At 45.0% G+C, this 72,089-nt stretch overlaps 5 protein-coding genes across 5 annotated transcripts in view; 3 read left to right on the top strand and 2 right to left on the bottom strand.

Moving 5' to 3' along the window:
• Nucleotides 1–6,400: 6,400 nt before the first annotated feature.
• On the bottom strand, nt 6,401–9,749 carry LOC311326637 (polycomb group RING finger protein 5-A-like; the record flags this gene model as incomplete). Its single annotated transcript, XM_084459573.1, has 8 exons — nt 9,614–9,749; nt 9,386–9,482; nt 9,209–9,264; nt 9,027–9,086; nt 8,643–8,779; nt 8,370–8,468; nt 8,148–8,237; nt 6,401–6,448 (listed from the first exon to the last, which is right to left on the bottom strand). The coding sequence occupies exons 1-8, from the start codon at nt 9,723–9,725 to the stop codon at nt 6,401–6,403; spliced, it is 699 nt and encodes a 232-aa protein (XP_084315699.1). The 5' UTR covers nt 9,726–9,749.
• Nucleotides 9,750–20,253: 10,504 nt separating this feature from the next.
• On the top strand, nt 20,254–23,970 carry ankrd1a (ankyrin repeat domain 1a (cardiac muscle); the record flags this gene model as incomplete). The annotated part of the gene is made up of 9 exons (XM_084456910.1): nt 20,254–20,280; nt 21,482–21,649; nt 21,845–21,967; nt 22,077–22,184; nt 22,398–22,496; nt 22,952–23,050; nt 23,209–23,307; nt 23,511–23,609; nt 23,878–23,970. The coding sequence occupies 9 exons, from the start codon at nt 20,254–20,256 to the stop codon at nt 23,968–23,970; spliced, it is 915 nt and encodes a 304-aa protein (XP_084313036.1).
• Nucleotides 23,971–25,582: 1,612 nt separating this feature from the next.
• Nucleotides 25,583–52,842, top strand: kif20ba (kinesin family member 20Ba; the record flags this gene model as incomplete). The annotated part of the gene is given in 32 exon segments (XM_084461403.1): nt 25,583–25,708; nt 26,039–26,128; nt 26,224–26,343; nt 26,595–26,733; nt 27,339–27,563; nt 27,989–28,000; nt 28,003–28,245; nt 28,447–28,558; nt 29,080–29,148; nt 29,321–29,467; nt 29,987–30,149; nt 30,252–30,497; nt 30,723–30,862; nt 31,163–31,286; nt 31,519–31,744; nt 31,887–31,948; nt 32,175–32,285; nt 32,493–32,675; nt 33,323–34,632; nt 35,398–35,536; nt 35,666–35,837; nt 36,969–37,094; nt 37,821–37,951; nt 38,160–38,315; nt 38,720–38,896; nt 39,205–39,333; nt 40,718–40,822; nt 41,169–41,381; nt 47,211–47,285; nt 47,504–47,648; nt 49,064–49,203; nt 52,762–52,842. Coding segments are annotated over 32 exon segments (5,637 nt in total).
• A 14,305-nt stretch (nt 52,843–67,147) lies between these two features.
• On the bottom strand, nt 67,148–68,699 carry LOC311323600 (5-hydroxytryptamine receptor 7-like; the record flags this gene model as incomplete). Its single annotated transcript, XM_084455867.1, has 2 exons — nt 67,148–67,970; nt 68,347–68,699. The coding sequence occupies 2 exons, from the start codon at nt 68,697–68,699 to the stop codon at nt 67,148–67,150; spliced, it is 1,176 nt and encodes a 391-aa protein (XP_084311993.1).
• Nucleotides 68,700–71,142: 2,443 nt separating this feature from the next.
• The window catches only part of LOC311329528 (coiled-coil domain-containing protein 42-like), a gene marked incomplete at both ends in the record, with an annotated part of 2,733 nt that continues 1,786 nt past the window's right edge, over nt 71,143–72,089 (top strand). Inside the window, 3 exons of the mRNA XM_084461404.1 lie at nt 71,143–71,222; nt 71,387–71,489; nt 72,016–72,089. The exon at nt 72,016–72,089 is cut by the window's right edge and continues 127 nt beyond it. Of these exons, the coding sequence (XP_084317530.1) occupies nt 71,143–71,222; nt 71,387–71,489; nt 72,016–72,089 (257 nt within the window). The remainder of the gene's footprint in view (nt 71,223–71,386; nt 71,490–72,015) is intronic.

Genomic DNA, 72,089 nt, shown 5'->3' on the forward strand with positions numbered 1-72,089 from the left:
AGTCCAAGTTCTCAGTCCAGGTTTTGGTCAGGGACTGGATTGATGAGCCATCTGTTCTTCTGCATGTTTTTGTGCGTGGCAACGCACCAGAGAAAGCAAATGTCGGGTTGTCCCTTTGTCCGTGCCTTCGTCGGGTTGTTGACCTGCAGTTCTATGTTGCTACCACAAGAGGCAGTGTTTTTTTTGTGCGTGGCTGTAAGCCAGCGCACCTATCACAAGAGGCAGTGTTTTTTTGTGCATGGCTGTAAGCCAGCGCACCTAGACAAGTGGCAATGTTTTTTTGTGCATGGTTGTAAGCCAGCGCATGTAGAATAGCGTTTGTCCGGTTATCACTCCCTTCCTCCCTCCCTCCCTCCCTCCCTCCCTCCGGTCAATGTTGATATGCATTTCTCTGTTGGCACCCCAAGAGGCAGTAGTCCCAGCACATCAAAATAAAGAAGGGACACCAAAATCAACTTGCCAATCTCCACTGCACAAGTAGAGTAGCGGTGAAAGCATAGGACTCCCACCGCGGAGACCGAGGTTCAAGGCCCCGGAGGAGATGACTTTATGGGACTATACCCCAAATGTCCACATGTTCATCCTTTCACTCCAACCTTTTTATCCCTTACCTTTGTCCAGAAACAGAAGTTGAACCAGTTGCAGCAAAATAGCTAACGTTACAGGAATCATCAGTGTAACTGCTTTAGCCACTGACCGCTACCATTTATGTTATGGAAGCTGCTGCTAGTTGTTGTAAGCCCATGAGCCCATCTTAATTTATCAGACATTATTTCATGTCATTTCAATTCACAGCTATTTCAGTGGCATGACCATCTTCCGTCCTACCAGTCCTGAACAGAAACAAGCCAGCCACGCACATAAGCCAGGCTGGACCTGGTTTGTATTGGGGTTCTTTGGGAGGAAACCGTTGCGATCACGGTGAGAACATGCAAACTCTGCACAGAAAGGCCCAAAGACCCTTTTGCTGTGAGGCGACAGTACTAGGTACTACGTCACTGTGCCACACGTGAGCGATTTTGGGGTTCAGCGTCTTGCTCAAGGACAGTTCGGCACAATGCTGAGCGCTGGGATCAAACTGGGGACCTTGCGATCTCCAGCTGCTCTACCTCTCGAAAAGAGGACCTGCCACCTGCGGGGTTTGTTTTAAAATGAGGATAATTAGGAACCTAGCGTCACTGGAGCGTAAAGTAAAGACTGGTACATAAGGGTGTAAGCAGGTCAGTTAAGTGGGAGGGGGGTAGTCCCCGGAGTGCCTTGTAGACCAGTGGGGGGACTTTGAAATGGCAGTTTTTTTGTAAATGGGTGCCCAGGAAGAGATGGCTAACATGGCTTTTGTAAGGGGCAGGATTGTGGCCTGTCGCTGTGGTAGCCCTGTTCTCTCGTCAGCCCTTATCACCACCCCGGGATCACTAGGATGTTTTCTCGGTCTAATGATAGATTCTTGGGATTCACAAGCACAAGGCTGGGCCTCGGACCCCACTGCCTGCCTGTTTTGTTGGCACATGAATTCTGAGGTTGTCCGTTTTAGGCAGGAGAGGAATTGACATGTGCAGACGGAGTGACATATGTGTTTCCTCTGAGAGTGTAACAAACGTCTGTCCAGACGGCGGTACAGAGAAGATGGCAAGGTGAATAGTCAATGTCTTGACCTGCTGTCTCCAAACGGATTAGAGACTTCCTATCCCATGCACTCACATATTCTCTCTCTCTCTCTCTCTCTCACACACACACACACATACACACTATGCATGCACACGCACGTTATGCACATGCTCATAAGTCACATGAACTTCTTACAAATGCATACACTGCACATGCTCTCATAAACCACACATACAGTACTATTCACGGACAAACATTAACACCCCGATCTAGTTTTCTCACATACCAACCACACACATGTACACACACACACACACACACACACACACACACACACACACACACACACACACACACACACACACGCACTCCTGTTACAGAGTGATTCTTTTGTAGGGCTGTCACCAGTGTGACTGTCAGCATTATGTCACCCTTCTATTCTCGAGTTACACCTGCCTCTGTCAGGAACGTGACATACATACACGCACACACACACACACACACGCACGCACACACACACACACACACACACACACACACACACACACACACACACACACACACACACACACACACAGACATGCAAGCATACCTTACCTTAACCATACATATGCACAAGCACACTTTCACTTTCACACATAGCCTACACACACACACACACACACACACACAGACATGCAAGCACACCTTACCTTACCCATACATATGCACAAACACACTTTCACACACACACACACACACACACACACACACACACACACACGCTCACACACACACGCTCACACACACACACACACACACACACACACACACACACACACACACACACACACACCCTACAACAGCATCACCATTACTGTGACAGTCCCTCAAGAGCGATGACCCATTACTGCACCAAAAAGTGATTTCCATTACAGCTGCTACCCGTTACCCAAGTACACACACATATTTGTACACACAGGTATTCACAACCATGCCATCGACTCAAAACACCTGCTCTTATAAACCATGACCTAGAGTCGTAGAGAGGGCCGCAGTAGTGCTAGTCTCTCCGTGTGAACTGAGACCGCTACAGCTGTTAGCCTATATCAGATGGAATATGTCATCAATGTCACACAATAGACCTTGAGTCATGTGCCGTCACACTCTGCCCATCAGCGGGGGAGCCGATAGGCCGAGGCTATCATCTTTCGGGGCGACATCATCGCGGGGGCGTCCATGCTGCGCTGTCAGGTCCATGCTGAGCCGCCACGAATGCCCCTCCTTGTCAATTATCCTGACCCTGGCTGTGAGGAAGAACTTTGGCCTGTGTCAGGCTCAGGAACGCGCCGGCGTCCCTGTCTGTGTACGGGGGCAGACGCTGCCGGGCAGAGAGGGTGTCATCGTCCAGAAGTGGTCCGCAGAGAGCTGACGGGCGAGGTCAACGGCAATCAGAAAGAGAGAGAGAGAGAGTGACAATCAGCACTATCATTATATCTATATTTGGACTCTACTTCCTGCAAGGTCTGAGCACGGCTGATGATGAGCCACTGCTGACCAAATCACCCCACGCCGATGAAGTGTCAAAATGGCTACCCAGACAGGGACATTATGATAGCTTATAGGTATATTGAGCTTATAGGTCATTCAGATGGCTCGTGGTTCAGGGCTATTGCGTATGTTATAGAACAAACAGGAAAAAAGCCACATTGTATAAACAAAACAGTCAGATGGCCATGTGTAATGACTGTGTAGTCCCCTGATAGTGGTGATCTAAAAACCTCTGGGCCATAGAAGGGCAGGGTGATGCAACACAGAGCAATCGTTCCTGAGAGCCAACCGTTCTGTGAGCAGCTAGGACAAGTAGAGGACTCCCATTTTTGGCCCTCATGCCCAACTCTCCTTACCAGTCACAATGGAACTACAGTGGTAGTATATCCTAATCACGGCCACATACACTGTAGACACATTACCTGCTTTACTGGCTGATCAACTCTACCTTCAGTTTATCTCTCGCACTCATTCACTCACACACACACACACACACACACACACACACACACACACACACACACACACACACACACACACACACACACAGAGGGAGGGAGAGCCAACACATACCAGGTGTGAGTCAGGATACGCACCGTCAGGCAAATAGAAGCAGTTGTGTCTTTATTTGGTGAAAAGATTGACAGACGAGAAAAATGATTAATGACGACGATGAATGATGCATGATATAAATCACAGTAAATCACAGAACCATGCCACAGTAGCAGCCTAGTGCTGGTCCACATCTCTAATGATACTCAAGTGATATTTTTATATCCAGCAGAGCAGACTGGCAGGCTCCCATGCTGTGAAGAGCCGGATACATTTTTAGGTGGCCGGCTTCCCGGGGATGATTTACTAAACAAGCATTCGGTGCAACAAGGATTTGTCATCTTGTCACACATAGTCTGCCCACTTCTAATAACAAATTCTTCATGGTGCTATGAAAGGACCTGCCATGAAAAGGCATGAATCAAAAGATTGACACATACTGTACGATGCCACTGTGGGCTTTGAGTATGTGACAGATGATGCATCCTCTAGGCGTTTAAGTCAAGTAGGTTACAAGCCGTGTGTGAACATGAAGGAAATGTTTGCAGGAAACGGTTTAGTTTGTATCTGAAACAGGAAACTACATGGTGGGGGACTGGACTGGGAGTCTAGCTGAATGTAGCCTGTATCTATCACTCCAGAGGTCCCCTGGTATAGGGAGGGTTGGAGAGGATGTACAGTAGATGTCCATAGGGGAACTCTGGCCCACATATTATACTTTATGCCTGACTTCAGAACATGCCGGCAAGGGCGACAGGGACAGCTGAGAGGACAAACGTGGGTTTCTGTGTTTGCACATGCATGCGAGAATGTGACTGTGTGTGTGTGTATGTGCATGCAGTGATGTAGTGTGTGTGAGTGTGTGCGTGTGAAAGAGACAGTGTGTGTGTGTGTGTGTGTGAAAGTGTGTATGAGTGTGTTTGTGTGCGTGTGAAAGAGACAGTGTGTGTGTGTGTGTGTGTGTGTGTGTGTGTGAAAGTGTGTGTGTATGAGTGTGTGTGTGACTCACAGTCACATTCTCGCATGCATGTAATGTGTGTGTGTGAGAGAGTGTGTGTGTGTGTGGGAGAGAGAGAGAGAGTGTGAGACCTCCGAGGGCAGTGTAGACGCTGCATGCTGTCATCATCAGTAGTGTCCCGTGCTTCTCTGGCTAGTAGCTACAGTACTGGACATGCTAGTAGCTACAGTACTTGACATGCTAGTAGCTACAGTACTGGACATGCTAGAGCTACACTACTGGACATGCTAGTAGCTACAGTACTGGACATTCCTCCTCCTTTTCCTCTCCAACCCAGGTCAGTTGAGCAGATGTACATATTTCACATGCTGACTGTTTTTAACACTTTCCCTGACTGCACCCGGCCATACAGTATAAACAACACGTAAACGCAGGAAGCAAAATAAAAACAACATTTAATTAATTCACGAACAGAATTTTTTTCCCCAGGTACAGATATCGACTATTTCTCTATACAATCCTTAACTCCAACAAATAATTCTCAGGCACAGGTAAGCACAATAAAAATATATTATTCTATTCACATCATAAAACACCATCATTAGATTATGTACAGGCTTATTTCATTTCTCCAAATAAAAAAATACATCATGTTCTTGTACTGTACATTGCCAGCTCAGAGAAAATTCAGTGTGGTTGGCTTCTCACCCAAGTGTTGTAGGCTATTAATCTTTACCACCAGTCTGTATGAGACAATGACAGGCTGAACATCACATTAACTGGTTAGAAAACAGCTAGAACATTCTATACAGTATCAGCTACTGAACACTGTATTCTCTATATTGAATCACATGGCACAATGAGGAGGGGATTTAGGTTTGTACTGTATTTACAGGTCTAGCTTTACATGGTTACATTAATCATCTTATTATGATTGCAAAAATCTCTTTAAGATCTAGTTGAAATATAAAATGTACACACACAAACCACATCCCCTTGAACATTATGTAAAACTGTACCTTGCAATAAACCTTTGAGACCAACTGCAAAATGTAAATCTGACCAAAGAAATCCTCTTACCCTAGACCTGTGCCAAAAAAGATATTAGCTCACTTCTATGAGATTGGCAGCAGTCAATGTAATCACATTGCAGTATGGAGTGTGTGTGCGTGTGGTGTGTGTGTGTGCGTGCACGCTTGTATCTTTCTTTCTCCTGCAGGCTTCCTAGCCTGTCATGGGCTGATAGCAGCTTTCAGCTGCATGGCAGACCTAATAACGAAGACGGATGGTGCTGGGATCCAGACTCTTTGAAACCTGTTGGTGGAGTGTCTGTGACAGGGGCATTATCTTAATTGATAGATTGTGGGGTGAGTCTGAAAATATTTTCTGTGCATAAATAACGGACAAGATAAAAAATATTTTGCAAGAGTTAGATACCTAATTTTTTGCTGCCAGGCCACGGTGGCCCCATGGCAGCGCTCATCATTCTTATCAGCCTCATGAATCATTCAGACAGATACAGAACCCTACGCCTCGCCACGCTTGACTCGGTCAATGTTCAAGAAGAATACTGCGAGTAAGAACGAGACGCACGATGAGATACGGGAGAGTAAGAAATAAAGTTATCAGGCCAACCAAAAGTTACAGAGAAGAAGGCTGTCTGAAAGGCTGCCCAGTCCTGGCCACAAGGCCACGTAGCCATCCTCCTGACAGGTCACGTTCAGCCATCTTGTCATCTTCGAAGTCTGTCTCGGTTCAGCCGAAGTCTATTCTTGGCCTGTACTCCAGAACCATAGGATAAGCCTGAATGAAGAGAGGAATAAGGCATAGTAACAATATTTATTTACTATTATTAATATATATATGACTGACACAGAAAGAGAGAGAGAGAGAGAGAGAGAGAGAGAGAGAGAGAGAGAGAGAGAGAGAGGGAGAGAGAGAGGGAGGGACTGGTGAGATGTTATGATGAGGTGTACTGATACTGTGCCGCATGTTAAAGACAGATGTCAGTGACATTGTACCTACCTACTGTACAGTGCATTCATGTATAAACTGGATGATTCTAAGCTGGCTTCAGTAGGCCGTGTATGTATCTATCTGTCCCTCGGGCAGGTCAGGACAGGATCCTCTGCTCGGTCCAGCCAGGTGTCCTGCTAGTGGCTCAGTCTGGGCAACCGGCATGCCAGACCTAGTTCTGCCTGTGCATGTGCGTCCCCCGCTATCCAGAGACAACCCGAAACCGTCAGGGGATCTGGTAGCCAACTCCCGCTCCCTTTCTACCTCCCCGTCTCTCACTTCGCGTCCCTCTCCTACCCTCCATCTCTCTCTCCCTCTCTCTCTCTCTCAGAGCCCTCTGCAGGGACAGCTGTTATCACTCCTCAGGGGCTGTCCACACCAAGGAGACCCTTTCATTACCTGCTCTTTCTCCATCTCTCTCACACACACACACACATGCACTAAACCACCCACGCTAATAAATACATGTGACGTGCATGCAAACATACACAGATACACATTCTAGACCCATCCTCCTCTCACCACTTCAGATGTCTCTGGTGTGTGAATTCTCCTGAGTTTAGTTTAGCCCTGGCTTGGCTGCATATAGTCTCTCTCCAGACTCAAATATTATGTTGAGTTCTGCTCCGCATACTTTATAATAGAGTCTGTGCCACGTCAACGCCCAAGCTGGTGCTCTGAGGGCGTATTGACGGTTCAAAATTGGAAATTGACTGGTCGTAGCAGCAAATGAGAAACGCTAGCCCAGGTTAGATGGGCGGGGCATATCTATGGGTGGGAACGCCTGATTGGTGCCGCCGGGATTCCGGCACTTCCAATGAATTGCCAGGATTTGAACACCATATTTTTGCATGAAGTGTCTCAGACCCGTAGAGAGATGGGCAACATGCAGTAACATAGTTAGCGTAGCTCTCATGGGTCTGGCGTTGAGACTAGGCTGCATACTGCTTGTAGTATATCTACAGTAAGACTTACTCTTCCTCTGGTGACAGTCTAGGTAGGTAGGTACAGTAGGTAGGTACAGTAGGTAGGTAGGTAGGTAGGTACTTTATTAGATCTGCTGCAGATCTGTGACTGCTATTTCTGACCCAGAATAAGCTTATACTACTGTATTAGACGACAAAGCATTTTCTATTGAGAATCTCTGACTCATTCCATTGATCACAACTACCTTTGTGTCATTAATTAGATAAAACCAGATAAAACTGTGATTCAAACCAACAACCTTCAAGTTAAAAGTCCTACGCCACAGGTCATCTTAGCTCCAATTAAAATTAGCCAGTTGACCAGAATGTGATCTGTGACCCTTTAATAAGGGTTTGATATGGAGGTAGTGAGGGCAGCTGTGTAACAGGAAGGAAATCATACAGTACGCTGCCCTGCCAAAGCAAAGACAGCTGGTTGGAGGACAGGGCTGGACAGGAAATGACATAAGAGAAGGATTATGTCATGAACATAACCAAGATTATAGTTCTTTTTGTCTTACATTGTCACCATGTAGTCTCCAGCGGGTCATGTAGATAAACTCCAGAGTGTGGTCCTTTCCCATGATCTCACCATTACACAGTACATCCAGCTACAAACACACACACACACACACACACACACACACACACACACACACACACAGATCACAAGAAAGAGGTAGACATTAGATTAAAATCCATCTGTTGTCTATTCATTGCAAAGTCATTGTCATGTTTCTCACCTCGTAGGAGCTTGGGAGTTGTAGTTTCAGACTGAGGAACTTCTTGATGGTCCCCACAGTGACTCGACTAGAGCAGCGTATGAATCTCTTCATCAGATCCTGTGAGGTTGATGCCAGGAATACTTCATTCAGATTCAGATTCATTCATTTGTTTGTTCGTTCATTTTCAAATAGAGCTAAGAAAATGTGCAAACACTACTATAGGCTTCAGACAACGATGAGGAAAACTGGCCCAAAACACACACACACACACATACACACAAATACACACACCTTGACTGTGTTCTCCCCGTTGTTGCGGAGACAGTCGAGGCAGATGGCAATCTGGGGGTCGCTCCGATGGTAGTCTTTATCTTCACCCTCATCATCATCATCACTCTGCCTTAGCTTCTTACACCTGAGGCCATCTCCTGTGGCATAGCAACAAGAGACCTCAGCTATTGATGTAAAACGCTGAAGTCACTGCATGATTTATAACCGCAATTATATACAGATATTCTATTTTTTTGGAAAGGATCTGTATATATATATATATATATATATTTTTTTTTTATTCAAATAGAGCTAAGCTAAGCTATATATATATATATATATATATATATGTATTATATACTGTATACAGCTGTATTATGTTACATGTCTTAAGACTGTCCATACCTGCTCCGGTGTCTTTTGACTGATTCCTCCTCCAGAACTCTGCTTCCTGTTGTTCCTCCTCTAGTCAATATCAACAACCAGGAAGAAAACAGTACCGGTGCATTCAGAGCCTATGTTGTAATACAGCCTTCTAGATGACCGACTCTGACCAGACACTTTCATGATCTAAGTGTGAGACTCACTCTCTCTGAGTCCAGGTACAAGCTTAAAGATGATCTCCTCCAGGTTGTTGTCAAACCTGGGCAAAGTACAGTATAAGCGTGAATGGTGTGTGTGTGTGTGTGTGTGTGTGTGTGCATGGATGCTGATGAATGAGGATGTTTTGTGTGTGTGTGTGTGTGTGTGTGTGTGTCTCGTACCTCAGCATCTCCAGAGGGTTGGTTTCGTGGACCTGGATGCCACATTTGGGACAGTTGTTGCTGTCCTCAAAGTGCTGGACAATACAGCTCTTACAGACTGTGGGGGAAAAAAGGTAATTATCATTCGTTATGAATGATGACAAATGATGATAGCCTACACTACATTGTGTGTGTGTGTGTGTGTGTGTGTGTGTGTGGGGTGGGGGGGGGGGCATGCGTGTGACTCACAGGTGTGCAGGCACTCAGTGACGGTCGTGGGTTTGATCAGGTAACCTCTGCACAGGTAGCATGTGATGAAGTGGTTCAAGTCTCGGACCAGGTGTTTGGTCTCTGTCGCCATGATTAGCCCTGGTCAGGGGTCAGCTATCACAGATGTGCCCGTGGCCCCCGACGATGCTGGGGCGACCTCTGTATCTTCATCATCCTCATCTTCGTTCTCAGCCAGTCCTCCTTAGCCAGGACACGCATTTTATAGAAGACTCTCTACCTGTGCCCTTGACCTGCAAGCACACAGAGCATCAGTTGAGAAGGTCCACAAGCAAGGTCCAGTACTACTTTTATACCAGCACTCCAGCCAGCTGCGATGACAGTTATAGCCCAGACCAATTTTATTTGATCAGGTAGCCCACAATTAACAGCAATTGCAAGATGCCTACACATGTTTTCCATGTAGCCCTATGTAGCCTATAGCCTGAAAGAGCTAGATAGCCTACGCACACGCACGCAAACGCTCGCGCGGCAAACACATTCTTAGGACTGCACTATTAATAGCTAAGCTGAGCCAGGAAGAGGAGGGAGGTAAACTCAAAAAGGTAGAACTGCGTGTGTCGTAATGCTATAAAAATCCCTGGTGCGTAGTTAAGAAATCCGGGGGCGAGCACATGGCGAGATACCACCGGAGCTCTCTACCGTTATCGCTGGGAACGGGTCAGGTTTGCGTCACCTCTGTCAAAAACAATGTAGACTGACTAACCCATATAGGATAGCCTATTTATGTCTACTAGCCTACTCATCGTGTTTGTAACAAAGTTGCGAGAGGCTGTAGACCGATCATAGACTAAATCGGTTGTAGGCTATCCTGCAACCGGAATTAGCCTACATAAACTGTAGATTTTCAACACACTGGCAAGCGTCCAGTCATTCACGTTCACAGTCAACATCCCGACATGAACCATATAGTCCTCGCTCTTTAAAGTTTGACTAGGCTATGATGTCGGATGCATCAATAAAAAGTCCTTACCGCTACTTGTCGCCATGAACGTAATGTCCGTGACACTGCGAGTTTTCGATAATTCCTGCGAGTAAACAGTGAACAGAAACTAGCAGCAAGATAACGGGAACAAGCATCAGTTCTCAACAACGCAGCTAGAAGTGGGCGGGGAGGCTGTGCGTGCACAACGTGTGTTGTGTGAGTCAGATTGTATCATATTGTAGCTTATGAAATAGGCTACAAACACCAAACAGTGTGGTAGCATTTGTAGTCCCAGTAATTTCAACTGATGTATCTGATTTTATTTATTATCTTTAAACAAAATGCTCAAGACTCACAAGCTGGTAGTAGCATTTAAACATCTCAAGTAGATGATAGAGGGTCTAGGCTTACTGTATAAGTGGATCGAATTACCAGTCATCACTAAAAAGGATAAACAGAGAGCACTGGATATCTCCCTGTGGCAAGAAATCACATTCCCAACAGACAGGTCTATTTTTGAACTCATAGGCCATCCCTATTGTTTTCATTCAGAAAGCAGCTGGAGAGACCGGAGGGACAGAAGGAGACAGGAGAGAAAGAATGAGGCGGTTGGGGGGCAGGGGGGATAGGGCTTTTCTCCTGCCATTCTGTCCATTCTCTCTTTCTTTCTTTCTCTCTCTCGTCTGCTGTGGCTAAGATACGACAGGGATCATTGGAGGAATAAAAGGAGGAGGTTGTGATCATTCAGACTCGTCTGTCTACTTATAGTTAGAGGCATGCAAATGCAACTTTGTGTTTTAGAGTAACACTTGTTTCCAGGGCCAAACATATAAGAAAAGATAGATAGATAGATAGAAAGACAGATAGATAGATAGATTAAAAAAAGCCCTATGTAGAAAGCAGGGCTGTTGCCTACAGTATATAAGGCAGATGTACTGCAATTCCTACAGTAGCAGAGGTTGAATATCAATAGTTTGTTTGCATCAGGGATCTTTCCATTCTTGTGCATGAAACATGTGACTGTAATATGGAATTCCTTCAGAGGTGGAGGTGATCAAGTCTACCGTTTCCATATTAGGGTCCCCTCACCCAGAGACGATCACAGACCGCAGCACAGACCCATTCCTGCCATGGACAGCAGGGTGAGGTCACAGCAGAAATACTTTCATTAACAGCTGATGGAAAGATATATTTACTCCCTGGCCCTCAAACACTCTCTCTCTCTCTCTCTCTCTCTCTCTCTCTCTCTCTCTTTCTCTCTCTCTCTCTCTCTCTCTCTCTCTCTCTCTCTCTCTCTCTCTCTCTCTCTCACACACACACACACATACACCACATGTACACACACTGAACACACACACAACTATTACCGTACAGTAGGTAGGGAACAAGCTGTAGGTATATTTAACAAGATGTTTGTGTCTTTTGACGGCTTGTCGCAGCTTCAGAGCATATTTTCTTTGTCTACCAGAGCCCGTGTTCTCACATCAGTCATGCCTGTAGTCCAGACTCATGGATGAACTAATGTAGATTAGGCTAACTAGCCTACTTTATATTAACCAATATTCTATGGTTGAAGGTTTGAAATGGTGGTAGATAAAGGACACAAAAAATATGTTTTAAATTGGTGGTGCTTTGCTCCTTGTAAATCATTCTTGTATTTTACCAATCAATTCTTGACAGAGTAGAACTTCTGCACATCTGAAGTGTGACAGGTGCGTCGGAGAGAACCAACGGTCAACTTCAGTAGAAAGAACTTCCGCACACTGTCTTTTTCACTTGCAGTCAAACAGTTAATCAAACACAATGTTTCAGTCGTCTAACCTTCATCAGGTTGTCTTTATCAACCTAATGAAGGTCAGACAAGTTTAATAAATTGATTGACTGCAAGTGAAGCAGACCATGAGCGGGACTTCTTTCTCTCTCTCCAAATCAATTCTCACAAGGAGACTGGGAACAGCCAAGAGCATATTCCCTCTCACTAATCCTTCACACGGGACCCTGAATGCGGGGTTTGGTTTCTGTGTCCCCCTGACGCCCTACTAACCCACTATCCCTATAGGGATATGATTACACCCCTCCCTCTCCCCTAGTTGCTTGCCTGTGCTGTGTTCTACTCCACTCTCTCTAGACCACCCTCCCCCTTCCTCTCCCGCCCTCTGCCCAGTGGATCAGGCTTGATCTCTTTTTGGCTTCCCTCTGGAATATGTAGAGAGTGGGTCGTATGCCCACCTCCCTTGTTCTCTGTAAAGCGCATTGTGTTGCCTCTGGGTATGAAATGCGCTATACAAGTAAAGCTTTGATTGATTGATTGATTGATCTCAGGCAGGGTATCAAGGCAGTAGTCCCTCATAATGCCTACTGTATACTGTATACTATCTAGAAAGAAGATTGGGAGTGGAGCCCTTTTCAATTATGGCTCAAAGCTATGGAACACAATACCTTTAGATAACAGGGAAGCCAGCTCGCTGAATAGTTGTTTTTTTTTAAAGCTAAAAACATACCTCTTCATTCTTCTTCTCTTTTACATGTAGCTTTTAACTACTGTAGCTCCTTTTGCACTTGCAAGCTACTTCACTTTTCTTTAAAAAAAAATCTCCAGTAACATTTTATTAAATTGTCATTTTTATACTGTATTTTACTTGATTTATCTTTATCTTTTGTGTTTTATTTTCCATCTCTTTGTTGTTGTTTATTTTATGTCTATTTTTATGTGAAGGACTCGTGCATGCACACTCTCTGTTGTAAAGCACTTTGAGCTGCATTTATCTGTATGAAAGGTGCTATACAAATAAAGTTTTATTATTGTTCTTATTATTATTATTATTATTATTAATAATAATAATAATACTACTACTACTACTAATAATAATAATAATTAAAGCTGCTTCGCAGCGATGAGGCGGGGCCAGGCAATTTCCGACAAGTTTAGGAGCAATAAGCGAGAGAATAGAACAAGAAAGTTGACATTCCAATGTTCATTTTGTACATTCGTATCGTAAAACATTTGTAAAACATTTTGATGCGTTTCAAATTTTGATAATTCAACAATCTGGTCAATGAGTTTGTGAATTACAGTCTGAAGATCCAGTGTAGCAAGTTTGGTGTTAATTGATTGAAAAATGTGGGATGAGATATGTTTATTAATTTTTACAGGTTTTGTTGGCTTTTCTTCATAATTGAACATTAACTTCAGCAGCTGTGTACTCAGTCAGTTGCCAATCAATCGATTTAGTCATTGTAATCCTCGGCGGGGGTTGGGTAGGGTTGCCAACAGCGATGTCTCCAATTCGTGGAGCTTGCGTTGGATTGTGGGTAACGTAGTTTTCTCTGTATGAAGTGTTGGTTTCAGAGGACAGAATTAAACATATTTAAAAAAAATCAATTTCTGAGAAAAAATTCTGAAAAAAATCATACTACATCTTGGATATGTGGCTAATGTTGTCACTTTTTATGAGGATGATCAGACATTGATTTGGCGAGAATTAATAGGAACTATATACAGAACTGTTAACAGTTAAACTTTTTGATGTGCTGTGGGCTCCATTTTTCATATTTCAAAAATCTGTGAGGATCGTTTGGTAAGGACAGTCTGAAGATACAGTAGATCAATTTTGGTGTCAATTGAACTAAAAATGTGGGAGGAGATAGGTTTGATAGGTTTAACAGTTTATGAAGAAATCCGAGTGATGGACTTCAAAATTCCTGCAAGGTCAAAGCGTATGAAAGTTTTGTCTCACTTGGGCCTACATTCTCGTGGTGGTTTTACAGTGATAGCACCTATGGCTGATTTGTTATGATTTTTTTAAGTTTTAAACTTTAGACTGTTGCTGTAGCGCCACCTTCAGGTTTATTGACCTACAATGCAGGTTGAGGACTTTGGGTATAGTACTGGAGCTATGTGCAAATTTTGGTGATTTTTTGTCCACGGGAAGTTAGACTTCAGTGGAAGATGGAGAATAATAATAATAATCAAAATTCCTGCAAGGTCAGTGTATGAAAGTTTTGTCTCACTTGGGACTACATTCACGTGGTGGTTTTACAGTGATAGCACCTATGGCTGATTTGTTATGATTTTTTAAAGTTTTAAACTTTAGACTGTTGCTGTAGCGCCACCTTCAGCTTTATTGACCTACAATGCAGGTTGAGGACTTTGGGTATAGTACTGGAGCTATGTGCAAATTTTGGTGATTTTTTGTCCACAGGAAGTTAGACTCGAGTGGAAGATGGAGAATAATAATAATAAGTAAAACATTTTGATGCATTGTAAGATCAATTTTGATAATTCAATAATCTGGTCAATGAGTTTGTGAATGACAGTTTGAAGATCCAGTGTAGCAACTTTAGTGTTAATTGATTGAAAAATGTGGGTTACAGGTTTTGTTAGATTTTTTTTCATAATTGAACATTAACTTCAGCTGTGTACTCAGTCAGTTGCCAATCAATCGATTTAGTCATTGTAATCCTCGGCGGGGGTTGGGTAGGGTTGCCAACAGCGATGTCTCAGATTCGTGGAGCTTGCGTTGGATTGTGGGTAACGTAGTTTTCTCTGTATGAAGTGTTGGTTTCAGAGGACAGAATTAAACATATTTTTAAAAATTCAATTTTTGAGATAAAATTCTGAAAAAAATCATACTACATCTTGGATATGTGGCCAATGTTGTCACTTTTTATGAGGATGATCAGACATTGATTTGGCGAGAATTATTGGAACTGTATACAAAACTGTTAACAGTGAAACTTTTTGATGTGCTATGGGCTCAATTTTTCATATTTCAAAAATCTGTGAGGATCCTTTGGTAAGGACAGTCTGTAGATACAGTATATTCATTTTGGTGTCAATTGAACAAAAAATGTGGGAGGAGATATGTTTGATAGGTTTTACAGTTTATGAAGAAATCAGAGTGATGGACTTCAAAATTCCTGCAAGCTCAAAGCGTATGAAAGTTTTGTCTCACTTGGGACTACATTCACGTGGTGGTTTTACAGTGATGCACCTATGGCTGATTTGTTATGATTTTTTAAAGTTTTAAACTTTAGACTGTTGCTGTAGCGCCACCTTCAGGTTTTTTGACCTACAATGCAGGTTGAGGACTTTGGGTATAGTACTGGAGCTATGTGCAAATTTTGGTGATTTTTTGTCCACGGGAAGTTAGACTTCAGTGGAAGGAGAATAATAATAATAATATAGGCAAATACAATAGGGTTCCGGCAGCTACGCTGCCTGGCCCCTAATAATAAATGATATATACTGTACAGTCACCCCCTAAATACTACCCACCTTCATCGACCCCTCCTACCTACTGTTCTTTGCTCTGCTCTTCTCCTCTCCTCCTAACCCCCCCATCCCCAACACACACGCACACACACACACATACACACACTCAACATTTCACCCTCTCCCTAACCTTGAGCTTATGGATCATGTTTTATCCTATCATGGACGGGTGTTGGGGAGGAATGTCATACCATAGGCCCTCTGTCTCTCTGCCCTTCTCATTCCACCTGTCCATTGGTGTGTTTTGTTTACTTGAGATTCAGTCTGTGTGAGGTTTAAACCTTGGGCTGTTTGTGATGTGTGACACGTGCAGAGTGATTCCTCCAATTACGGACGGTGTTAAGATCAGAGAGCATGAAAGGAGGCCAGGCTCATTTGAGAGGGATCCATAGGGAGCATTTGGGGGTCCATGGGGGAGAAAGTGTTTGTATTAGCGGTGGAGAGTGGGATAAGATTGGAATGTGTGTGAGATTTAAAGGGGCTTATAACTTGTTTTTCATATGGATGGGATACAGATGTACTACATTCTGAGGGTAGCACCTCCCTACCCTCTCAAACATGCATATTTATGTCTATATACTGTCTATACTGTAAACTGTATATTGATCAATAAAGTACCTATCTACACTCTACTCTATGTCTATCTTTTTTGGATTGGATAGTCTATTGTCTCTGGGAGGCAATTTGGTTTGTAACAGTAGTCACCACAACCAATACACACATCATACAATAGATCAATTAAATACATAAATACATATAACATGGATATCATCTCAATAAAGTTGCAATGAGCTACAAAAGCACTGGGTCTATCAGTACTTTGTTAAAGTGTGTGAGCAACAGCATCTAGGCCTAACAGCTTGTTTAAAAGACCACAGCCAAGGAAATAAAGGATCTCAGGTACCCTATCTGTTTGATTTGTCCCTCCTAGTTTACCGTACCTCCTCCCTGATGAAACTCTGTATGAAGAGAGCGGGGAGGTCCTGCTAGAGTGGCCTTTGCCTTCTGAGTGGCTCTGACTTCGTAAACATGGCCAAGATCAATGGTCAATGGTCTTTTGGCAAAGTTCAACAATCTTTCCCAGGCTTTTTTTGTTAACCATGCTGAGGTCGCAATACCAACAAATCATTGCAAAATTTCAAATTGACTAAAAGAGCAATCTATCAACGTTTAAACCCCTCAGTTTTCTCAAGAAAAACAGTGTCTGTTTGGCCTTTTTGCAGATGTGTCAGTATTGTCAGTGTTGGCATCAAACGTCATTTTGTCATTCAGGATGGTGCCCAAGTATATTGTCTGTCTCCGCAGCTACACCATTGCTAAAAGCTGGTGCCAGAAGGGTTTCGATGAAAGTTGATAAGCATCTTTACTGTCTTAGAGGCCTGCGAGCTAGAATATGGGGCTGCATGTGATGAAAGCTGACGAGAAATCAACAAAGCAAGCCCTCCCCTCGAGGTGCCCAACAACAAAATCCAGCAGTGTTGCTGTGGCGTCTGCTACCACATTCCTTGCTTGAAACATGGATTGGAGTGGGTCAATTACGCCCCACATGGCCAGTAAGCTCCTCTTCATGATTCCTTCAAAACCTTTCAGAAATAATGAGGTTGGCACCGTGGGTCAATAATCATTCCACACCTTTGGTGATGGAACCTTGGCCATGGGAACAACCATGGATTGTTTCCATAACATGGGACCCTTATCCTATCTGTGATAAAGAGAGCTGGAAAATAAATGTGAAAATGGCACACAGGAACAAAGTGCAGTTTTTAAGCAGTCGGCTCCTGATGTCAGGCCCATGACTTACAGTTTCCTCACGTTTGTCTGTTCAAGAGTTCTCCAGACGTCCATTTCATCAATCTGAATCTGGCTGTCCTCTGAAACATCTCTGAATTCATACAGTTCATCACTAGAATCACGGGAATCCAATCTCACTCCTCCTAAGTCAGATTTATCAGGGTTAAACATCCCAATCTCACTCCTCTGCCAGGACAGAGTCAGACTTATCAGGGTTAAACATCCCAATCTCACTCCTCTGCCAGGACAGAGTCAGACTTATCAGGGTTAAATATCCCAATCTCACTCCTCTGCCAGGACAGAGTCAGACTTATCAGGGTTAAACATCCAAATCTCACTCCTCTGCCAGGACAGAGTCAGACTTATCAGGGTTAAACATCCCTTTTTATTGTCCTGAATTCCCACCATAGATTTGGTTCTCCTCCAGGCAGAGTGAGAATTGCTATTCTTAAATTCATTCTCTACATGTCTTTAAATCGCATTTTGGCCAGCTTTACTTCCTTTTACACCAACCTTTGAGCATTTCTTTGTTGGCGAACATCACCCTGGGGGAAAGCTAACTTTTTCTGATTCAGAGTAGCCTAAGGGAATTACTGACACAGGGCTATCTGTACCCATGTTAATACAGTTCAATACGGGTTTATGAGACATGTTAATGCTATAGAGACTAATAGGGGTGTCACACAGAACCGCTACACACAGAGACACACACGCACGCGTGCACACACACACAAACACACACGCACACATACACACACACACAAATACATATATAATTACATACACGTGTGCTCACACATACAGATCAGATCATCAGATTCTCAAATATCTTAACAGTCATGCCGAGAGAATCTTTGCCCAAGGTCATTTGTGTGTGTGTATGTGTGTGTGTGTGTGTATGTGTGTGTGTGTTGTTCTGACACCCCTAATCTCCAGAAGGGTCATTGACACATCTCCACCCCCTAAACTATCCGTATAACCATCACCTCCGTCTCCATGGCCTATTAATAAACCCCTGAGAATGGATTTCCTCTTAAGTCCACTGAGGCGTCTAGATTGAACAGGGGTGGGGACATGACATGTACAATATTGACCTGTCTACATCTGAAATCATCGTAGTTTTTGTTTGACCTATTACGGGATGAACTTCTGTGAAACAAACACCTCCCTATTCTGGCTGTGGCCTGGTAGCAGAGATAGATGTGTAAGTGGATCTGTCTTCCCTATGTCTAATCTGAATAAATAATAATCTGAAATGCTGTGGTCGGATTGAGCAGACCGTCTCTGTCCTGTCAGTGCAGGGGATAACCAGAGTGGAGAGTTATGGCTGCTCTCTCTCTCTCTCTCTCCCTCTCTCTATCTCTCTCCCTCTCTCTCTCTCTCCCCTCCCTTCCTCTCTCTCTTGCTAATCTGATGGATTAGCCTCATATAATGACTAACACATAAACAGGCCAGAGGAATCACATGCATCACACAACTACAGCCACGACTGCGCTTCATATCATAAACAAGAATATATAGCTGTGGGATTTACACTGCTAATAATAGACAATATATTTCCAGAATAGACATTTCACACTGGCCTATTTTTTATTTTGAGATCCTTCTATTGATCCCCTGGGATTTAACACTGGACATTTCAGGCTACTGAGCAGAACTTGTCAAGCACCAAGGAGGTCCATTAGTGTTCTACTGAATAAACAATTGCCAAGCTTTCTAGGTTGTTTTTTTCTGTTGACTTCTAAGCACTTTATAAACTTTAACCAATATCATTAGCCTACCATACTGTTCAAATGCCTATGTCTTCACCTGACGTTATGAGCAGCTGACAAATTTGAAATCGACCTTAGGGAATCCTTTCATCTCTACATTCAATAGGCTACATTTACAGTTCAGGCAGCTGGTATCCCAATTACAAAATCCATGTGTTGCCTGTACAGTCAGGTCACCATTCAAAAAGTTGCTCGCAATAATACTTAGTTAGTTAGTTATTAGTTTACATAGCATGTAATTCTGTCAGATTAATGTGGCCTCCTGAGTCTTCACCCCTTTTTTAACCGTAGCAACCTAATGCATTTTTGACACGTGTCGCACTGTAGGCTATGTGTTTGTGAGAAGGCGAGTCATCAGCTGTTTTTGGTAATGTGTGCAATGTATGATTAGTCAGACGCCGCGCATTGCTGATCCGTTTGGTCATCAGTCGTCAGGTCGGTCTGACTAGAGAATGCGTGGTTTGGCATCCAAAGGTGTCACCTTGACCAAGACCGGTAGAAGGGGAGGATGTTTGGAAGTGAGTCTATTTTCTTTCTACCGGCCATCACCATCGGTGACATCACCGCATTCCAGGGACGCATGCCAACCATGACAAGACACACCGCTCTGGCGGCATGATGTTGGGAGGCGGGGAGGGGGGTCACCCATTAACTGGCAGGGGGGGGTCAACCACTCCAATAGCTGGCAACATGACCTCACTTCGGTTTTTTTAGAGGTCCCAAACGTGTATATATGAGAGAGATGATGGATCCGAGCTTTACACAGATCAGACGCTGACTGGCCACTGAGAAAAACCCACTCCCTGCCTGGACTAATCAATACCATAGAGAGAGAAACATGGGACTGCTTAGCGTTGAAGAGCTGGTAGGTTGTCTTTGTCCCATTCATGCAACCATACATGTAGCCTACACTATTGGTGTAACTACAGTAGGCTGTAGGCTATGATGATGTCGATAATGATGTGCTTTATGTCTGTTATAATGGGGGTACGTTGGAGTATGCTACTGCAGGGGGTACGTTCATTTTAAATAAATAAATGTATTAAATACATTTTGTAAAATAAATTTATACTTAAAAATATAATATATATTTATAGTGTAATATAAAATATTACACTATAATAGGTTCAATAAAAATATTTAAACATACATTTTAAAAGTAAGTTCGATACACTATATCCAACATCAGCTAAGCACTCGAGGTTTCATGCGTTGTCTTTGCTCGTAGCTAAAGCCAAAAAGCCATTCACCATTCTAGTCGCTATTGTAGACTATTGGCCGAGACTATGCTGGACAAAAACGCAGCATATAACTTAAATTTCAAACGTTTGAAATGTAGCAATAAAGTGTCTTTCAGTTACAATGTTGTTGTTTAAATCACAGACACTGATGCCTCTGTACGTCATAGACATTTATTTCTACCAAAAATGTTGTGTGCTAGTCAGGGGGTAGGCTATGACTGGAAAATTATTTCAAAAGGGGTCTTGAAAAAGTTAGAGAACCACTGGCCTAACATTTTCTAAGTATCAGAATATATCAGAATATCACACGCACACACACACACACACACACACACACACACACACACACACACACACACACACACACACACATGAAAAGTGATGAAAACACTGATTACTTTGGTCAGAAATAATCCAACGTGTTTTGCCCATTGATCGTAAATTAGCTTAGATATTAGATGGTGGACAGGACACTCCTCTACAGCAACAGCCTCAAGACGTCTTTCTCTGGCTAAGACAGAAAGTCCTCCCTGACTCAGGATAGCAGGGACTGGTTGGGATGGACTCTTAGAATAGACTAGTGCTGCATTTATCCATCTGTTGATAATATGAATAGTGCGCAACAGATGGAGGGGTACTTTTGAAGCTTGGTGTCTTCCTTAAGGGCACAACTGCAAGTGGCTCATATCAGCAGCTTTCAGGTGTAGTTTCTGTAAAGAGCTAAAGGACAGGTGGTCATCATCTGTAACCTTTCTCTCTCTCTCTCTCTCTCTCTCTCTCTCCATCTCTCCATCACTCTCTCTCTCTCTCTCTCTCTCTCTTCAGATCACAGGTAAGAGGTGTGAGGGCAGGGAGGCTGATGGCTTCATAGGGGGCGTGTATGAAGCGGCTGTCAATCAGGAGAAGGATGATGACAGAAGGTCACACAAGGAGCTGGCTCTCCCCAAGAAGAGTGACCGCGAGCAGGAAGAGGTGTCCGTCATCACCCTCAATGTAAGATATCCATTTGTTGAGGTCATGCTTGTTTGACTCTGCATATGGGTTAGGGTTAAACCTGCCAAAATTTAACGAAGTTATTCTGTAAAAATAAGAATAAACACAATGAGCACAAGCACTCAAACCACCTGCATCACTTCATTAACTAGTGATTCCATTTACCTATGACCCCCCACCCCAACCCCACTCCAGACGGACAGGTCAGGCAGGCTGAAACTGGAGACAGTGGATGACCTCTTCAACATCCTGAAACTGAGGAAGAGGAGGAGGGAGAGGAAGGCACGTGGAAACAAGGAGCCTGAACCTGAGATCATTGTAAGTGTCCATTCTCTCCCATTTCTCTCTCTCTCTCTCTCTCTCTCTCTCTCAGAGAAGCGTAGACTTACGTTAAAGTAACAATGAGTGCGTTCTTGATCCGTGACAGCCAGACACAGTGGATGAGGACACATTCCTGAGAGCAGTGATGGAGAACAAGCTCCCTATAGTGGAGAAGTACCTGTCCGACGGAGGGGACCCCAACGTTGGCGATCATGTGAGCACTGACCCATTCTCTCATGACAGCTGACTCAGATGAGTTGGGTGGATATTGTGGAAAGCCAGAGACCCAATTCCCTGAAAGATAACTACCATTATCAGAAACCTCATGGGTTTCAGAATACAGTACACTCAAAAGTAATGTATATTACACAGAATATTGAGTAACATTTCTCAGAGAACACCTCTGACAAACCTCTGTCATTTCCAGTTCGAGAGAACAGCGCTTCACAAAGCCTCCTCCAAGGGGCATGTAGAGATTGTCAAGAGACTGCTGGAGGCTGGGGTGTCCATTGAGAACAAAGATAAAGTAAGTTCCCGCTATCAGTCCATTTCTCTCTCTCTCTCTCTCTCTCTCTCGCTCTCTCTCTCTCTCTTTCTTCTTCTTCGTTAGATGTTCTACTGTATCATCTCCCCCCCAGGCTCGGGGCTGAGGGGCTATCCTTTTACCACCCCGAGCCTGGTGAGAGGTCTCTCTCTCTCTCTCTCTCTCTCTCTCTCTCTCTCTCTTTCACGGGTTCTCTTTACCTTTCTGTATGGTCCTCTTTATTTCTCTTCACACAGGTGTGCACACATGCATGCATGCACACAAGCACACTCACTCACTCTCACACACACACACACACACACACACACACACACACACACACACACACACACACACACACACACACACACACACACACACACACACACAGTCACAGGCGTCAATATTCAGGACCAGTCATGCTAACAGGGTGTTTATCCTACCCTGTCCCCTGCCAGCTGGACGCCACAGCGGTGCACTGGGCCTGCCGTGGAGGCAGCCTGCCCGCCCTGGAGCTGCTCCTCAACCAGGGAGCCAAGTTCAACTCCAGAGACAAGGTACAGCACCAGGAAACACACATCAACAATAACATCAAATGCATCGGTAGTATGCAGCGAGATTAGGTCAATTAACGTGGTAGAAAATCATGTTTCGATATATTTGAGATCCAACCTCTAAATTTTGACCCCCGTCCCCCGTCCCCCGTCCCTCACAGCTGAGGAGCAGCCCCCTCCATGTTGCGGTGAGGACTGGTCACTATGAGTGTGCAGAGCACCTCATTCACTGTGGGGCGGACGTCAATGCAAAAGACAGGGTAAGCGGCCCCTTACAACAGGAACTCGTATTGAAGCGACTGGGGCAAATGGGTAGAAGGGTCATTGATATGGCTGCCAGTGGCAATCATTGCTGCCAACTTTGCCTCAAAATGTTGCCATTGCTCTATGACCTTTAAGATATAAGCTTGTTACATGCACAGCATTTTGTATTGTATCATATCACTGCTTTGTGTTGGTCCAGGATGGAGATACACCCATGCACGATGCTGTGAGAATAAACAGGTTCAAGATGATCAAGCTGTTGATGATGTATGGGGCCAGTCTCAATACCAAGAACATCGTAAGTACTCTTCTTCCAGCATAACTGACATATACAGCCTGCTCTTGTGTGAGCATAGCGCCATCTACAGAGTGCCTTTGAATTACAAAGATCCAAGCGATTACAGACAAAAGCCGAGAGACATTTGTGTGACACTCACTTTGAGTAAACTTGAATTTGAAAACATATTTTCATATATATAATATATTATATTATCTTGTTAAGATGGGTCAAGGGGAATTTGCTTAATTTAATGATTCAAATGTTTGTATATTTTCTCCCTCTCCAGGATGGAAAGACCCCCATGGATAGTCTCCTGGCATGGCAGAGTGGAGCCAAAAACATCCTGTGCAACTTCAGTGAAGAGAAATCTGCTCAGTAGATCCAGGATTCAGCAAGGTGTTATGAGAGATCACGTGGCTTATCATCCATCCATAATGTGAAATCTGACAGTCATGATGACAATTACTTACCTGATAGATTTTATTGAGCTGCCAATATTGCTGGCCAATGTCAGGGCTGACACTTCTGCACATTTTCAGTGTTCTATTGAAGTGGGCTAACAAGACAGACTTGAGTAAAGGTTGAGAAAGACGTATCATGATGCTGTGGGATACATTTTAACAAGTGAAATGAAGAAATGATGCTTTCTGCTGTGGTTGATGGTGTGTTTGCTTTATTTATTTGTTTTTTTTAAAGAATTGAATTGAAACTGATTTTAGTTTTAATCTACATTCTCTGTAAACACACTGAGGTCATAGCAGTAGCCTATAGGGCAACTGGATGTTGGTTGGTTGGTTAAGAGGAAGGTACTGTATGAATAGTAAATCATTTGACTGTCAGGGTTAGGGTAGGGATTGGGTTAGTCGTGCAATCCAATGGTGGAAGAGTAATGGATTGTGTTTTTTATTTTTATGTAAAGTTTATTTGTACATTTTGTTTGTTAGCCTATCTATGGTTTGTTCAAGTCAATAAAACAACTATGTTTTAAATATACTTTGTTTATATAATCCTTGTGTGAAGGAAGCATAAAACAATTATTTACACCTTAAGGAGTTGGGGCTCAATTCAACCACAGAGGAAAAGTTCTAAAACCTCATGATGACTCGGCTTGAGTAGTGGATAGCTTTGGGCAATAATAGTGTTTGGGTTTCCATCTCAACCAAATAAAAAAAAAATCTGTCTCACACAGGTTGTTTTACACCGTATAAATTAGATTTAAGAATCCATCATTTATAAATACTGTAAAGTTGACGCTACATCAACGCTACTGGTTTCTCATCCTAAATGAAAGAATGTGGGGTATGATTTACGTGAAAATCATTGTTCACAACTACCCTATTTGCATCTAGTCTGGGGCCTATTTGCTTTGCGGTGGTGGTTTCCTGTCTATGCGGATACTGACCAAAAACAGGCTTAACCATAAACCTACAATGCGATGCGCCAAGAACGTAGGCTGCTTCGTTTGGTATGTCCATGTTTTATTCTAATTCGTAGCGATTGGTAAGACTAGGCCAAAGAGTATGGAATGCCATACTCTTTGACTAGCCTGCTCGATTCCACATTTGTGTGACAGGATACCAGCGAACTCCAGACCGGAAACGAAGCAAATAGAAACCAGGCGAGGCTAGTTGTTGTACAAACTGCACCAGACACGTGACGCGCTTCATGAGCTCTTGCGATTGGTTGAGTTCAAAACCGCCACAGTTTTGATTTGACCATTTCGATGTTGAACGCTTTCAACACCTGCCACGTAAGTTTTTCGCAAAAACAATAGAAACAGTAATTTTTTTATAATGACACAAGACAAGATATTAATGTTCTCCAAAAGAGCTTTTCCTGAGAATGTATTGCGTTAGCTGGCGAATGACAGCTGGCTAGCGAGCCAGTAACAAGTTAGCTAGCTAATCATTAGCAAGCTAGCTAGCTAGATATTCTCTGAGATAAACTAGCACAATCTAGAAGAAGTTAACGTTTTGATTTCACATAGGATGATGGAATCATGCTTCAACATCAAAGTGAATAGCCTGGACAGAGAGGAGGCGGCGGACGTTGAGGACGTGAAGAAAGACCTCTTCTCAGAGTTCAACTCCGTACGACTCAACCGGGCAAACTCTGGGGTATGCGACCTGACGTTAGCTAAGGTTCATTCAAACCTTTATTTAAACTAATTAAACCTGTTAACTGAGCTACCTAACATTTGCTGCTGCCATATCTTCGTAGCCAATTTAGGCTACCTCGATTTAAATGTTTTGTGTTTGCAAGGCATGGGAGCTATTTGGAGGTCTAGCCAAATTGCATTTCTCTGAAACCTGAATGTCTAACTTAGCTAACGTTACTGTAGCAAGCAATTGCTTTGTGGTATGTGCTGGTTGTTTTGTCAATACTTGAATAAGATAGACTGTGTTCCTCTGATTGTTTTAAATGATGGCCATGAACTTTCCCTGCAGGATTCTACCCTGGAGGAGAGGGAGCACCTACAGGTGTACCTCCGCATCCGACCCTTCACCTCCTCTGAGACAGGAAGTGATGACTCCCAGGTAATATTTAGTGATCACACAGCTACACCAAGAATAGGAACACCATTGCACACGCCTTAAAACTCGGGTCCGTTCTGTCTGTCTGTGTTTTCTAGGACTGTGTTGCCATTGAGCCGCCAGACACGGTGCTACTCAAGGCTCCCAGGACTTCCTTATCAGCCAGACAAAGTGACAAGTCAGTCCCTCAGACTGCACAACGCTTCCAGTTCTCACAGGTCAGTGGCAACTGCTAAACCAACAGTTGTAGATGTGAATGTGTAGAGTTTGACCCAGTATGCTCGCTAAAAAGATAAAAGAAAATAATTGTTTAAAATGGAATGAAGAGATTTACTTTCCACGTGTTGCAGTCTGATTGGGTCCATCTATGCCTTTGGGGTGTGTTGATCTGCCTCCTTCCCTGTGAGTGAAAATGAATCCGTCACCTCCATGAAGGCTAAGACATTTGTCCTGCTTTGTTGTCCCTCAGGTGTACGGTCCAGAGACAAGCCAGAGGGAGATGTTTGACGGCACGGTCAAACACCTGGTCAGAGGGGTCCTGGAGGGGGGAAACTCTCTGGTCTTTACCTACGGAGTCACCAATGCCGGCAAGACCTTCACGTTCTTAGGTTGGAACTCTTGACAGTCTCCCTATCATTTGCATTGTCACTGGCCTGAGTGTTATTTGATATTTTATTACATGGCATAACACACCCTTGTTTGTATGAATGAATCTTAACTAGCTACATGGATCATTGAGCCCACAGTTTCAATCCCAGTATGTGAAACTCAAGCTTCTCAAACAGACAGAAAGCCTTTTGAGAACCTGAAAATGGTCACGATACCTGTTAGTTAGTTTCTGTGGTGCTCAGCAGGTGTAGTCGTAGGTGTAAACTGCCCAATTACAAGTCCTTGCTCTGAATTATCACCCACAACAAAGTCGCAGGGATTTGTGTGCAGTCACACACACCAGAGTTTAGAACCAACCCCATCAGTCTATTCTGCTCTGTTTGTTTTCTGTTTTAGTTCTGTCAATTCAGAAAGTAATTCCCCTTGTGTCTCACGAAATCACCTGTACTGATCACTTAAATTAGGTGAGGTTAAGCTGAAGCACTAATCAAAATCAGTGCAAGTCAAGTAGGTAAACGTCCATGTATCACAATCATGGTAAAAGATACTAATTTTGATAAATGGCCTACCTCCCCAAATCCCCCTCCCTCCCGGACGTCGCCAGGTTCAGAAACCGATGCGGGGCTGCTGCCCAGGTCTCTCAGTGTCATCTTCAACAGCATCGAGGGACGCATCTACACAGAGATGAGTATCAAGCCCCATCGCTGCCGAGAGGTCATCAGACTCACCAGGGAACAGCAGGGCGAAGAGGCCATCAGCAAGAAGAACCTCTTCAGGCTCCTCAAGGAGGTCGGTGGATGGAGGGAGGGGCTTGGTGGCTCAGTCAGCAGTGGATGAAAGAGTCTTGGGTTCCATTCCTAATGACTTTCCTCTCCTTGATCTAATTTCTCTAGAATGACAACCAGAAGAGCATGGCCAACTCAACCAGCAAGACAACCCTGGAAGGCAAGTTCTTTTTACTAAAGCTGTAACTCACATGACATCGCACTGCACTGTTTGACACTTCTAAATGTCCTACATATCACTTTCTACACACTGGTTTAGTTTTCAAAATGGCAGTTACTATATTTACGGCGTCCGGAAGTAACGATTTCAAGCATTTTAGCCATAAATACCTTATAATTTGGGTTATGGATAGGGATGGGGTTAGGGTTGGTTAGCTGAAAGCAGAATTTCCCAAAACATGAATCGGCGCCGTAAGTATAGCAGGTGCGTCTATTCTTACAGCTGCCATGATTGTGAGGCGGTAGGTAGGGCGCCGTAAGAATAGACTGTGCCTTTAAAACGCTCTGTTCTGACAGGCTCCACCCTGCTGGACACTACGGGGTTGGTGAGCGAGGACAGCTTCACTCTGGATGTGGATACGCACACCAAGTTCTCAGTCTGGGTGTCGTTCTGCGAGATCTACAACGAAAACATCCATGACCTGCTGGAGCCTATTCCCCCTGGGGCCCCTAGGAGGACCATGCTCAGGCTGTCCCAGGACGTCAAGGGAAACTCCTTTGTCAAAGGTAACCCCCTTCCAGGCTGAGGTTGAGCTGCTCCCAGGGCATGTGTGTATAAGTACCGTATGTTGCTCAGCTTGATTGCAAACCGATACATTTCTGATGTAAATATTGCCCTATTCGATTTTGTTACTCTGGAAATGAATATTTTGTCTTTTCATATCAGTTTGTCAGCATTTTTGAAGGTGTGTCTGTGTGTGTGTGTAGATCTGCGGTGGGTGCAGGTGGACAGTGCAGAGGAGGCCTACAAAGTGATGAAACTGGGCAAGAAGAACCAGAGCTTCTCCAGCACCAAGCTCAACCACCTCTCCAGCAGGAGGTGAGACCTAGATTTAGTCTCACTTCTCATATTGCTTCTCTAAATTCATCATTCTGTAATTTGGGCATTATGCTGACTGTAGTGTCCAGTCTTCTGTGCTGGTATTTCATCAAGTGTTTCTCTTACTCTTGGTTATGAATCCTAGCCAGACCCAATTCGCAAAAAGCGAAGGGTGTGGACTGAAGCTGTGGAGTTTATTTACATTTTTTCAAGGGGCGTTATCAACGGTCGCATACCAAAATGCCTCTGGACCCAAATGGATAGACCTATAACCAATCAGAGCAACAAAACGTGGCTTGTCCTCGTATCATCGTATCAAATGGGTAGTCGTTAAATCAAACCCGCCCCATAATAGATAAACGGTTGTTATTGCCCCAGAAAATATCCACCGGGTGGAACTCAACCGAATGGGAGCTCACATGATCAGGATGGTGAAGCCAGGCTACGTGAATCCACCAGATTCCAGAGAGTTGGTTTACCGCAATGGTCGTGTAATGTGTCACTTTTCCTCTGTCGTTAAGTCACAGCATATTCTCCATCCGGATCCTGCGGATTGAAGAGGCCAGGGTCCCGCGTGTCTCCGTCAGCGAGTAAGCGCCTGGCTTGTTTCCTCGTTCACGTACAGTACGGTGTGAAAAAGTGTCGTAATTTGAGCTTATTAAGAATAAAAGTGATGTGATTTAAAGAGGAGTCTCTCTCTTTCTCCCCCCTCTCTCCCTCCCTCCCTCCCCTCCCCTCCCCTCTCTCTCTCCCTCTCTCCAGGCTGTCTCTGTGTGACCTGGCTGGCTCAGAGAGATGTGCCAAAACTCAGAACAGAGGAGTGCGTTTGAAGGAGGCCGGCAACATCAACACGTCTCTGCTCATCCTAGGGAAATGCATTAACGCCCTACGACACAACCAGATGTCCAAGTGAGACATTTATAGAAAATGAAATGTATAATGTATGGGGAAGTTAATGGGAAAAGATTTGGTCTCATTCCATTTTGAATCGAAATGGCGGAGTGCAGGAGGGCTCACCTCAGATGTGGAACTTGGGCAGGGAGGGAGTGCCTATGTGCCTCTCACAGAGAGTGTTATGTGAGGGATATGACTAGGGCTGGATTAAAAAAAATTGATTAATCATCAATTCATGAATCCCAAAATCGATAATATATTTAATGAATGAAGGAATGAATAGTTCATTAATTCATTCAATGATTCATTCTTTCATTCATTTTTGGAAATCAGTATCGATACCCAGCCGTAGTGGGCCTGTTGATGTGTTGCCTAACTTGGCAGTCATGTAATTAAGGTTACAGCAAAAAAATAAAAAGGTTTTAGTAACACAAACCGAACCTTGTGAATCGGAATCGAATTGATTCTTGAAATTCGAATCGATACCCAGCCCTACATATGACCTCTCTGACCCCCCCCCCCTCCTCCTCCCAGGCTGCTGCAGCACGTGCCCTTCAGAGAGAGCAAGCTGACCCACTACCTGCAGGGCTTCTTCTGTGGCCGGGGCAAGGCCTGCATGATCGTCAACATCAACCAGTGCGCCTCCGTGTACGACGAGACGCTCAACGTGCTCAAGTTCTCCGCCGTTGCGCAGAAGGTACGCGCCCGCGTGTCTACGAGAGGCGCAACGGAGATTAAATACCGCCCTCCTGAACCAACATGTGCCGTACTGAAACCCCTCCCCTTGCTTTCTTCTCAGGTCGTGGTCATGACCACGAAAACCCTCCCCATCGCGCCGAAGAAGACGGCGCGGGAGGTGTCGTTCATCATCAACAACGCCGACCAGCTCTGGGGTCGCAGCAGGAGAAGCTCTCTGGTCGGCTGGGAAACCAGCCTGGAGGATGTACAGGAGAGCGAGGATGATGATGATGATGATGATGGAGATGAGGAGAGCGTGATGGAGGAGACCATTCAGGACAGTGACCATGAAGATGAGGAGATTCTCGTCGGTAAAGAATTGTACACGGTCGGTATATATTCTACCCTCAAACTGGCTTATGGTGTATATATTTACATACGATGTGCTTTGATTGTCAGAATCTTCTAACTCTAAATGATCAAAGACATTTAGACGGCATTCACTGCCGTTCGGTCGACCCGGGTCTGAAAACATGGGTCTGTCCAATTTATGTGAATTCACTCGTCCTTCCACCCCCCTCTTTCACCTCAGAGACAGGTGGCGCTGGTGGAGGAGCTCCAGAAGCAGCTGCGGCAGGAGAGGACGGAGAGTCTGGCTCAGGAGGGGCGCATACGAGAAGAAGTCTCCAGAGAGTTTGAAGAGCTCATCTCAAAGATGCAGTCGGACTGGGAGTGAGTTCATTCAAATTACGTCTCTTTTTTGGGGGGGGGGGGGGGGGAAGAAAAAAAAACATATATTTTAATTGTATTTTTTTAAAATTGTATTTATATATTTTTTTAATATTTTTTATTTTGGAGTGGGGGGGGGGGGCGGGAAGAAAAAAAACCATATATTTTAATTTTAAATTTACATTTTATTTATATATATTTTTCATTATTTTTATTTTATCTTCATGTTTTGGTAGTCTGTAATCTTGTCTGTTGATGTTTTTGCGCCTCCAGCCATAACCTTGTGTCTGTGTTTCTCGTCAGTGAGCGTCTGGCGAGAGAGAAGGACATCATAGAGGAGAGATCGGAGAGGAGACTGGAGATCCTGCAGACCCTGATCTCCAAGAACCGCAGTCAAGAGGAGACTGACGGAGCAGAGACCCCCACAGTAATACACACTTCACAAACACTCACGTTTGAATGTCACCTCTAGACACACTGAGAAACACTCCTCTGCATGAATTAGTTATTCTTGGTATTCGGTACTCAACTTCTACGGATACCGCATACATTCGGATGTGGAACTCCGTAGACCAGACCAAGAAGTATCTAGGAGAGTGTTCCTCTCCTAGCTCCACGTTCATGTCCAGAGATCCTGTATCTCCGTCTGTTCCCTGTAGGAGGACAAGTCCCTGGACAGCATCTTCGACTCCATGAGCAGTGACCTGGCGGGCATCAAGCACGACTCCAGGGCCGTCCGCACCTGCCTGGTGACCCTAGCCAGCAGGAAGGAGGACCCCCAGGGCGGTGGTAGGGATGAGACCGTGGCTAGCCTGGAGAGGAGGGTGGCAGAGCTGGCTGAGCAGCTAAAACAAGCCCAGGAGATGCTCTCTGGAAAAACCACTGGTGAGAACCAACCAACCAACCAACCATCCAACAACTGATCACTATCAGAAAAGCAGTTTCTGTACACCCACAATAAGGCCCAGGGCTGAAATAGGTTGAACAATGTTTACAATGTGTTCTCTTGTTTCCCATTGTCTTCCAGAACTGGAAAATCACCACAGTCAAGCACAGCAGTCAAACCAGCAACTAGAAGAGGAAAAAAAGGTGTATATGACTATGTAGTTTTTGTACTCGTCTTGTAATGAATTTTCCATTCATGAGACATTGAGCGGAGTGCGGAGTAGGCCTATTTTTCCTTGTTTCCTGACCCCAAGTAGTTTTAAAAAAAAAAGAAAAAAAAAAAGTTTGTTTGTGTCCCACACTTAATATCGCTACAGAGAAGAACCACCTCCCTCTCCCCACTATCAATGTCTCTGCTGTTCCTCGATAGAATCTGGAGCTGAAGTTCTCAGAGTCGATGAAGGTTTGCCACGAGAAGGACGAGATGATCTTCAGGCTCGAGACCAACTTGGACCTGCGGTTTGAAGCTGCCACCAAGGACGTAAGAACAGAAATCTTACGAGGAGCCATGCACCCCTCACCATCTACCGCTCTGCCCTTAGAGTGAAATATGATGGAAATATGACCTGCGTATGCTTGCATCAATCCACTGATGTGTAGGGATGTATAATACCAAAGTGGAGAATTGCATATCGGGTATGAACGTTGTTGTTGCGAAACTCAGTTTCGTTTTTTCTCACAATGACAGAAGAGGATCCTGGACTCCCTCAGGAAGGAGGTCCTTTGTCTGAGGAGCAGCTGCACCTGTTCCAGAGGAGGCGCTCCCAGCTCTTCCACCGACAGCCGCAAACGCCACGTGGAGGGCCAGGCAGAGCCGGAGGGACAGCCCCCTTCCAAGAAAGGTATGGGGAGGGCGCCCGGTGCTGGGAAGGTGGCCGCCCGGTGCTGGGAACGGGGGCGCATGGTCCTCCGTGCCAGAAAGAGACTGTCTGCCCAGAAGAAGTGAAGCTGCTGTCCAGCCACACACACACACACGCGCACACACACACACACACACACACACTCTCTCTCAACGAGTCTGTGTGATTTGAATCGTTTTATTGCATGTGTTTGAGTACTTGTATTGTATGAATAAAGGAAAAAAGTTTTGTTTTGTGCTGAGCTTAGATGTTTCCCATAAATATGTGTGGTAATTTTGAATTGGTACATTATTGATACAACGCATCAATAAAAGTAAAATCCATGCATTATGATAAAGACAAGGAATGTGATGCCTTTTGCAGTAGGGCAGATGACTGCAGTGCATTCATGGGTCAGATATCCTTGTTGAACTAGCTCACATACACGCACATTCTAATGAAAGACAAATGAAATAAAAATAATAAGCCTGTCATTTTGATGTCATACACACTCACCTGAAATAACACAACACACTAATATCAAACTTACTCTTTCTCAATACTCTCTCTGGTAGGGGCTCTTGAAGAGCAAGAGGAGGTGGAAGACAGACTGCAGGCTGAGCTGGAGAAGTCCTCGCACACACAGGAGATGACCAGGGAGCTGGGGGAGGACATGCAGGAGAAGGAGGAGGCCTTAGCTGCCCTGGAGGAAGCCAAGCAGGGTAAGGAGGAGGCCTTAGCTGCCCTGGAGGAAGCCTTAGCTGTCCAGGAGGAAGCCAAGCGCGGGAAGGAGGAGGCCTTAGCTTCCCTGCAGGAAGCCAAACGAGGGAAGGAGGAGGCCTTAGCTGCCCTGCAGGAAGTCAAGCGGGGGAAGGAGGAGGCCTTAGCTGCCCTGCAGGAAGCCACACAAGGGAAGGAGGAGGCCTTAGCTGCCTTAAAGGAAGCCACACAGGGAAAGGAGGAGGTCTTAGCTGCCCAGGAGGAAGCCAAGCAGGGGAAGGAGGAGGCCTTAGCTGCCCTGGAGGAAGCCAAGCAGGGGAAGGAGGAGGCCTTAGCTGCCCAGGAGGAAGCCAAGCAGGGGAAGGAGGAGGCCTTAGCTGCCCTGGAGGAAGCCAAGCAGGGGAAGGAGGAGGCCTTAGCTGCCCAGGAGGAAGCCAAGCAGGGGAAGGAGGAGGCCTTAGCTGCCCTGCAGGAAGCCAAGCAGGGGAAGGAGGAGGCCTTAGCTGCCTTAAAGGAAGCCACACAAGGAAAGGAGGAGGTCTTAGCTGCCCATGACGAAGCCAAGCAGGGAAAGGAGGAGACCTTAGCTGCCCAGGAGGAAGCCAAGCAGGGGAAGGAGGAGGCCTTAGCTGCCCTGGAGGAAGCCAAACAAGGGAAGGAGGAGGCCTTAGCTGCCCTGGAGGAAGCCAAACAAGGGAAGGAGGAGGCCTTAGCTGCCCTGCAAGAAGCCAAGCAGGGGAAGGAGGAGGCCTTAGCTGCCCTGCAGGAAGCCAAACAAGGGAAGGAGGAGGCCTTGGCTGCCTTGGAGGAAGCCAAGCAAAGGAGCTACCATAGCAGGTCTGAAGAGGACAGGCTGAGGAGATTGAACTCTGACCTGGAGGCTGATGTCACATCCTTGAAGTCAAAGGTCACTGACCTGGAAGAGAAGCAGCGCGCCCAGGACACAGAGAGGGAGGCAGCAGCAGCCCTGACCCAGTCTGATAGCGACCAGCTAGCATCGCTAACATTGGCGAAAACTGAGATGGAGAAAAGACTAGCTGAGAAGGAGGAGGAGATGGAGAGGAGGCTTGCGGAGAAGGAGGCACAGGTGTCAGGGCTGCAGAGGAGACTGAGGGAGGCGCAGGAGGTCAAGGAGGAGGCGGAGACTGCGGCGGTGCAGGAGGCCAGGAGGAGGGAGGTGGAGAGGCGGAGGGAGCTGCTGGCTGTGGCCGAGGAGGCTATCGCCCAGAAGGACGCTGAGCTGGAGAAGAAAGCCAAGGAGATCTCCAGGTAAGACCTGGCCTCTGCCAACAATCCATAATGTGTCGATCAACTCAGATTATGTTTGCAAGTGCTGCTTTGAATAGCTGAGAGATGGCATATGCAACTTGGGATATCCCTATTTGAAGCTGATTCACAAAACCCATCTTCAATTAAGTGTTTTAACTTTTATAACAAAACGTACTGCAGTCTGGGAGTCTCTTTTAAATACATACCTTACCTTCTGCATTTTTAGATAATCTAATTCATTTTTCCCTTTGGGATTTAGAACTTAGAACCAAATGGTATGCTAATGGTATGCTAATGCTAACATTTCAGCCTACAAATTGATCATCGCATCACTATTTTATTGGCAAGGACCTCACCCTATGATACGTATCACGATACGTGGGTCACCATACGATTGTATCACGATACATTGTGATACGATAGATATTGTGATACATCTACATAATTTACTGAAATGTTTAAAACGGCGGAGGAAATGTAAGGACATTTTAAATCTGTTTCAAACATTAATAATGTATTGATGACTGAATTCTATCCCTCATTTGGTCTCTATTCTATATCTATTCCATCTTGTTCAGTATAATATCCTTGGGCTAAAAAACAAACAACAACAAAATTATTATTACTGTATTGATTTTATTGCACGGTCCTATTTGGAGCAGGGGGTAGTGCGCCTGGCTGCAGAGCCGGGGGTCGCGGGTCCAGAACCCAACTCGCCAAACGCTACAGTCCTCTTCTCATCCACGCGTTCGATCTCCTCCTTAGACTGACGGAGGCGGCCAAGCAGAACTCGGACACGGTCAAGAGCATCAGTCTGGACCTGCAGAGGAAGGAGGACGATGCTTCTGACCTGAAGGAGAAACTGGCCGACTCTAAAAAACAGATACAGCAAGTCCAGAAGGAGGTAAAAGGGAAAATCTTTCCTTTTCCCACAGCAAATATTCCCATCCAGTCTTATAATGATCTTCAGAACTCATTCTGTCTGACCTAAATACACTCTTAACGTGTTGCTGGTCTCTCTCTCGTTCCCCAGATCTCCTCCATGCGTGACGTGGAGAGATCTCTGCGCCAGAAGCTGCAGGACATGGAGAAGGCTAAAAAGCAGCTGCAGACCGAGCTGGCCAGCAGAGACAGGACGGTCCAGCAGCTCAGGGCGGACAGCAAGCCCGACGACAGCCTCCAGCTCTACCAGCAGGCCTGCAAAGGTTAGCCTAGTGCAGACTGTGGCTCTCTCTCAACGGGTTTTAGAATGCTCTTCTCTCTAACACCGTGTCCTAACTACACGTGACGCGAGCGTCAGCGACAAAATGCGTTCCATTGCTTTGTTTTCTATTGTTATGTCCTAACTGGACACGAGCGACGCAGCGCGAAGCGGCGCAACGTTTTAACTGCCCTGTTGACGCTCGCCCTGTTCCTATTTTCCTCCTGTCGCTCGCGTTGACAGGCGTTCGTTCTTTAACTGTCTTCAGTTGGGAATATAGACAAATGACGTAACAGAACAGGACATTTAACGGTTTCAGTTAGGACAGCAAGCTGCGATGTCGCGTTCTGTTGCTCGCGGCGCAAGCAGTTAGGACACGGTGTAACTCTTTATGCCATGTGTGCAGTACATGGGCTACACACTGTGGTCAAGAGATCTGCAGCTCAGGTCAGCGACGGCTGTTGACGGTACATATTTGACTGTTGTTCCTCTAGATATTTTTTTTATTTTTTTATTTAACCTTTATTTAACCAGGAAAAGAAGCTTGAGATCAAAGAACTGTTTTTTGAGCAAAACCTGACCAAAATGGCAGCATAAAACCCCCCCCCCCAAAAAACACGAAACTAAAACAAAGACAGCCCAATATAGAACACAGTTGGGCAGAAGACAGAGAACACGGGCAGAAGAAGGGAGAAAGCAGGGGGGTAAAGGGGTAAAGGGGATGCTGTGGAAGGAAGGTCAATTTAGATTAGCATCATACACATGCACCATTACTACAGAGTGTACAATGACCAATAAACATTATGTAGTAAAGCACACTCCCAAAACCAGTCATTAAAAAGTCTGTGAGTTGAGCTTTAAAATGATGCAGTGTTACATGCAGGCGAGGGGATGTGTAATCAAGCAGATGAGTGTTTACGTCTAGATATACAGCAAATCCCGACAGTACGCGTTTCATAGGTTTCACCTCTGCAGGCACGAGAGGGTGTAACGTGATCAAGGACACGTCTGTAAACACTTCGATACGGACGTGGGTGTGCGTTTTCCCCCGCGCAGACACGCAGGTGTTGGAATGCGCGACGGAGAACATGCGTGTGTACAGATACGAGTGTGTTTGTGTGTGTGTTTGTGTCAGACCTGCAGGCGAGGGAGCGCGTGATTGAGGACATGCGTCTGGCCATGACGGAGCAGGAGGAAACCCAGGAACAGCTGGATCAGGTCCTGATGGAACGACTGGACCAGATACAGGCCCTCACTGACGGTGGGATTCGTAGTGTTTAGGAGATGTAGTTCATACAGGCTGGACCAGATACAGGCCCTCACTGACGGTGGGATTCGTAGTGTTTAGGAGATTTAGTTCATTCAGGCTGGACCAGATACAGGCCCTCACTGACGGTGGGATTTGTAGTGTTTAGAAGGTGTAGTTCATACAGGCTGGGCCAGATACAGGCCCTCACTGACGGTGGGATTTGTAGTGTTTAGAAGGTGTAGTTCATACAGGCTGGGCCAGATACAGGCCCTCACTGACGGTGGGATTCGTAGTGTTTAGGAGATGTAGTTCATACAGGCTGGGCCAGATACAGGCCCTCACTGACGGTGGGATTCGTAGTGTTTAGGAGATGTAGTTCATACAGGCTGGACCTGACTCTGTCCCTCTGCAATACTTGCACATGACCGCTGACTGTACTGTACATAGCTCACACTGCACACACACATCACGCGACACACACCGTATACAGTATAAACATTGCACACACATTACACTCTGTGCACTTACTCCATTTTGTATTTTGCACTGCTCATTTGCACTGTCCTGTCTTTGCACTGTCCCATCTTGTCCTTGCACCCTGTCTAATGTTGTCTCCATCAGTGTTATGCAAATTCCTAGTATGTTGCAAACCACCTGGCAATAAATAGATTCTGATTTGTATGGATGCAGTTTTTCTGTATGTTTGACTGTCTTCTCTTTGTTCCTGCTTCTTTTCAGAGGTGGAGAAACTGGGGGGCGTGTCAGTGTACCAGGAGGCGGGGAAAGTCACGCCCTCCCCGAGAGAAAGCCAATCAGATGACTTTAAACTAGCCAAACTGGAATCAGCTCAGGCTCAAGAGAGTTTGAAGGTAGATGCTTTCCAAAGTTTTATTTTATGTCTCCCTCTTTGCATTGATGATTGCATGAGCCATTACAGTTAGAACTGACCTGTGTGTGTGTGTGTGTGTGTGTGTGTGTGTGTGTGTGTGTGTGTGTGTGTGTGTGTGTGTGTGTGTGTGTGTGCGTGTGTGTGTGCGTGTGCGTGTGTGTGCGCGCGTATGCGTGTGTGTGTACTAGCTGAGCACGGAGAAGCACCAGGCCGACAGGAAGAAGTGGCTGGAGGAGAAGATGTTTCTGATTCGCCAGGCCAAGGCGGCAGAGGACAAGAGGAACCAGGAGATGAAGAAGTTTTCTGAAGACAGAGAGAGACATGCCAAGCAGCAGAGCCACGTGGTAAGCACAGCTGGCTCCCCCTAGTGGACATCCATCAGAACACAACTGTCAGCTCCTGTTTGACCTGAAGCCATCAGAACTAGAGGGAAATTGCCTGAGAGATGATGGTACTCTGTCAAATGATTCTCAACCTGTATGCTCTATGGATGGGCAAGCTAATTGCTATGGTATAATTGGATGTGATTGAGCGATGGAACAGTCCCAAACCCTTCTGATGAAGATGGCATAAACTAATGGGAACTGTCCATCATTTACATGCTCCAGTGTGCAGACTTTTTCAGCGTCCCAAACCCTGCCTGTCTGGCACTCCAGGCAGGCTTAGTGTTGATGTGTGTGTGTGTGTGTGTGTGTGTGTGTGTGTCTGTTTGTGTCTATGCATCTGTGTGCGTGTTCATGTGTTGCAGGAAACTCTGTCAGCCCAGCTGAGTGCGAAGGAGCAGGACATGGAGCGGTGGAGGAAGGAGAGAGACACCCTGGTATCAGCGCTGGAGGTCCAGCTGCAGAAGCTCCTCTGCAGCAACGCTGACAAGGACAAGCTCATCTCCTCTCTCCGGTGCAGCGCCCCCTCTCAACCACCAGAGGTCAGTGTAAGAGAGTTCATCTCTGTTGAGAGAGAGAGAGAGAGAGAGAGAGAGAGATGTTGATCTTCAACTTCACTTATCAACATCAAAACGGAGCAGAAACTAAGGCACTCAGCCAGTATATCGTTTGTTAAATTGGCATATTCAAAATAGAATCATTAAAAATCTCTGATATGATGCGTTTTGGCAACATTCCCTTAGCACAACCACTGAGCTCTGATCAGCGGCGCTTACATATGCAAGTGCTTACAAATCAGTTCAAATCAATTAAATTCACTGAGCAACATGACTGATACTGTCCTGTCCAGAACGCGGGCGTGCGTGTGGAGGAGCTGCAGGCCGCTCTGTCAGAGAGAGACACGGAGGTCGGTCGTCTGAAGGAGAGGCTGGAGGCCACAGACCCGGCCCATACCCAGCGCAGAGAGACGGCCACACAGGTACGAGAGGAGACCTGGCTGCTTTATGGTCCGGGAAGTTCTGGCCATGGAAATAGCCCAGAACGTCATAGACTGGACATGGTCCTAGATGCTAGGGTCCTAGCTCCACATTTATTGCCTCCATGCTGGGTGGAGTGTATATTTTCACCTGGGTGTGTTAATGGATCCTGTGGTATGATTAAATCAACAAAAATAATAAAAGATCAGCAATTTTGCTTATTCTAACATAGCCCACATTTTTTACAGTATTTAATGAAAATAATAAGTAACACAGACAGTAAGAAACACACAGAAATGGATTACTGAAATGATACTGAAATGATTAGCATTTGCATTTTCCTGAATTACTGCCTCACCATCCATCTGAACACTGATAAGTAGATAGATCTGAACACTGATAAGTAGATAGACCTGAACACTGATAAGTAGACAGACCTGAACACTGATAAGTAGATAGACCTGAACACTGATAAGTAGATAGACCTGAACACTGATAAGTAGATAGACTTTAACACTGATAAGTAGATAGACCTGAACACTGATAAGTAGATAGACCTGAACACTGATAAGTAGATAGACCTGAACACTGATAATTAGATAGACCTGAACACTGATAAGTAGATAGATCTGAACACTGATAAGTAGATGGACCTGAACACTGATAAGTAGATAAGTAGATAGACCTGAACACTGATAAGTAGATAGATCTGAACACTGATAAGTAGATAGACCTGAACACTGATAAGTAGATAGACCTTACACTGTTAAGTAGATAGACCTGAACACTGATAAGTAGATAGACCTGAACACTGATAAGTAGATAGACCTGAACACTGATAAGTAGATAGATCTGAACACTGATAAGTAGCTAGACCTGAACACTGATAAGTAGATAGACCTGAACACTGATAAGTAGATAGACCTGATCTGAACACTGATAAGTAGCTAGACCTGAACACTGATAAGTAGATAGACCTGAACACTGATAAGTAGATAGACCTGAACACTGATAAGTAGATAGACCTGATCTGAACACTGATAAGTAGCTAGACCTGAACACTGATAAGTAGATAGACCTGAACACTGATAAGTAGATAGACCTGAACACTGATAAGTAGATAGACCTGAACACTGATAAGTAGATAGACCTGAACACTGATAAGTAGATAGACCTGAACACTGATAAGTAGATAGACCTGAACACTGATAAGTAGATAGACCTGAACACTGATAAGTAGATGGACCTGAACACTGATAAGTAGATAGACCTGAACACTGATAAGTAGATAGACCTGAACACTGATAAGTAGATAGAACTGAACACTGATAAGTAGATATATCTGAACAATAAGTGATGTTGCTGTATCACTTGCTCCTCTCACAGACTGAAGCCGAGGATGTCCCTGCGAGTGTGGGTAGGAAACCCCACAGCCAAACCACTCGACATGTACCTGGAGGGACGGACGCCAGAGGCTCCGTCAGCAGTCAGGTGGGAGTCCAACCCTGCTCTCCGTCATACACGACCGGCTACATCCTGCTAATCCCCCTCAATCATAGCCCTAGCCTTATAATCGGACCGGATTAGAATACAGCGCATATTTAACACTTAACACATACTTACGTTGTGTTAAGTATGTGTTAAGATCAACTTAACACATACTTAAGTTAACAGTATCACATAGGCCTACTTCAACCACCTCCTTTTGACAATGGTCATCCTCTCCTAAGGGGCGATATTCCTAGGGCTCCCTGTAAAATAGCGGCCACTACAGACTGGCTATAGCTCCTGACCGAATCGCGCGAAATCAAACTGACTGCCCCCGTGTGTCGCGCAGGGGTCGGCCGGCTACCCGACGGTGCTGGACTCGTCCCAGATCTCCACGGAGAACGGGAGGACCAGCCGCTTCCCCAAGCCGGAGCTGGAGATCTCCTTCAGCCCGCTGCATCCCAACCGCATGGCCCTCAGGCGCCAGGGCCAGGAGGACACCGTCACCGTCAAGCTGAACACGCGCTCGGCGCGCAAGAGGAAGAGCGCCGAGGTCGACAAGGTAGCCGCGCTCGCCAACCGCCGTTTTCTATCGGGCACGCTCACTCGCTCAACCCCCATTGCACAGGGCAGCGACAGAGGTTGTCGGCCATCTTCTCAGTGTTCCTCTCTGTGTAGTCCGCAGTGTTCTTTACTGGCGTCTGCCTCCCAAGAGAGGAACGCCTGTAGCAGGGCTGTACATGAACTTTTTTTAGCACATAGCACTGATGCTACAGGGGTTGATAGTTCTGTAGCACAGAGCCAGAAAGTTGTAGCACAGGTATAAAATGTCCATTATCACCTCTACTGAACACAAGTTATGCAGTCCATCACTTAAAACCACCCGGAAAGGGATGTTACTGTACGTATACAATATGAAATAATAACAAATGTTTTCAGACAAGCATCTTTAGGTTTTCCCGGCTTATGATTTTGCGGTGTCTTCATGATTTGGGTTATCTTCTTTTTCATTCATAATTTCAACATCTTTGCTCGTTTGTTTGGGTTTTTCTCTATGATCTGAACAAGGAACCAGTGTTTCCTGTGGAATTGATCTCTTGGTGTGGTGGTGCCAAGCTGAAGATCAAAATAAGGAGGATTTCTATACCAAAGCGGGGGTCTGGGCGTCCTCCCCCAAAAAGTTTCAGAGACCTAGTTTCCTGTATTCTGGGGTGTGCTGACAGGCAATTCTGATTGACGTGCGATTCGTTGAGGGGGGGCACGGTTTACTTCGCAGAGTTTTTTTTTCTGCTCCTCTTGCCGCCCCCCCCCACCCCGAGATAAAAGATAGATTTTTTCATAGCACATGCGACATATATGTCACAATGTACAGCCCTGTGGAGGGTAGAGCATGATAGCCTGCAGCTAATGACCGGACCGGGACCGGACACTTTCATTTTTGATTCCCCAGATGGCTGGCTTTTCATTATTCATCCATTATTCAGGAGGTAGAGAGGGTCGTCCAGTGATCGTAGGGTCCGTGGTTCGAATCCCGGCTCCTCCTGTCCATAAACCCTTAATTGCCAATGAGCAGGCTAGCACCTTGATTGTACCTTGATTCATTGTAAAGCGCTTTGTATGAAAGCGCTATAGAAGTGCAGTCCATTTACCATTTTACCGTTCATACCTTGGGGTCTTGGGCTGAAGTGTCCATTTTGGATAAGGCATCATCTGGGAAGCACTGCTTGAGCATGTCCAGTCAAGCGCAGAATCCTAGTTTAACCACAGAGGTTGTCACGAAAAGTGCATGACTGCCAACAATGTCAATGTCATTTTATTTATATAGCACCATTCATACAAATCAATGTAGCACATAGTGCTTTACATAAAAGAAGAAAAAAAAACATAAAACAAAACATAAATCATATCAACACAGTGAGAACAGATTTAAAAGAGACAAAAATTAAAATATAGTGTAAAATAGAATAAAAACTATAAGAACAGAACACAAATTAAGAACACAAGATATTAAAACAAGTAAATCTACATCGTAAAAGCAATGTTAAAAAGGTATTAAGATTAAAAGGTTTTAAGATCTCAAAAAATGACCACGCTCTCAGGCCAACAGTGTCTCAGCAAGCCCTAATTGGTGCCAATTAGCCTCAAAGTAAAAATGCAGCAAATTAACATCAAAAGTTATATCCTGAACATCAGCTGTCGTACTAGTATAAGTACAGTATACTGAATGTGTCAGTGAAAGCATCAGTGCTGTAGTGTGGTACATGTAGCTGTCTGAGACTGTGCTACTTATCATTGGGGCTAGAAGGCAAGGCAAGGCAAGTTCTTTTATATAGCACATTTCAGCCACAGGGCAATTCAAGGGGCTTTACATGAGACATTAAAAGCATTAAAACAAAAAGCAAGACATTATAGACATTTAAAACAAAAAAGCAGGACAAATTAAAAGCATTAAAACAAAAAGCAAGACATTATAGACATTTAAAACAAAAAGCAGGACAAATAGAATACAGGAATAAAAGTTACAGTGCAGTATACAGATAAACATAACTCCTCTTAGAAAGCAGTGGCAAAAAGAAAAGTCTTCAGGCTTGTTTTAAAAGAACCAAGAGTTGCAGCAGACCTGCAGTTTTCTGGAAGTTTGTTCCAGATATGTGGGGCATAAAAACTGAACGCTGCTTCTCCATGTTTTGTTTTAACTCTGGGGACAGAAAGCAGACCTGTGCCAGACGACCTGAGGGGTCTGGATGGTTCATAGTGTATGAGCAGATCAGAAATATATTTTGGCCCTAAACCATTCAGTGCTTTGTAAACCAACAGCAGTATTTTAAAGTCAATTCTTTGACAGACAGGAAGCCAGTGTAAAGACCTTAGAACTGGTGTGATATGCTCCACTTTCTTAGTCTTAGTGAGGAGAATTTATGAAGAAGAAGAGGAGCATTTATGCTGGCAATCCTGTTTATTTCGAGTGTGATGGAGGAGAGGAGGAGAAGGAGAGGGTGAGAGGCGGGGGGTAGAGAGTGATAAGAGGGTGAGAAGTAGAGAAAGCGAGTGTGAAAGGAGGGAGGAAGAGAGAGCTGACAGCCCAGTGTTTGAGAAAGGTCCTGATAAGATCCCGAAAAACCCGAAAAACCCTCTGAAGCACAGTCTGTACTTACCAACACGGGGGGGGGGGGGGTACACACACACCAATCCCAACACGCATACATTATGTACATTCACATGCACGCGCGCACACACAACAAAAACACACCCATACAGGCACAAGTGCACACTCACACATACGCTTACAAACATAGCATAGCAGTGGTAGCCCATGCTTACAGAGAGAGAGACTCATAGGTGAGGTAGGTGTCAAGGGAGCTCAGACGTTCACCAGCCTATTTGTAACCCAGCCCCCCTCTGGTAGCGCACACAACTTTGATCACTTGTTTAAATTGTTTTAGGGAACAGGCAACAACCTGACCAATGAACAGCCTGGTCCTGGTCCCTCACATGGCTGGGATCAGAGCCCCGCCTCTTCCCTTCTCCACTCACCAGCTGAGATGGGGTCAAAGGCACATTTTAAGACAAACCAGCCGGGGGAATCTTGATTATTAGACTTCACACAGTGTCTACCTGGCTACTGATGTTATCTTTAACAGTGGTCTTTGTTAGCCATAAATGTTTTATATACTGTGTAAGTGGGTAATTTCTAGTCCATTTTTATTTTTTATCTTTTCACTCTGCTCTTTTACTATGTTATGTTCTGTACAGAGTTTGAGAAAGGTGCTTTTAAAACCCTATCTCTTATTATTATTATTATTATTTATTATGATTTATTATTATTATTATTATAATTATTATTATAGGTATTAACAGCCCCCCACCCCCCAATGACCGGGACTGGTATTAAATGCCGAAGATGTGATACGTAAATCCAGACTCTGGACAGTTAAATGGCTTCATTTATAAAACCATTTCTCTCAGCAAACACAGACAAGGCGTTGGTGGCATAAGGCGTGTGTGTGGGAGGTGTGTGTGTGGGAGGTGTGTGTGCACTTAAGCCCAGTTCTTGTAGAACTACCTCAGTAGTTTTGTGATGGAGCTGCATCTTTCATTTGTCCATTGATGTGTGTTGCTGCAAATGAGTCAGCTGTTGCTGTCTGGCATTTGGCTGAGTCATCACATAATGATGTTCTTAATTCTAAAAGGCCATTTCTCATTGTCTAACAAACCTCTTTCTCTCTAAAGAAGAAAGGCAGCAAGCTCACTAAGACTAAAAAGAGAACAGCGCATGAACACACAACTCAGGTACTATATATTTGACATATTTTACATGTATTATATCACACATTCATCACATTCATCCATCCATTGTCAGGTACGTCCGATCACTCCTAATCATGCTCATGTCTAATCACTCCTAATCATGCCCATATCCAATCACTCATAATCATGCCCATGTCCAATCACTCATAATCATGCCCATGTCCAATCACTCATAATCATACCCACGTCCGATCACTCATAATCATGCCAATGGTGCCCACGGGTGCTGGAAATCCTTGAAAATGCTTGAATTTCAATGTGGCGTTTTCAAGGTTTGAAAAGTACTTGAATTTTGTATAAAGTACTGGAAACTCCTTGAAACTGCAAGTACTAGGCTGCTTTCATAATGAATTGCCATCTGACAGAATTTGTGTTTTAGAATGTCAGAGAGAGACTTTTTTCGTCCTAATTGCTTTCACACAAAATGAAGACGAGTCCTCTCGAGTATCGTACGTGATTTGGCTTGACTTGACTTGTGATCCGTAGTGTTTTTTTATGTGGTGCCTGATGACGGCGAGTTGGACAGACAGACTAGGCCTACAACAGGGCAGGAGGTTGCAGTTTTAATGACCTCTGGCTTGATGAAGACAAATACAAGCTGTCTTAGTCACTGTCGTAGTTTTAGTGTTTTGAAATGCATGGAAAGTAATGGATGACTAGGCTATGCTAGGCTAGGCTATGCATCACCACATACTGTAACGTCAGACCTGGCGAATTCACAGGCTAAAGATGGTTGATTTTCGTGAGGGAGGTGATACATTAGTACTAGTACTGAATGTTAATTATGTCATGTTAATGTATAATATGCAAGTCTTTATTGAAATTGAAGTTTTGTCTGAAGGTTGTTTGAAGTGATTGCTTTAGATGGCTCAGCCAGACTATATAGAATGCTCAGTCTTTTGTTTATAGCACTATAGCATCTGATTCAATGTGATAAAGAAGTGAAATTATTAGGGATGCACCGATTGCAAAATTCTGGGCCGATGCCGATGTTTAAAATAACAATCCGGCCGATGCCGATGTTTATTTTATTTTTATTCCCCTTTTTGTGCCAGGGAAACAAAGAAATGAAGTGTTTGGTTCCAAAACGCCAATTTTTATTTCACTTTAACTTGAAAGCAAACTACATGTGTGTTTGTGGTGTTAAGTCACAGATCTTCTCCGCATCTGCAGCTGGGTAGGCTACGTTTTGCAACAAAAAAAGCTGTAATTGTTGCGACATAACATCGGCCACTACCATCTGTGAATGTCATTTCATTTGCCGATGGGCCTATAGCAGTCAACAAGGCCAACATCGGCCGATGCATCGGTGCATCCCTAGAAATTATCATTTTGAATAAATATTTTATTATTATTATTCCAGCATTAGGTGCTGGAAAAACTTGAAACTGCACCTGGAAAATGCTTGAAAAGTGCTTGAATTTCGCTTAGGAAAAGGTGTAAGAACCCAGTCTCTTTCTCTTGACGGTGGTATGTGGAGGTTGTTTTGGTCTCTGGCATGTCGTCAGCGTGTGTGTCTGGGAGACTGAAGGGATGTGAGTCATGATGAGCCCGCCTCTGCCTCTCTGGTACAGTAGCTTCAACACACATGTCCTGTGGGGCATAACAGATGCTTCTTCTGATAGCCTAAAATATGCTTTTATTATGGGCAGGGCTTACATAAGGCTGCGTAATTAGCACGCCCTTCTTCAACCAGGGCTCCTGTTCCCATCACCTCAGATCACTGCGTGAGGGCCTAATGTGTATACATTAGTCGGCAGACTTTGATGTTAAGTCTTTGTGAATTATAGTGATGGCTGATGAACTATTGAAGAGGTTCACATGAGTTGACCTGCCAAGTTACACAGTCTGACTGCATCTCCAGCGCTGAACTCTGAGCTCTGGCATGAGTCTGACATCATAATGTTTCAAATAAAGTTTAGTTCATAAAGTTTCTTGATCCATTAATTCGTTCTCATACTCGCCTTTCATGGTCATTTGACAAAGCCTAATTTGATTGTCTAATCACATTAATTATTTATCTTTTTGTCTAATTGCGTTCGTGGTGCGTGTGTGTTTGTGCACGGATGTGTGTGTCTGGCAGGATGAGGTGGCGTCTGAGAACCGACGGAACACCAGAACCAAGCTAACCCCCAAACTGGCCCCACATAAGGAAGAGGTATGACATACACACACACACACACACACTAATACTATACTGGAAGAGTGCAGATTGGATGACTGACCCTATACACACTAATACTGTTTCCCCTGCGTGTGTGTGTGTGTGCGTGTGTGTGCGTGTGTGTGCGTGCGTGTGCGTGCGTGCGTGTGCGTGTGTGTGCGTGCGTGTGTGTGTGTGCGCGCATGTGTTTGTGTGTGTGTGTGTGTGTGTAGTGGAGGTCTCCTGCTGAGGGCGCTGGGGACCAGAGCTCCATGAGGCCCCAGAACTCCCAGGCTAGTCTCCGTAGCAGGAAAGAGGGGACGCTGCAGAAGTTAGGAGACTTCTTCCAGAGCTCCCCCAACCTCTTTGGCAGCAAGGGTTAGTATTCATAGTATGGACTAGCAAGTATACGTAGCATATTATAGAATACACTGTGTACACTAGAACACATAGTGGGTACAGATAATTCCCCCTCGGTGAACAAAAGGGCTGGGACAAGGATCTCACGATACGATATGTATCACGATACATGGGTCAAGATACGGTTGTATCACTAACACATTGCAATATGATACAATATATTGCGATATGTTGCGAATCGCTGTGATAATTTACTGAAAATTAAAAAATACAGCTGAAAATATAACAGATTTTTAAATATATAATATAATTGTTGAATGGATATACATTTTATAGATGTATATCTATTCCCTTTCTCCTACTGTATTTTCCTTGTGCTAAAAAATAATATATGTATCGAAAAAAAAGAAAGAAAAAAAAGGTGTATATCTTTTTTTTCCCTTACTATATAACACACTTTGTTTTAATAAATACAACTACAGTATACAGTATGCACACTGCGCTTGTCTCATGTTTTATAACTTTCTTAAGTGAATGATACATTTGATTAACAATAGACTAATGACTGATTTCAAGAACATAGGCCTAGCTATGTTGACTGAAGGACAGAGCATCCAGAAACTCTATTCTACTGACAAGTGCACTGAACTGTGGCGCCAATCGTCTCATGCTGTGTGGAGATTTTTTTAATTCGACTTTATTGTTTTTCGACCAATCGACTACACAAATCTCGGTCGACCATCAGCCCATTGACCAGTAAATGGAGACAGCCCTAATCGATACAGAACCGCAGAAAATCAGTACAGTATCCATTCGCGGAAAAATATTGCGATGTATTGCTGTACGATTATATATTGCACAGTCCTAAGGCTGACTGAGCCATTTCATCAATGCATCTGTAGCTTGTGAAACTAACTCTTACCCCCAACCATCCCGTTTACCTGCCTTAATTTATAACCCTAGCGATTAGCTGTAATTGCACCATATTATGTCTTCAAATCTAACTCTACCTCCACGCAGCGAAATGATCTGGATAAATCTATTGTTCTCCATGACAAAACAGGTACTATATACCGACTATGCATAGTGTACACAATGGCTTAACTGCAGCCGGGCCTGAAGCCCATTGTTGAATGAGCTCAGTCATGTCCATTATGAGATCAGGCTCCATTCCAGAGACGGTCTCTGGGGGCTGTCGGCCTGTTCTGGCTCAGCGGCCCCGGGGGGGGGGAGCGGGGCGTGGCCGACTGCTGTGCTGAGGTTTCTAAACGCCTTCCCCTCTCCTTTCCTGTCTCTCCTCCTTCACCCCCCCCCCTCTCTCTACTCTCTTTTCCCTTTTTCTCTCACCCGCTGTTCCACACCTCCCTCCTCTCTCCCATCATTCTTCTCTCGCTCCATCTCTCTGTCATCCCTCTCTCTCTCCCCGCTCCCAGCTAAAAAGATCATGGGCCTCGTGAGCGGGCGGTCTCCTGATACAGAGCGGGGGTCGTCCCCGAGTGGCAAACCTAAGAAGTCCAAGAGGAAGCTGTACCGTCCAGAGATCTCCTCCCCCATGGATTTCCCCTCCCACCCGGTGCGTAGCTCCCAATCCCCCCCCCACCCCCCAACTGATACACAGGTAGTAACAACTATTAAGGCCAATTTATACTTTGTCGTACGACACTTTTGAAAGTGTCGACAGACAGAAATGATGTCACTGTCTACACTTTTTTTGTGTCGGACAGGGGCGTCTTGCACCTACCGAACTTTCTAATGTCGCTAGGGATGGAAATTGATAAGATTTTAGCGATTCCGATTCCATTTTCGATTCTGCTTATCGATTCGATTCCTTATCGATTCTCTTATCGATTTTCATTGGGCAAAAAAGAGTACAAACAGGTTTATTAACATTAATTTTCCTCTATATGTACTACTTTGAACATGACAATTACAGTGCTGTCTTTTAGGTGTATTCACCTTGAACTAAAAATAAAACTGACATAAACAAATCAGTATTTTTTCAGACCGACTACCACCAGCCTGACTCTGAACGTCATCATCTAAATTACATGGATGGAAATGGAGATTATTCATATAGTGAAAGCGGGTTTACACAATTAAACAAATGGCACTAACACAATAGACAGGGACTCTGGAGGAGTTTACCTTCGACTACACGTTAGCTGCGCTGCTGTCGTCACTCCGGAGCGCATCAAAAACGGGACATTCATGCAAAGTTAGCTAATTAGAATGTCCCGCTTATTTTTGCCAAAATCAAAGAAATGTGTTCATTCTAGAAATGAATTTACATAATTTTCAATCAGTAATGTTAATCAGAATGTCACGCTTATTTTTGCCAAAATCAAAGAAATGTGTTCATTCTAGCAATGAATTAACATAATTTTCAACAAAAAAAATTGCGCCTGGTGTGAACACAGCATAAGGGAGCTGTTTGTTGTTGCATCTACATCGGTATTAAACACAAGCTCAACTCAAGCTGGAGAGATTCCCATTTTTGTCCCCTCTTTTTGTAAATCATGTTGGGCTGAGGTGGAAAAAAAACGAGTCAAACAGAGCCGATACCTTTCACAGATGACCGTCTGCGGTATGGGAGTCACGGTTCCACCCTCTTTGTATAACTCCTGCACTTTGCTTTTACTGCACCAGTATGTTCATTAAATTAAATCTGAACGCTTCTCTGGTTCCTGGATTGGATCTTGGATGTGTTCCATTGTTTTGTTCTTCTGGCAGAACTCTCGCCGTGCTTCATCAACACATTCCAAATCACTTGTCTCCTCTTACCCACATCCTCCTCCTACCCACATGGTTACCACCCGTAGCCATCTCCGCTCACTCCCCGCTACTGACCTTTCCTCTGCCGTCACCTCGCCCTCCCCGCCCGCCTGGGTCCTCTCCTGTTTTCCCTCTGGGCTCTGTCATTCGCTCGCATGGCTTCTCCTATCACTGCTATGCCGATGACACCCAACTGGTCCTGTTATTTCCCCCTTCTGATGCACAAGTGTAGACACGCATAGCTCGGTGCTTGGCTGACATCTCGGAGTGGATGACGACACATCACCTCAAGCTGAGCAAGGACAAGACTGAGCTGCTGTTCCTCCCGGAGAAGGGCTACCCGCACTGGGACCTGGCCATCACCATTGAAGACAGTGGTGACCCCGACTCACACTGCGAGGAATCTGGGTGTGACCCTGGATGACCAACTGTCGTTTTCCGTCATCATCCGTCACACACTCATTGATTCATTCAACATCAGGAGGATTCGCCCTTTCTTCACTGATGAAACGGCGCAGGTGCTCATCACAATTGGCATACTCATCAAAAGTGATTAGGTTGGTATTTGACAGGAAGTGAACCACAGCAGCTCCGTCGAGTACTTTGACATCAAAAGTACATGGAGGTTCTGGTTGTGTCGTCTGTCAGGACATTTAGCAGATCTGACTTATTTCCCAGCTGTAGTTTCCCTCTGTCAGATAGAGAGGGAGGGTATGGATGGTTTTCATGCTTAAAGAAGGTGCTCATGTCGCCCTCTCGGTGTTACGTGGCTATATATAATCGGGAGAAGAGAAGCACACAATCTTTTAACATTGCAATCTGCCCTGCCTGCTTGGTCTTGGGAGTTGGGCATCTGAAGAGAGGCAGTGAGTTATTTTTGATGTGCTCATGAATGGAGTGTGTGCGGTCCCTGATCACAGTCTGTTGGTACTTGTTGTACTGATCTCTGCCCACTAATTCCACAGTGCGGACTGTGTTAACCGCAGACTTGTCCATACGGATACGGATGTTGTTGTTATACTTATCGGCAAGTTCTATGCCCTGCTCAACAAATATCCAGCTGCAGACATCTGGGTCACTTTTGGCACTGGCAAGAGCTATATGTGTATCTTCATATAAATACCATCTGCCATGCTCTGGGCAAAGACAAGTCTACAGCGCTTCCCATCTTCCACTGTTACACAGGCTGTGACACAACCTCAGCATTCTGTGGGAAGGGGAAAAAGTGGGTGGCTTGGAAGTCCTACCCTGAGGTTACCCAGGCCTTCAACTACATGGCAGCAAATCCATACACTCCTGTGACCATAGATGCCCAACACTTCCAACTTCTGCAGCGCTACACCGTCATCCTTTATGATGAGACAAGTGATTTGGAATGTGTTGATGAAGCATGGCGAGAGTTGTTCTGCCAGAAGAACAAAACAATGGAACACATTCCACCAACGCAAGACTCACTGGTGCAGCACGTGAAGCGAGTTGCCTACCAGTCTGGGATCTGGGCGACGTCTGACCTGGTCCATCAGCCGACACCCAGTCAAGAAGGATGGGGATGGACCTTGGATGGAGAGAACCAGGTCTGGCTTCCTGTGTGGAGTACTCTCCCCATGGCTTCAAAAGCCTGCAGCTAACTGGTGAAGTTCAGCTGCAAAAGCTTGAGTGGGTGTGGTGCAAGGTGCAGTTGCAAGAAGGCACAGTGGAATTGCACAGAGCTTTGCAGCTGTAAATGTGAGATAATTTGATTATTTGTTGATGAATTTCAATCCAATTAATGCATGTTATCCTTGTGTCTGACCGCTAACCGAGTTGAAAATTATGTAAATTAATTGCTAGAATGAACACATTTCTTTGATTTTAGCACAAATAATCATCTGGTGACATTCTAATTAGCTTTAATGCATTCCCTGACCCAGAAAATTTATATTTTGACACCAAGATTGACCTTCTAGGTGGGTTGGAACCGGAGATATTTGCATTTATAGATTTTACATGGTCACCATCTTTGAAATCCAAGATGGCCGCCATCTTGATGACGTGGCTCCTATCAAAAATGTAAAGTTATGGTGATAGAGAACATGTGGGAAAGATTTGGTGCTTTTGTCCGGCGCGTCCCCAACATTTTGTTAAGCCACTGGACTAATAAATGCTAAATGTCGGTTAAAAATGTTGACAGACATTTGTCGTACGACACGTCGACTGAGTATAAATTAAGTGTTACTCTCCAAATTAGGACAGTAAGTTGGCTCGACCATGGTAGGCTTCATTCTGAAGGACGGCGCTGGTGTCATGTCAAAGCCATGTGTTCCTGATCTCAGTGTGTAGCGTTATTCTCGTCTCACGGACGCTGTTTTGACCGTCGCAGATCATCAGCAGAGACCCAGAGGAGAAGGAGAGTGACCACCTGATCATGAAGAGAAGACTCCGCAGCAAGATGGGCAAATAAGGCCTCCTCCTCTCCTCCACCTCCATCTGCTCCTCCCTCCACTCCTCCCTCTAGTCCTTTCTTTACTCATGAAATACTTGTTTTTCTGAAATCACTTGCACTTTCCTACATAGTTGCCTGTACTTTATATCTGTAGTTGACATGTATATTATTTCTATTCCTATTTAATGTTGCACATGTAATTTTTAAATTTTGTTTACTATAGTTGTATTTTTTTTCCTCTAGAATGTAATTCTTAAAATTGTCTTAGTAGAGAAAAGGTGGTTCAATAAACAGACCTGTCGGCCCTGTGCTCCGTGGACGTCTAGTCATATTTACCTCTGCGACAGCGCAGGCCGATGTTTTCGGTGGTGTGTGTGTGTGTGTGTGTGTGTGTGTGTGTGTGTGTGTTCGTGCGTGCGTGCGTTAGCAGGATTATGCAAAAACTACTGGGACAATTTTCACGAAGGTCGGTGGAAGGGTGTAGCATGGTCCAACCCGTTACATTTAGGAGCGGATCCGAAGCACGGGTCGGGTCCACGGGCCGCCCAAACACAGCCGGCCATTCACCTCCATTTATTTTTTGGACTATGATTGTGCAAAAACTACCAAACTGATTTTTATGAAACTCGGTGAAGGGGTGTATCATGGGCCACCCATTACATTTTGTGACAGACCCGAATCACGGGCCGGATCCACGAATGAAGAGAAAAAAAAACTTTGAATGAAGCCAGCTCCCTGTGTGACGGTGCTAGAGACGCAGGGTTTGGACTGGGGTGTGCGGGGGGAGAGTTGGAGTGCACCGCACTGCTCCCTGCCAGCTGTGACCCGAGGGGGGCGCCACAGAGCCGGCCAAATACAGCCACCCATTCACCTCCAGTCATTTTAACTTCCACCCCAGTGAATCATGAGCCCCCTGAACACGGCCCGGATGGCCATTCACCTCCATTTATTTCTTGGACTTGGACTACACCAAATCTACCAGACTGCTTTACATGAAACTTGGTGGAGGGGTGTAGCATGGGCCGATTTAGACCCATTCAATTTTCACAACATGCATTGAGGGGCGGAGGTCTGTGCTCTGAGCACCATTTCTAGTTTTGTATGCGTTTATAAGCCTTCAGCCTTACAGTCAGCCATACAGTCTGTTTATATAACCTCTGTCCAACAGAGGCACCACTCTCATCATCTGGAATAAATTGTTACGGTCAGTACATATGTTCATTCCCCTGCCTTTACAAACCAGCCTCTCCATCTCTCAGTGGAAGAGATCATATGTTACCTTTAGCAGTATGCAGAGACAGGTTATTACAGAATGCATCTCATACAAGAGGACTGTTTATAATAAACCTTTGTATTCTTTTTTATTTATTTTGATTTTACATTGCATACAGTCAGTATCCCTACCCTGATTTGCTGTGGCTCAATCACTATTTGGTTTAGTATGATTATTAGATTGTGTTAAGCGATTGTGCATCTCCACTGCGTGCAGAAGGCCCTCATTTATTTAATGAGCTTTTGAATCAGATCGCAATGAGCAATTTGATGAATTGGTAGATGTTGGTGAGTGGGGGGCGGTGGCACTGCAAAGGAAGGCCAGCTGAGACTGCTGCTGACGTCATCGCAGTAACGGTTGTTCATCGTGCCGTATGAAAGAGAGACATATAGTGAGGTCACTTTGAGGGTTGGTCAGTAATGGCCAGTGAGCACTGTGAGCTTCCTGCAGGTCTCAGGCGACTGACTGTTGTTTTGTTTCCATTTGTCACTTCCTCGAGGTCGCAGTGGTCCCTTTTGTGTCATAAAGTAACTGTCTTGTTTTGTGTGATGTGTTTTTCCCAGAGAGACCCGTTGTTACCTCGGTGCAGTGAGAGTCTCACTCGCTGTGGTCTATAGACTACTATTCCGGTTCATTCTCTCACTCGTACAATATGCAAGGGTACATTTGGATGATATGCGAGGGTATGTTACGTAGCCGACGCCACAACAGAAACCCCTTCCGTGCGCTATTACAGCAATCGCCAAAGGGAATACTATCACACATATAAACACAGCTGCTTTCCTAAATCAATCAGTTTTGTAACTAAGATTCGCTGGGAAAAATACATTTAGTATTTTTCCCATGGCTCTAACGTCCACAAATGTATGATAGGACAGTAAGTGAGGGGACATTAGCCTGCATGACGCACAGCCATGACCTCCCCCCCCAGTTGTTATGACATTACCGCGTGACGTCGTCTACATAGGTTTCCCTGGAAGGCCGTAAGTTGCAAAAACGCCTGGGAATTAACGCGATAGTGTTCGTTTTTGCTGTGTTATGACGTTTTTATCACTTTAAGATGGCATTTTTAGTCAGATGGCATTTTTAGTTGCGTTAACGTGACTACAAATGCCATCTTAATGTGATAAAAAAAGATCTTAAGACATCAAAAACTGTAGGCTAATAACATTAATCCCTAGGCGTTTTTTCAATTTGCGGCCTTCCATACCCTATTTGCCTCTCGCACGCAAGCACACCACTAGCCTGGAAGCCATTTTTTTGTGAGGAAATCTGGCTTCCAGGCTACACCACTACAACACTTCATGAGAGGTCAGGCGGCCAGAAAAGTAGACGGAGAAAATAAAACGTTCCCCGGCTTTCAAGACTGTCGGAGTCACCCCACTCCTAAACACTCCTAAACAAACTATCTCTTGATCCCTCTGATGTCATGATGTGCTCATCCAAACCCTGGTCATCTCCTGCCTGGACTACTGCAAACTCCCTCCCCATCTTAAAACTCTGATACTAGCCTACAGGGCCATGAAAGGAACAGCTCCCTCCTACCTCTAGGCCATGGTCAAGCCACCCACCTACACCCCCTCCCGACAACTATGCTCTGCGTATGCACTTGTGAGTTCTGGCAAGTAGTAGTACACTGGCTGACATCATGCTCCTAGCCTTCTATGGTAAGAACAAGATTGATTTAGGAAAGCAGTTTTGTGTTTGTGTAGTGATATAACAGGCAGACCGATCTGAAAACAATGAGAACTCCTGCATAGACAGTCCAGATAATCACAGTAGCCTGGCTCAGTGTGTGATTGGTCAGATAACCACAGTAGCCTACCCTGGCTCGGCGTGTGATTGGCCAGATAATCACAGTAGCCTACCCTGGCTCGGCGTGTGATTGGCCAGATAACCACAGTAGCCTACCCTGTCTCGGCGTGTGATTGGCCAGATAACCACAGTAGCCTACCCTGGCTCGGTGTGTGATTGGCTGCACGTGCCGCATTCTCTCCGTGAATCACGCTTTTCACTTTACTTATTGCACTTCTTTTGCCACTCGTAAGACCATCATTAGTTCCACCAGGCAAACGGTTGCAACCCACCGAGCTGAAGGGCCTGGTAACCAGACTTGGCAATCATCGTACTTAATTGACTAGCCCGGGGGTGTTAAATATATGCATTAAAAAAGTGCACTTAGTGCTTTGTCCCTTTCGAGGAAAGCCCTTAATCCAAAGTGACTCAGCACAATGGGCGCACCAGCTGAACAAGCTGAAGATGAATGTAGAGGAGAAATGAGCGTTGAGGGGGGTGTGTTCCTGTGAATGATGGAGGAGCTTCACCCTGGAGCTGTTACATGTAGCCATCACTTTACACCCAGACAGCTGCACCATTTTACCTTCTGAGTGTCATTTCCTGCTTGCCTTTTTGCCACAGAGTGAAGATCTGTGTTTGTGCGCGCGCGCGCTTTTGTGCATTCGTGTGCGTGTGTGTGTGCGCACGCGTGTGTGTGTATTTGCGTGCTATTCATTCATAATGGCTCATCCATAATGGCTCTGTGCCAAACTGGTGCATCAGCCAACTTCATTAAGCAAGTCAACAATAAAAAAGCAGCCAACTGCTACAGAGAAACTATGTGTGTCTGTGTACATGCGTATGTGTCTTCCAAGCCAGTTTGTATGCAGGCAGCTGTGTGTGTGTGTGTTATGTTTTAAATCCCTTGACGCACTCCTATCAGAAGAGGGACTCACACTCAAGGGCAATGAGCAGAGAGAGGCAGAGACTTGTCACATTCCATTTTCTACTTCACATCATCCAGGAGAGACGCCAAAATGATTTCTCTCGCACCATTCTCACATCGCCTTCCCCCCGTACATTATTGAGCAGCAGGACAGGTCTGTCTGGGGGCTGAGGGTTCAGGGGAGATCAACTCTACCATCCCAGAGAGAATTACGTAGCTGCAATCGGTGCTCAGATTTGGACCGAGAGCCCTCGTACAGTATATGACTCTTGCCCATGAAAATTCAGACTGCAAAATCCCACATCTCTCAAGGGGAATTACCTACACAGCACCTGCACTCAATCAAACCAAATAAAATTCTTTCCACTCACAACGACAAGCTACAGTACTATTAGTACAGCCACAATGTCTAATTTCTCTGTCTCATTAAAGGGAGGAGACGGAAAGCTAATTCTCCAGACAGAAGCAAAGTACGACGCTCCCAGCAGGCTTAGACTTAAGAGGTTTCGTTCTCAGACCACAATGGTGCCATTACTGGTTTACAGTTTTAATGGGATTTTAAACCAAAATGCCAGTGTACTGTATCAACAAAAACATGTACCTCCTCCAGCTCAATTAGAAAGGAAGTTAATGTTTTTTATTTGAATTTGTGTGTGTGACAGATTATTTCCATTTACTTGTTTTGGGCCCTGGGTTTGAGAAGCTGATGAATGACCTACAGCCCAAACGTACACCCCTGAAGGTCACTCCGAGGCTCGCGTGGAACCCGGTGAGGAACCAGGCTGTGATGTACCGTATTTGGGATAACTGCGGTAGCAGGAAAGCAATCAGTGTGGTTCATTGCCCTCTGCGAGTGTATCATCTCCATTAGAGTAGGAGGAAGAGTACCATCGGGGCCGTGGCGGAGTGATGCATGTGACTGAGAGACTGAGAGGACATGATGGGAATACTGGAATCAGAAGCAGACGGCTCAAATGAAAATACCAGATAAGCTATAGAGAGGTTAGCTGATGGTGAAGTTAGCATTGCAAAGCGGATCCCTGTCGTGTTGGAAGACTCTAAAGCCCCAGTCATACCGGTGTGTGTGTGTGTGTGTGTGAGTGTGTGAGAGAGAGAGAGAGAGACTTTTCTGGGCCATTCTCATCATTCTCAGTATGACATGGGTTTGAGTCTTACTGTGTCTTGACAGATAGAGAAGCATGATTCAGTTGTGGTGCTAAAGGCTGTGCACCGGTACATTATGGCTAAAGGGTCATTTCAATTCTTAAGGAAAGGGAGGGAAGGGATTTTCACTCTTTTAAAGCCATATGAGTATATATGAAGAGTTCATTTGCAAAAACAGATATGTGCATTTTGATACATTTTGATAAATAATTTTTTCAATCAAATGTCAACATTAAATATCAATTAAATAACAGTTTGATGGTTTTGATTACGTAAAGAAGAGTCTTCTTTATTTAATCAAAACAACCCAACTGTAATTTAATTGATATTTAATGTTGACATTTGATTGAAAAAATGATTTATCAAAATGTATCAAAATGCACATATCTGTTTTTGCAAATGAACTCTTCATATATAAACTATAATAAACTTGATGCTAAGTTGAACTGGCGCACACAGACCCAGGGATGGAGGAAGTCTGGTGCATTAGACGGTCTATCCAAAAACGGATCAGCCAAAGGCTTGTAACCCTAGAGATAAGTAGCGGTCTACAGTATGTATTAAACACTTTCAACCCACATCAGACTACGCTGGAGGAAGTCTGGTACATTAGACGATGTCAATCAAACCAAACTAGCATGACGTGACATTGGCAAAAATGTCATGTCCCTGAAAACACTGATTCCTTCCGCATGAGGAGGCGTTCAGGTCGGTTGGCTGGCAGAGAGCGAGGGGAACCGGCCAAGAGGGTGTTAGAGTGGTCTCTGCCATCACTGTGCTCCACAGAGCATGAATGAGAATAAATATTCAATACAGACCAGTAAAACACTATTCATGGAAGTTTATATTGTATTTTCTTAAGGTCAGCCAATAAAAGACTCATGTGAAATGGGAGTTATGAGAGGGCTTAAGAGGGCAGGAGGGGCAGAGACTCACTACCCTCAAACCATCACTTGGACCTCTCGCTATAGCAACAGACACGGGGTTCAGAGGGACTCTGTGATAATACAAAAAGTTTGACATTTATTTCAGACTCTGTTTTCACAGCGTAATGTATTCTTTTACAGTGTCGTGGGTGTTCTGAAGAAAGGCGCAAATGAACGCAGAAGCCAAAAATAAACTTTAGAAAGCGACCAAAACTCAACACAGGCCAGGAGAGTTTACGGTATTGTTGTGAGATGAAAGGTGGAGGCAGGATGTGCTTTAAAAACACACAGTTTTGGTGTGTTTACCTGACTCCTCCACATTCAGTATTCTGAGACAGATGTTTGTAAATGTTTGAATGTTTACTTGTGTTAGAAGAGGAGTCATTAGATTTCTAGACAGCAGTCTTTATTAGACTCGCCGACTAATAAAGACTGCTTAAGCCCCCTTTTTTTGTTGTTTTTGTTGTTGTTGTTGGCCTGATCCAGAGACGCCCAGGCTGGGAAGGGTCCTTCAGCACTGTGGCTGTCCCCCCCTCTCTGGTTAAGCACTGTGACTGTCCTGGCCTCTCTGGTTAAGCACTGTGACCGTCCTCGCCTCTCTGGTTAAGCACTGTGACTGTCCTCCCCTCTCTGGTTAAGCACTGTGACTGTCCTCCCCTCTCTGGTTAAGCACTGTGACTGTCCTCCCCTCTCTGGTTAAGCACTGTGACTGTCCTGGCCTCTCTGGTTAAGCACTGTGACTGTCCCCCCCTCTCTGGTTAAGCACTGTGACTGTCCTGCCCTCTCTGGTTAAGCACTGTGACTGTCCCCCCCTCTCTGGTTAAGCACTGGGACTGTCCTCCCCTCTCTGGTTAAGCACTGTGACTGTCCCCCCCTCTCTGGTTAAGCACTGTGACTGTCCCCCCCTCTCTGGTTAAGCACTGGGACTGTCCTGGCCTCTCTGGTTAAGCACTGTGACCGTCCTCCCCTCTCTGGTTAAGCACTGTGACTGTCCTCCCCTCTCTGGTTAAGCACTGTGACTGTCCTCCCCTCTCTGGTTAAGCACTGTGACTGTCCTCCCCTCTCTGGTTTGTGCTGTGATGGGGATACAAAGTGTCAGGATCCGGTTTTCCATCCATGCTGCATACAGGGAGAATCAGCTGAGAGGAGAAGTAGGAACAGAGGGCAGGAGGGAGGCAGAGGGGGATAATGAGATTGATGATATGGGAAGAGGATGCATGATGCCTAATGAGATCTGCAATGTAAAGGAAAAGACAAGCAAATGATGACAAATTGAGTAATTCGATTTGGAAGATGGGGGGGGGGGCACTTGATACTGAAGGACCTCTGTTGTCACGTTATGATGCTGTGTGTGTGTCTGTCTGCCTCTAATGTCTATTTTGTTCGTCAAAGGATTATAAATCAGGCTTTAAGTAGGATGTTTCATTAATAAATCACTGGTAACAGTCAAATAAACAATAAACAACAAATGACCATTATAGAACATAAAGAGACATGTTAACAAGCATCCACGTTATCCTTGGAAAGAGTGTAGATCAGTTGCTGCATGCTAGTATTTGTGTCCTCCTGGTTAAGCCATACACAGTGCCCTTTGACCCCACGAATAGAATAGAACGTTTATTTTGCCATATGTAACCAATACACGTACAGTGTCTTGTCATCACTTGTCGTTACAATATCTTATCAGCACTAATCAATTCCTCATTCCAGTCTTAGGTACGCAGCTAGGCATTATAAGGTCCACAATCTGGAAATTTACTTCCGAAGTCTATCAGTATCATCCGCATCTATTTATCCCATCCGATCATGGATGACTGTGTCCATAGTATTGATGGCGCAATTAATACATTTCATTACAGTCATTTAGCTGACGCTTTTATCCAAAGCGATTAACAATAATTGCATTTAACGTAGGAAAAGCCAATGTACTACTACATGCCAGAACTCACAAGTTACAACATATAGTGCTGAAGGCAAAGTGCAAGAATAGCAATCTAAAATACAATAGGTGCTTAAGAGGGAGGATCCTGGTATACCTCTTGAAGAGATGAGTTTTTAGCCTGCAACAAAAGACGGGCAGCGACTCTCTTGTCCTGACATCAGTGGGCAGTTCATTCCACCACTGCGGGGCCAGGACAAAAGAGCCGTGACCGTGTCGATCGACCGCAGGGGCCTCGGAGTGACAGGGCAGCCAGTCACCCCGAGGTAGCAGAGCGTAGCGGTCAGGAGGGGGTGTAGGGCTTGGCCATGGCCTGGAGGTAGGAGGGGGCTGTTCCTTTCATTGCCCTGTAGGTCGATACCGGGAGCCAGTGTAGGGAAGTTGCGTGGGAGAACTTGGGGTGGTTGAACACCAGGCGAGCTGCAGCTTACTCTGTTCTCAATCGTACTCCCCAGCCCTCACAGACACCCACCCCCCCCCCCCAACACCTGATCACGTTGAACACCTTACACCTTGTCTATAAAATAAACAACAATTGACTTTGTACTACTGTACACTCGATCACTTGAACCAACACCTGACAACACTTGAACATCCTGCCTATACGATAGACAATAACAATTGCCTCTTGCCTACACAATAGATAATAAAAATAGGGTTTTAAATACATGGTGGAAAAGTGACAAAGTGAAAAGAATGTTTCGGCCGTTCAGACCATCGTCAGCCCTCTACTGTATAAACTGTACAGTAACCTGTCCTAGGTTGAATCCCATAGGCTGCCCTCGATGTCCTTAGAGACATGATGTTCCCTTTCCCTTGTGCTATGACCACACACACATGCACACACACACACATGCATGTCTCATCTCTTGTCGTACATGCAGGGTGAGAGGGACCAGGGTGGAGCGTATCTCCTAAAGTCTTCATCCGTGTGTGTGTGTGTGTGTGTGTGTGTGTGTGTGTGTGTGTGTGTGCGTGCGTGCGTGTGCGCGTGTGCGTGCGCGCGTGCGTGTGCGTGCGTGTGTGTGGAGAGGGAGAAAGAGACATGCGCCAGCTGGGGTGAGGTCATACCATGGCAATATCACACCAACAGAAGGAGACGTTGTCCATGCAATAGCAATGTACAGACCAGTAATGTCCTGCAATCTTGACATGCACTGGAGGCTATCATCATTATCAACATCATCATCATAGCAATCAAGTGTTGACCCTCCCTCCCTCCATGTCTGTCTGTCTGTCTGTCTACTGTAATAAGGTTCCTTAATATAATTTGTTGTATTCATCTTCCTGAGAACTGCGGCTGCTGGTGAGTCCGCGTCCTGTTGGAGCAGTGTGTTGATGACCGTTGTGTGTGTGTGTGTGTGTGTGTGTGTGTGTGTGTCTGTGTGGGTCCATCCAGACCTCCCAGTGTTTTTCCATAAAAGCGCCTTCATTCCTTACCATGTGGTGTTCTATACAGTACTATAGATCCTGGGTCACTGGCATGCTAGCAGTAAAACATCTACCATTAGACCAAGAGGACATCCTGATGGTCCGTGGGTAATGGTGGGCCTTACAAGTGCTTCTCCCAGCTGTCACCCATACAATGGTCCGATGTGGAGGTAGGGACACAAAGTGATGTGACCCAGAGCCGAGCGGTCCGTTGGTAGTGGCTAATCTAGCTGTCTGTAATTGTTAACCCCGCCCCTGGACCTAACACATTTGTTGCAGTAACTAATTCACAAGGACGCCTGGTCTATGTTTCTTAGCTGTCAGAGCAGGCAGTGGTTGTAGAGAGAGACACTGGACAGCTGGCCACTCCACGGAAGTGTGTGTGTGCGTGTGCGTGTGAGTCCGGTAGAGCAAGGCAAAAAATTACCTTCACTAACCTATGAGCATCATCCTGTACATTCAATCTCCTTTGACCTCCTCCACAGAACCCAAGCGTTTACTGTACCTTGAGTATTTCAGATGACTAATAACTAGACTTAAGAGGAAGCAAAGTACTGTATTGCTGAGAGAGAACATACTGTACAGTACATATACAGTAGTATGTACATAGTTCGGAAACGTTATTTCAGTCGATTATTTCTCCCCTTTAATAATGCCAATTGGTATTGTATTTTATATCGTTGGAAAGCCTGATTAGTCACCTTTACAACGAGGTACAACTTGTAAGGATCGTGCATTCATGGAATGAGCAACACAGCTAAACGTGTGGGTAGCGTCCCCAAAAAATGTGCCAAACTCCCCTGCAATACGCTTTATTCCCCACCAAAGCTCAAATCAAAAATACGCCCTTGCTAAAAATGATCTCCTTGGCTTTGAAGAGCCCGGCCTCTCAGAATAAAATCAGCAGGAGTGATGTTAAACGGGATTAAGCCATAATTAAAGTATTTTCTTTCTCCCCCAGTGATGAGTGAATGCTAATTCCCAGTACTGTGGATAGGAAGATGAAGGGGTGGACAGAGACGCGGAGGCAGCTCTGAATCACTCCTCACCCAGTCCTCTTAGTTTGAGTCACACCAAGGACACACGCGGGAGGGAGGATTTTGACAGCGTTACCGATAACATCTGAATAATCCTATGTTCTGTGTTACAGGAATTCATCAATATAATAGGTCAACTTTAAAATGAATTGCCTAGCATATATTAAAATGAGTTTCCTAACAGAGAAAACATGTACAGTAAAAAATGTATTATCTATATGGACATTGCTTATTCATGCTATTGCAGTCGCCGTGGGGGGAACTGACAAGCGGCTGTGCACATGCAGTACACTATTCAGAATTCATGGTGAGCTTAAAGGGGTAGTTCAGCATTTTTGGACATAAAGTCTCAGTTCAGCTGATGCTGTCCTTGTGAGCTGTGATGTGATACACATTTTGCTAATGCTAGTGCAACGCAATGGTAGGCACCGGCAACCACTAGCAAACAAACTTAAACACCCCACAGTTCACCCAAAGCAATTCAAATACGAGGGGTTCATTTGAGTGTTTACCCCATCATTAACACTTTAGAATAACTATCCCTCATAAATAGTTCATAGATCATTGACAAAGTGTTAGTTAATAAGTTATTAGCAGGGGTTAAATTGTGCTGGGGCTATCTGGGGCTCAGCCCTTTCACATAGGTTCCTAAACGTCATCAGCCGGAGTTCAACCCCCGCACATCTATCATCAACATTTCTTTTTTTTTTAACTTTTTTTCTCTGTGTTTATTGTTGAAAGAATGCAGCCATTTCATGTTCACTATCGTGATCTCAGGGCCACGTTTGCCAGAGCCATCGTAGCGCTACAGTACGTGCATTGTAAGATACGTCGTAAGCTCTCCCTTTAGATGGCACACTTTCCCAGAGCCTCCTAAATGATTACATTAATTAAGGTTCCCTTCTATTTAGTGTGTCACAGCCAACTCGTGCTTCCTGTATACATCATGGCTGTCCACTTAGCCATTTGGTTCATTTTAAACATTTCATCAGGACCAACTTCAGTCCTCTGGATGTCTTCTCGGACAGTGCCATCCTCTCCAAATACAGGCAATCAGAAAAGTTGGCCTACCTCCTCAGGATGACCTACCACCCATTATGTTGTGCTTAATTCATAGATATCGTATTCTGTCAGGTAGAAAATGTCTATCAGAATGTCCTATGACCCATTTTATTGTGCTTAAACCATGGGTAGCGCATCCTGTCAGGTAGGAAATGTGAAAATGTCTATCAACGCACAATGTAATGGGTCGTAGGACATTCTGTTAGGACATTTCCTACCTGACGGGATGTGCTACCCATGAATTGAACATAATATAATGGGTGGTAGGTCATCCTGAGGAGGCAGGCCAACTTTTCAGAAGACCAGCTGAGAACAAAATCACTCACCCATTTACTGTATCTATCATCATCGTCAGATATTATCAAAAATGTTCCTGGCCTTTCAATAAGTCCCAGACTAGGCTTATATGTCCCAATTAATCCTCTTTATTTTATATTTTGTAGGCTATAATGTATGAATTGGAACTCGGTCTCGCCTTGACTCTTAAATAGATTAGCAGATGAGCTTTAGTTGGCAAAACTTCTTTTTTGTTAATATTAGATTGGGGTAAAATGATTATGACAACACTTGTTATATTATAACGTAATTTATTTGACTTTACAAATGAGCAATCGACGCGTGCAGCATTGATTAATTCATTTCCAGGGAACGCTCCACAGAATAACGTATCTTAAGACGCCCACTAAGGGATAGTCTGGGAAATACTGGTAGGAAAGACAGCCCCTTCGCTAAGGTATACCTTAAGAAACTTCTTAGATCGCTAAGGTACATCGTAACTGGGAAACGCGGCCCAGGACCCTAACAGATAATATTCATATATCCTGACAGTCTCTAAAAGAATGTAATCTCTTTAAGATCCTGGATATTCTTTATGTAGGTGGTGAGGATACTGTAACGTGTGCACTGGTAACACCTGTCACTCATGAATGTTTGACTACAGATAGCAGTTTATTAACAATACTCAAATACATTTTTTCCAAATCCAAATTTTCAAAACATACGTTCTGAATGACCCAACTTTACAGTATGATGAATAAAGATATAAATAACATATATTTTTTAAATATACTGTATCTAAAAATAATAATAAAAAAGCAGAACAATAACCAAAAATAAGATCAATTTCAACACCAATAACAGATCAAGGCTGCCGCTGTTGAATTCTTGATAAAGTTCCATTCTAGTAAGATAAGGAATGTCTTAATAATGCATGGTTCCTAATAATAATAATAAATAAATACAAAATAATAATAATAATAATAATAAATTGTTCTTTATACAGTTAACAACTACTGTACAATATCATATCAGATCATGGATTTGCATCATTGTGTTGTTTAAAATGACTGTCCATATGGCCCTCATATCATAGTGTGCTTTGCTGATTCAACAGGCATGGACCAGACAATCTATACTATAATTAGAGAAAAGATCGGACCGTTCAGGTCGGTCCGACCGGGTAGCGTCCACCATGCACTTCACCGCCAACGCTAAGACTGGCAGAAAGGTCTCAATGTAACGAACCCAGCAATACTAAATATGTCCGCACGCATGCACACAGCCAAGACAAAACTTTGAACGAAGCCAGCTCCCCATGTGGGGGCGCTAGACATGGGGTTTGGACTGGGGTGTGCGGGTAGAGTCCCGGGTGCACCAAACCACCCCCCCATGCCGGCTCCGACCCGAGGGGGGCGCCACCGACCCGCCCAAACAAGGCCGCCCATTCACCTATATTCATTAGGACTTGGGCTCAGGAGCCCAAAATGCCTACCATTCATTGTTAATGGCGGGGATTGAAACAGCCACGTCTTGACGTGGGCAGGTCACAGAGACACAGTTTGGACTGGCAGAAAGCTCTCAGCGTAACGGAGGGGGGCTATAGACATGGGGTGGGGGGGGGGGGGACTTGGGCTCAGGAGCCAAAATGTCTGTTTTAGACAGACAGACGGACAGATCGGTCGATAGAACTTGCAGAACAACCACAACGGCTTCACGGGCACTGTGCACTAGTATGGCTAATTTCCAACTTCAGTCCCTGGACAGATGTTCTATGATCCGTCATCGACACAACATAACTTACTGACCTTTAGACTTTGGCACCACCTACACAAGCTATTTTCAAACTGACTAAAAAATGTATGTCAAAATACTGACCCGGTTGACAGTAATATGATTTCACACCCTTAACACTTATGGTCAGATCTGATACCAAACATTTGAACAACCCTTATATCTGGGATGGTCTGAGGTGTCTAGCTGGTCAGGGTACTGACCCAGAGTTCACCAGGAATCCAGACTGCTTGTTTTTTTCACAGCCAATCCTCTCTGACCCTGACGGCCGACAGTTGCCTTGTTGTTTACATTGTAGCTGTTGTTTACATTGCCAAATATATGAGCTGTGTAACGTATGGACGTGCTTCCTGAGATACTAAAGCTCTCTCTCACTTCAATGATCTGGTGCTGCACAGCCGAGCTACATGATGCCAACCTGGAACACTGCCTGTCTGGAAACACTCACTTAAGTAGAGAACCGTGGACCACTGCATGTCTCTTAATTAGAAAAGTGATCCAGTCAGTCAAAGGGCTACGATCGTACCCTTGGCCCAGCTGAATCCATTTTCTGAACCTCCTGTGTACTTACACTAGTCCCTCTGGTGGCTGTCTGACATGGCGTCAGTCAGTAGTGTTAACATAAGCAGAAGGCAATCCTCCAGGGAGGAGAGTGTGTCGACAGTCCTCCGGGAGCTCAGGACCGAACCGGTGTGACTTCTAGATGACCGAGTCGGGTTTCTCCACCAGCTTCAGGGCCTCGTGCATGCCGACGGCCGACAGCTTGCGGTTGATGTTGCGGTAACGGCATCGTAGTAGGTTGCTGTAGGTGGTCCTGAGGTCGCGGTTGAAGAAGGCGTAGATGAAGGGGTTGATGAGGGAGTTGGCGTAGCCCAGCCACAGCAGGGTCCTCTCCACCCACAGGGGCACGCAGCTGCACTCCACGCCGCAGACGAAGGGCCGGGCGGTGGAGAGCAGGAAGAAAGGCGTCCAGCAGACGCTGAACGCCCCCACCACGATGCCCAGCGTGGCGGCCGCCTTCTGCTCCCGCTTGAAGATGGACATGTTCTTCCTGTCGCTCCTCAGGAGACGCGACAATCGCATGCACTCCTCCACCCCTCTGTGGAGCTTCAGGGCGGCCGACACGCAGTTCAGGCTCCTCTCGTCCTCCTCCTCGTCCTCCTTCTCCCCCCCGCCGGCCTCCCCGCTCTGCCCCTCCTGGCCCCGCGGCTCCTCGCCCGCCCGGGGGAAGCCCGTGATGGTGTGCTTGGCGGCGCTGAGCTTGGCGGCACGGTAGATGCGGTAGTACATGAAGAGCATGACGGACAAGGGGACGTAGAAGGCCACGGCGGTGGAGTAGACGGTGTAGCCCAAGTCCTGGCTGATCAGGCACACCTTGTCGTCGTTGACGTTCTGCGCCCAGCCGAAGAGAGGGGGGAGGGTGATGGAGGCGGAGAGGAGCCAGACCGACAGCACCATCTTGGCCATGCAGCGCCCGCTCTGCCTCACTGGGTAGGTGAGGGGCTTGGTGATTCCTAGGTACCTGGAAATGTCGCACAAACACACCGGTCAATCAGCTGATTGAAAATATGACTAATGTAGGAGAATTTATAGGCTACTGTAGCATAGTATTTTCAAAATCTATTCGACCCTAACCCACCCCCCAAAAAGAGTTTGGATGGTGTTACTGCCCCAAACATTAGGCTGTATGCATTTATGTAAATACACTCTAGTTCTGAGGAGTAAAATAGGTTAAAACTGTGTAGTGGCGACTATACTTGGCTGTAACAGCACATATTCTGAAATGGTTCAGTTTTTACATCAGTGGTGGATAAGTAGGTAGCCTATACTGTGTGGCTGTAGGCTACACAGCCTCCGTATCCTACAGCCGACTGGGTGAAAGGAGCCGTGGAACTCACCTGTCTATGCTTATTACGCACAGGGACATGATGGACGCTGTGCAACACATAACGTCCATGGCGATGAAAACGTTACAGAAAAATTGTCCGAAAATCCACTGGCCCCCAATCAGGTCAGTAATGCTGACAAACGGCATCACCGCCAGTGCCACGGATAGGTCGGCGACCGCCAGTGAGACGATCAGGTAGTTGGACGGCTGCCTCAACTTCTTCACGAAACACACGGAGATCACCACCAGCAAGTTCCCGCAAATGGTAACCAAAGTGAGCATGGTAAGGACGGCCCCGATAAGCACTTTCTCCACCTGGCCATAGCTGAGAATCTGCTCCCCGCACCGAGTTGCATTCTCCATCAGTGAGGTCGGTGAGGTAGTAGCCTCGGCTGAATCAGCCGCGTCCTGCGCAATCCCGAGCAAGTGAGGGGCGCACATCCGAGATCATGTTTGTCGCTCCGGGCTCTCTCATCCTCTCCTCTGTCATGTAGGCTCTCGTGTTGCTACTGAGGGTGCCGTTGGTATACACAACAACCATGCTGCTTCGTTTGAGTTTTTATCCATGAACTTACTTTCCTGTTAGGTGACATAAACGCACAGATGTGCCGGGTGAATGATTCATTTGAATCAGCTCAGAGCGCAGTTCTTCACATCCAACAGAAATACGCTAATTGGTCTATTTTAGGAGCGTTAGTCATTAAGTAGCCTTGCTGTAGAGATAATCCAGAAAGGTGTGATTTTTCTCCTGGTTATTATCTCCCACCTCTAGGGTGGGCTACAGAATAACAGCCCATCGTGTAGTGCGCCCAATTATAGTAATTTGACGAGTGACGTCAGATACGTCATATTAAGTCAAATATTAGGTTTTAGAGGAAGAGAAAAGGCATGTTAATGTTATTGTTTTATTGAAGTATTGGGGAGTGGCTTCAGACAAATGAGCCACATCAATGAGCAATAACACAGAGTTAGCATATCAACATCCATCATCCCACAGTTCAGTTGATAGGGCTACTTTAGGTAGGCTTTTCCCCACCTGTATTTTGTTTTAAATGTCCTTTTTTTGCATTTCGTTTAATATGACCTTTTATATGTTTCTTGCACATTGTCTTGATGCTTTTAATGTCTCATGTAAAGCACTTTGAATTGCCTTGTTACTGAAATGTGCTATACAAATAAACTTGCCTTGCCTACATTCCAATGTTAGGGTTGAGTGAATTGATTTAACTGATTGCTTTCTTCTGTTCAGTGGACATTTGTAAATAAGTAGACAGACTGAATCCACATTGCGTTTCTCCATCATTGTTTCTTCGTTTATAAACAGGCAGGCACATACTAAAACACCCCATACCAGACAGGACATCTCAAATGAATCTGGGCTTTTTTGAAGTTGCTCAATTGCTCATTGCTCAACCACTTCACCCTGGGCCACAAAACGATGCTTTATGGGTTTCAGTTCAGGCTAAATAAGGCCTACAGTGACTGGTTGTGATAGGCTGGTTGAACTATGTCCTGAAAACTGCCTTAAATCACATAGAATGCACAAATTCCCCATGTTCTAAAACAGACTAGCCTACTTGAACAATAGCTTAGCCTCTATCAAATTCTTATCATTTTTGAGTCCGTGCTACTGCGCTAGCAGTATAATCTTTGTTGTTGAAGAGTACAACAGCACCACCGTGTGGTCTTGCTGGGTAAAGATTCAACCAAATCCAGCTTGATGAAGCCTACACTACTGAGTCTGTTTACATGTAGAGTTTGGCCATGCTGTATGCAATAACACCCTGTTCTGGTAAGCAGTTTATGATCTAGCTACTGACGTCTACTTTTTAGTCAAGTCACATAGGTCTAGCCTACGTTGAGATTTATGATTTCACTCATTCATGCATTCAATCACATCATCCATCAGTGGACATTGATAGAGGGCCAATCAGACTTGCCCTGCCTGTTATTTAACACAAGCAGAGGCCCTGCAGCAAAAGCATGAGCCTGGTTGTGTAAACTCCCTACCCACCTATATGGGATTGCAGTAAAAAGAAGAAGAAAAAAGTCTCAATCACTCTACTACTGTGCTGGGGGCCAGTAACACAACTTGTGAGGTTAATAAGCTCTGTGCAGTAAAGTTTTGATATTCGCAATCGTCTCACTTTTACTATGAACTGACTCACTTAAATATGGTAGTAAAATGGACAAACAGGCCAGCGGAGTTGGAGTTTATCAGCAAGGGCAGATGTACAGTAGGATATAATATGTGTATGAGCATTACAATTGTGGGAGTGCCGTTTGTCAGTTTACAAAATATGTGGATATTTTCAAATCACCAACTGTCACCACTCTAAAACTGACCATTCCATCAATAATTTTAATAGGACAATGGATAAATATGACTAAATATTTGAATGATGAATAAAGCTTGTCACTGCTCCTACAGTTTTTAAGCTAATGTTCATCTGGTTCCCAGGATCCATACAGTGTAAAATTCTAAATATCTTGAGATGTATATCTGTCTGAAACTGGCCATGCTTTCCTCATATAGAATGAATGGTGGTTTGGAGAGAAGGAAAAACATGCTCCCCAGTGGAATGTTCAGAACATTCTAGGGGCAGTTGGTAATTTCAAATGCATACACCTTTTCTGTTTCATTTAAATGTTGACTGCTTTTGACTCGCAGAGAAAACCAGTAGAGATTGCGCTTAGCTCACCACCTGGGTGTGATTTTTTTTAAAGGAACGTCTAGAGATCTTGTGTATAGATATAAAGAGATATTATTTGAAACCTGTAAGATCCAGAACCGTACTCTCTGCATATGGATGACTGGAAAGCAGCAGAAGATCTCTCGGACTACTTCACCTCCTCCTTTAGGGACAACCTGCAGAAACATCTCTTGTGAGTGCAAAGAATGCACACAAAGTGAAGACTGCTTCCCTTTAAATCTCTTTTGTGATGAAGGCATTTACACAGTAGAGGTGAATCAGTTTGTGTGACTGTGTGTGTGTGTGTGTGTGTGTGTGTGTGCGTGTGTGTGTGTGTGTGCGCGTGTGTGCGTGCAGAAGAGCTCCGTCCACTGAAGATGTTCTTGCTCCCACCACCCACCTCATCAAGAAGAGGAGAGAGGAATTGGAAATACACAAGGCCATGGTGGGCCGAAAAAAGGTGACACACACACACACATACAGTACATACACCCACACACACACACACACACACACACACACACACACACACACACACACACACACACACACACACACACACACACACACACACACACTTCCTCCTTGACCTCTGACCTTTGTATAACAGGAGTTTGACAACACCCTTATGGCCCAGCGTGTGCGGGAGAGAGACCTGAAGGAGAGAGAGACTCGAATGAAGGAGTACCTCAGAGACTATGACACTTTTCTCAAGGTATCACACTCTGGACAATTTCAAGGCTTTCAAGGTTTTGTCTTCAGCCACAAACTACAGTTGGATGGTTTCTCTACTGACTGAATTAGTGGGTATCTATAGTGTTGAAAGACATTGGTTTATATGTTATGTTAAAACCAATTTGTAATCGTAAAAAACAGTAATAGATGGGAACAGCCAAAGGCACAGATTACCCCCTGTTCTATCATTCTATTCATTCAAATACGAATGTATCTCCACACACTGATCAATATGTCCGTGTCTCCCATAGGAGAATCAGCTGAAGCAGGACCGGGCTCTCAAAAAGGCAGAGAGAGAGAGAGAGCTGGCCCATCAGTACACCGC

Source organism: Borostomias antarcticus (genome assembly GCF_949987555.1).
Source record: "Borostomias antarcticus genome assembly, chromosome: 2".
NCBI classification, from domain to species: domain Eukaryota; kingdom Metazoa; phylum Chordata; class Actinopteri; order Stomiiformes; family Stomiidae; genus Borostomias; species Borostomias antarcticus.